The sequence below is a fragment of the Manacus vitellinus genome, unplaced genomic scaffold, assembly GCF_001715985.3.
Source record: "Manacus vitellinus isolate BGI_N305 unplaced genomic scaffold, ASM171598v3 scaffold_2_pilon, whole genome shotgun sequence".
NCBI classification, from domain to species: domain Eukaryota; kingdom Metazoa; phylum Chordata; class Aves; order Passeriformes; family Pipridae; genus Manacus; species Manacus vitellinus.
Window position 1 is genome coordinate 20,436,255 of NW_021940208.1, and position 72,089 is coordinate 20,508,343.

At 37.4% G+C, this 72,089-nt stretch overlaps 2 protein-coding genes across 2 annotated transcripts; one reads left to right on the forward strand and one right to left on the reverse strand.

The window, feature by feature from the left end:
• Positions 1 to 5,173: 5,173 nt before the first annotated feature.
• On the reverse strand, positions 5,174 to 22,980 carry ALG5 (ALG5 dolichyl-phosphate beta-glucosyltransferase; the record flags this gene model as incomplete). The annotated part of the gene is given in 9 exon segments (XM_029960911.1): positions 5,174 to 6,448; positions 7,629 to 7,714; positions 15,590 to 15,746; positions 16,235 to 16,251; positions 18,615 to 18,652; positions 19,879 to 19,916; positions 19,919 to 19,991; positions 21,550 to 21,642; positions 22,861 to 22,980. Coding segments are annotated over 9 exon segments (735 nt in total), but the record flags the coding sequence as incomplete, so codon positions are not given.
• Positions 22,981 to 25,186: 2,206 nt separating this feature from the next.
• LOC103767164 (exosome complex component RRP43) lies at positions 25,187 to 35,457 on the forward strand. The gene is made up of 11 exons (XM_018071258.2): positions 25,187 to 26,013; positions 27,723 to 27,759; positions 28,363 to 28,426; positions 29,515 to 29,588; positions 30,133 to 30,178; positions 31,144 to 31,249; positions 31,337 to 31,382; positions 31,642 to 31,738; positions 32,317 to 32,437; positions 34,691 to 34,797; positions 35,250 to 35,457. Exons 1-11 carry the CDS (start codon positions 25,187 to 25,189, stop codon positions 35,363 to 35,365), a joined length of 1,641 nt encoding a protein of 546 aa, XP_017926747.2. The 3' UTR covers positions 35,366 to 35,457.
• The last annotated feature ends 36,632 nt before the right edge of the window (positions 35,458 to 72,089 follow it).

The following is a 72,089-nucleotide window of genomic DNA, read 5'->3' on the forward strand; positions in this document are numbered from 1 at the left end:
CTATTCTAACATATTAAAATATTTTGTCCTACCACTGGAAAATTCAGTAGGAGTTTTTTGAGGGTAAATAAATTATCATGCCCATGTTCCAGATTAGGGCTAGACTGATGTACTGTATAATCTTGAGTAAATCAGGAGTAGCCAGGAATAGAAAGAATGCTTCATTATTTTACAACCCAGAGAAATCATTACACGTGAAATTAGATTCCTGTAACCATGCAGGTCTGTTCAAGCCACTCCTGAAATTCCTTCATGATGTTGGAGGAGGCACACAGCAAGATAATCATCCCTTGCTATTTTCTCCAAAACCTTTCCATATGGGAGGCAGAGCATCCATGGTTTCAGGGAATCGAGTGGACCTTACACTGATTTTTTCTTCCTTCAGTCTTCTCAGTGTAGGATGCAACCACGTTCTCTCTCCTTTGAATGCCTGTTCAGGTGTAACTAATTTCTAGGGTACCTGAGCAGTGATCCTGTATTTGGGATTTTATGATGATTCTCTTCTATTTTCTGGGGAAGGCAATGTCCAGGATATGAAGTTCACTATTCCTTGGTTATCATGAGACTTAGGAAGGCACTGTCAAGTATGTGAAGGACAAACATCACACATGTAGACAAAATGGCAAGTAACATCTCCACTCTAGTATTTCTGTAGGATATGAAAAATCACAGAATTCCTTATTCCTTTTTTAATACTTAAAAATGAATGGGTCTATTAAGTTGTCTAGCTGTATTTATTTATTTTGGTAAACAGACTTTTAAAGTAATTAATTAATTTTATAAGTGAATTGATAAGGTCCAGGTTTCTTCTGCCACGGGGTCACTACATGCAGATATGAGTGTGGGTGTAAGAATTTTAGAGGTATCATGGAAGTTGAGGCAATGTATGAAAACATGAACAGTGCATGCAGCAGTTGCTTAAAACTAATATATTCTTGTGCAGTCAACCACTCCTTTTTTTCTATCTTTCTAGCAAATACTGGAATAAAATTGCTTGGTGTTTCCTTTATGAGAATAATTGATCCTTCTTGTAGTCCCATTGCAGTACTCCTGCAGAAAACTGTTTTTTTCTTCTGTTACTGTTCTCATGGAGCTTTTTATTGAGAAAATAAATTGTCAAGAATAGTAAAATCAGACATAACATCAGAAAACATTTTTGTGAGACCAGAAGTTTATTGTTTGATGAAAAAACAGTAAAGGTTCTAACCTCATCTGCGCTTAAGCTTTCATTGTCATGAAACCTTCTAGCAGGCAGAACCTAGCCAGACTTGTAAAACAAACAGAGGGAGAGCTGACGCGGTTGATTACAATTTCCAAAACTTATGACTTGGCTTAAAGACTGGAAGATGGCCATGGATATAGTTTTGAGTTTTTGTTTTTTTGGCAACAAGGTATGAAAGCTATCAGAAGTTCTGTTGTTGAGACCTTAGATAGCATCAGACCTAGTCAGCCAAATGGAGTTAGAAATTTCTTGTGGTTTTAACCTTGTTCCTAGTTTGATAGCAGATGATTCAGAGTATGCAGTGGGTGGTTTATGACAGCCTGTACAACTGAGGTTATAATATGGCTACTGGGTGAAGTCTGTCTGACATAACTAGCTAAACCTTTTTCTACTCTACAAAGACAGGAAGATAAGAATTTGTCCCACATGTGGAAGGCTGCTTTCCAGAGACCATGCAAAGTGAATTTGCCAAAACTGTTTGCAGAACTCAATGATTCTTCATCATTGTGTGGTTCAAATAACTCTTCTGATCTCCAGTCCAAAAGTGGACAGTCAATATTTCCCTTTGTTTTGTAATGGGATCTTTCTACAGCTTCAGAATAACCCCAGATGAAACATCAGAACATGCCAAAAACCAGGTGGGAATGCCAGAATTAATGTCACCTCATTCTTCAAGAATATTGCACAGAACATGCCATTGACAAAGGCATGGATTCAGTCTAGATGTTGAAGTTAACTCTGCTAAAATGACAAATTGATCAACATTCAAAGGAGGAAAGTGATCTTGACAGCAAAATGTGAAGACTCAAGGAAAGCAGAGCCTGACGGATGCAAAAGCATGGACCTGAGAGGGAGTTAAGGTCATGTAGGTAAGAAGGATCACCTGTGGCTAAGCCAGTTTGGGAGGGTGTTTGGTCTGCAGCTGTTTCTTGAATACTGAGTTTATATGCAGAAAGAGAATGTGAGAATTTGCAGCTTGCATGGGAGTGCTGGGAAGTGTAGTAGAGTAAACGTAGTCAAAGGATAACCTCTCACAACCTGTTAAAGCTCTTATGACTGAATACTGCTTGCTGATGGTAGACTGTCCTTAGAAAAGGTCTGAGAATTCGGAGGCCTTAATGCAATATCTGGAAGCTGCAGAAAGTCTGAAAAGGAGTATTCCCTGCTTGTAGTGGCTTTCCTCAAGAGAAGCTGAAAGCATTTCCCCTGGGCCTTGCTGTAGAAATGCTTACTTTGCAGTTAGCCAACATGCCCAGCTGCCCACAGCCCATGCTCCTGCAGCTTGCTTGCTGCTGTTTGCCTCAAGTAAGTCAGAATATTTCTAGTAACTGCAGTCATGCATTTACAGTGCATTGAAGAGCTACTGCTGACCTGGCTGCTGATCTGAAACAGGCTAGACCATTTAACTTCAGGTGTGGAGTGATATTACCAGCAGATTCCACATCCGGCAAGAGTTCAACTCCTTCTGCAGAAAGGGAAACACTGAAAACATTGCTTTAGCAAAAAGCAGGTCTACTTTTTGCACTAACACAAACATACTGTGTTTGTGTTAGTGTATGTAAATGTGTGTAGTTTAAGGATCTGGCAGACAGACCAACAACTTACAGACTGATTTACAGACTGATACACCTGCAAGAGTGTACAGGTACTTGGAAGACTGCGTCCAGGACGCAGGACTGGAAAAGTTTTGTTTCTTTCTTACATCAGGGAAATACCTAATTATGCAGTTGGGCAGTTGAACAGCTCGATGAACAGTATAAAGAAAAATAGATTAAAAAATATCCAGGAAAATGGAGGCTAGTTAGCTCTTTCTTTTCTGATGGATCTATTAAATGAAATCATATTCTAGCACACAACTCTCAGCTATGATCTCACAACTATTAGTTAAGCTTGGTCATAGGAAAATGCCATTTCTTTTCCCAGTAAGAAACCAAGGTTTGTCTGTAGCTTCTCCCCTGAGGGCTTGTGTGCTCAAGACTCTCTCATGTGCTGTTGGCTAATGCAATAGGCAGGTCGTAGTAGCATCCAATTCTTAACCTCTAAATCCCTATCCCAAAGAGGTAGATAACTTATGGTTCAACTGGCAGGGTGCAGTCTTCAACAATGCTGGAACACTACTTTAATTCATACCCCTTGAGCTGTTACAGACATGCCACTGCATCCCTAAGAAACATACACGGATCATAAATAAGGTTAGATGTTATTTTAAGTAATAAACATTGAGATACAGAAGCTTCATTGCAGCCTTCTGTCTTCGCCTGTCTCTTCATTTCAACTATTTTTAGTTTGCAGTCAGCATTATGACTGTGAAATCAAGGAACACTTGGACAATAGGTACGTAAATAATTATGGATAGGTCTCCAGAGCCTTAAACATTAGCAGAGAATTCAAGTTAAATACTGTCTGGGACTATTCAATGGCTTGGAAATGTTGCTGTGCTTATACATATTGATATAATTTAATTTCCTATGGTGAAAAAACTAACCTGGACATTGGCAGTGGTGGAATGGTCTGCACAGAAGCTTTGAGAGCTTGCAAATCTATGTATTACTGAACGCAATTCTGCAGAATGAGCTGGAGCCATCTGCTGCTTACACTTCACAACAGTGATCTCTGAGAACTTTATACAGGTTAAAACTGATTAAAGCTGTGTTATTACTCATTTAAGAGTTACCCTGCCTTGTGACAATACTACAGTGTTGCTGAAACCTGTTTGAGATATTAACTGCTAGAGTTGTCAAAGAAAACATACTGCACATCTGCAGACATGCCTGAGAGTAAAAAGAGATATTTTTATACTGGTTTTCCAATCCATATTTAAAATATGAGTTAAAAAATAGCTTGTAAGGATGAAAGCTAAGTGTATATCAAGGGATACTGCATTGCTGTTGCTTTGGGTTGTGATAAAAAATGACAATAGTGAAGAAAACCTGTGTAAACTACTGAACCTTTTTCAGTAACTTGCTTTTTCTGCATGTGTTTTTCAAAGACAGCTCTTTGATATTAAGTCACCCCTTGAAAAAGTCTCTTATGAAGTATTAGTTAAAGGGTGCAGAAAAGTAAGGCTTTTATGCAGAGATATAAAAATATTTTTTTTAAACATTGAAATTTCTATTTATGAAAGCACTATGCAGACATTGATGTTGGTAAGAATGTTGCAAAATTATCATGTAGATTTTCTCTATTTGTTTTTATTTCCTTTTCAAAGTTTGTGAGAATAATTTGTTTTGATGTGTCTTTGGACGGCTGGATCATGCAGGACAGTAACATAGAAGACTTTCACCTCCCTGGGTCACCCCTGCAAATGCAAGGGTAGGAAGAAATAGTAAAGGAAGAACTTCTTTAAATTGAGGGTGGCAGAGCACTGGAACAGGCTGACCAGGGAGGCCATGGAGTCTCTAGAGACATTCAAACATCACTCAGATACATTCCTGTGTAATCTGCTGTAGGTAACCCTTCCCTGGCAGGGTACCAGATGATCTCCAGAGTTCCCTTCCAACCCTAACTATCCTGTGATTCTGTGAAATTATAAAAAAAATATATATATATTTAGCACCCTCTTTCCAACCTTTGGCATATGATTCAAAAGAAGAATTTTTCTTAAGAAGACATCACCAGATGTTTACTTATCATGCTAAAAATAATGCATGCCCTAAGCCTCATAATTTGAAAGAGGTGAGCTACTTTCATTAAAATTTCAAACATGCTCAATTCTAAGGCAAGATGTGAGGAAAATTTTGGGAATCTGCTTTTGAAAACTGGTGGCCAACTTCAATTATGAGCAGAGCTATTACTGTTTAGGCTTGATCACAGAAATTCACTTTACAAAAACTGAGAAGCTGGTATTTTATTCTAGTAATGGCATTGAGGAGTTGTGATTGATTCTGCAGAAGTGACAGAGATGTATATGGACTAGACAAGAGAATAAAGCCTGCGAAATCAAACTGAATATATTTTTTGAGACTTTATTTCAGCACTTGATAGAAAACTGCGGTAACCCTAACAGGAACAAAATTCAAGTCAATATTACAGAAAGAATAAGAAAAATCACCAGTGAATTTCCATGTCAAAGTACAACCATTTACCATTCATTCTTTACATCTGTTGAAATTTTTACATGTTTCTGAAAAACAGACTGCCTTAGTTTGTTGGCAATCCACAACTATTTTGAAAGCCCAAATGAAACTAGGTTACTGTACTGTAACATAGTATGACATTACTATGAAAGACTCAAGACCCCTCCCTCCCTCTCTGATCTCATTTGAAGTGTGACAACATCAGATTGGCATTGCTAATGCACAGCCCCCCCAGTGTACACTGGGTCTCATTTTTGCATGCTCTGAACTAGCCTTCCATACCCTCTTCAGACCTGTAGATGTCAAGGACTTCTAGCCTTGAGTAGGCAGGAATAATTAGTACACATGAACAAAACACATTTATAAAAGACAACATTTTAAAACTAAATGTGCTTGGTCTTGGACCTTCTACAGTCTGCACATGATCTGCAGTTTGATCTCAGGAAAACTATTTCAGCTTCAGACAAAAACATTTGGAATTTTAAGAGACTACTGAAAAGTCCTGAGAACAACCTTAAGAACATTGCTGTTATAACTCAGTAAAATCCATTAATGTTTCCCATAACATTGAATCTAAACATGCATCAGTGTGAACCATGAATGACAATTTCAAGTTGCAATATGGCCTAAAATTTCCAGATATCACAGAAACAAATGGTTGAGGTCATTCATGACACAACATTGCACAATGTAGAATAGAGTGCCTCTTTTTAATACGTATATGGAAATTCCAGAAGTGTGATGAGACAAAAGCAGATATATATATTTGAATTAATTTATAAGACATGTTAAAGCTACTATTTAATAAAATAAAAACTGATTACTAGGTAAGAAAATCTTTTTTGAAATGCTTTCTCTTTTAAAAATGTACAAATTCCCTGCCGGCAATCTTACAAAACACACACATGCTGCAAAAATGAAACATACACGAAGAGGAGCAATGACAAATTACCTCAGCTTTCATCACTACTTCACTTGATTGAAACTGTTCTCATGTTCCATTAAATATAATAATATATTTGGAAAATGTAAATAACCTAATTATATTTTCTTCTTTCAAGCTGCCAGGCACCAGTCATATATCGCAGTGGTATAAAAAGAAGATCCCTGCCCATCTGCAGCCAGCTCCAAACTTCTACTAACTTAGAACCTGTGATTAATGAAGAAGAAAATCAGGACATTATTAGAAAAAAAATGAGCACTGGCAAGACACACACCTAAGCAGTCTTGAAACTGCATTTTCAGCACACTCAGTCACACAACCTAGATCTTAATATTAATAAAAATTTATATTTTGAAAGTTATGGCTTTATAGTAATTACATTATGCCGCAGGTGGGAGACTCCAGTTTGCAAGCAGCACAGTAATTCCATGTATGTGACAAGATGCACAGTCTTCTCCATGACAGGAGTAAATAGGAACCTGAACACCAATAATTAGTCAAATGATCTTTTTATCAACTTTGGAGAAGAGGACCACCACCTTATCTTACAGCGGTAATATGAATGTGCCAATCTTCAGGCAAGTAAGGAACCTACACCACAAACCCAAGCTTTCTTCCATTTCTGCTAATATTTGTGATAGGTGTAATGCACGTGTGGAACTGCATCCTTTCTAGCAAAGCTGTCTCAGGATGTTCTCTACTTGCATCCTTCATCATCACTGCAGTTCATTGCTATCTGTTGTTCAGGAGTTGTGTTGAGGGGAAGAGATTCAGATTGAGAAAAGACAAAAACACAAAAAGGGTAAAAAAAATGGAGGAACTGCATTTGATGGGAGGTAAGTGAGCAGAAGCAAGCAGTACCTCTTCAGCTGGCTTTGCTATGACAAAATATGCATGGAGCTATACTTTCCAGTAACCCCGTGTCAGAGACCTCCCTACGGGTCTGAAAGAACATCACATCTTCAGAAGAGATGGTGCCTCAGAGGAGGCCTTAATAGCTGAGAATTCTGGAAGGCAAGACACAGTGAAATGGAGTTGAATCAATAAGCGACAATGGTCAGACTTCCTGCACAGTGTTTTACAATTGCTCTATTTTTACTAACACATTACAGCAAGAGGACATGTTAAAGTAGTGTTTTGTCCTAGCAGTATAACTACCTACTTTTGCCTCCAGTGGGAGTGCAGAGTTTCTCTCCCTTGTTACTCCTTCACCTACTCTTCCTGTACCAAGCCATGGAAGAAGGCTGGCAAGGACAGGAAGTTCAAAATTTGTATGGAAAGAAGGCTGTATGTTATCAAAACTGAGTGAAATATGGGCAGACCACTGGATACTTTATTCTGGATTGACATGTAAGGAATCTTACAAGAATATAAACAATTTGCTTACCTTCTATTTCAGTCCAGTTAACAGCAACTTCTGCTATAGGTATTTTCAAGCGCTGGGCTATATAAAGAAGTTCCATGTCAAACACCCTGAAGAAGAACAGGAAATAGAAAATACAGTCACACTTATTTCTAGAAGAAAGACAGTGGCAATGTTAATTAAATCCCTTGCCTGATTTAATTGGTATCAAGCGCATAACTGAACTAATTGTTCTGTTATGCAGTTGATATCAGTGCTCTACAGGTCAGATGCACATGGAAGGGAAATTTATTTCCCTGACTGAAAATCTCAGAACACAGGCAATATACCATATTACAACAGTAACAACAACACTTCACTGCATTCTGTTTTTGAAAGTATAGGTCATGCTGTATTCAGACCACTGCTTGCTTTTCATTGTGGCCACTATCGTGGTTTAAACATTTTTAAAGACCATGAAGACCAAGCAGTCAAACATACAGTGTCATTCCACATCTTTAGGAGTTTCATCGAAGGGGACAACTACCTGCTGTGGCTTTACACCAATTTGATGATCTCTCCTTGTACTTTCTAAGTCAAGAAACTCAAGGCAGCAGCACAGAAGTGAGAAATTACCTAAGTTACTGTGCATAACAAAACCTGAACAACAGTTTTACTTTATCCAGTGACCATTTAAAGCACAACATAGAAAACCTCTTGAGACACTTGTGATTTTTGCTGGCACAATTTTTTGCAGGTTGTGCAGCAAAATGAACTGGGGAAGTGATCCTGCTGTAAATCAGCTGCCCCTTTCTGCCCACTTTGTCCAAAATATACTCAATCCTCTCAGTTCTCTGCACAGAGAATTGTTTGTGTGTTTCATTGTTGCAACTGCATGCTCAAATGGGCCTTCTGGACCTGAAGCACTGAAGCTTTTGATATCAGACAAGTAGCTTAGCAGCTTGTAACGCTCATGCAAAAATCAGCATATGAAACTGCCAGTAGCTACTATTGACAAGGGTGAATGCAAATCACAATTATGAAGATTCTGGTGATTTTTGTTAAATTTCTTAGATTTACTGACTGCTAGGTCTATTTTTTTTTTCCTCTTTGTAGTCTTCGAATGTCACTAGGGATGTTCTTGTTCCTTCAATGAGTTTTAATAACTGGAATTTAAGCTACAGTCCCCCATTCCCCTCAGTAAGCAGCTTTTTAAAATACTAGTCCCAATTGGAAAAAAACTATCAATGGCCTTCCACATGTAGTTTCCACTAGATTTAAAATATATTCAAATATAGAGGGTTTGTTTTTTGGTTTTTTTTTTTTTTTTTTCCCCAGAAAACTAACCTTAAAGGTTAAGGAACTGGAAACATTTTAGCCAAGCTGTTGGTAAGATTCCCAGTTTGAAGTCAAGGGAACAGATGTTCAAGGCCAGCTTACAGAGGGGTCTTGAAAATGCAGCTGTGAGGCAGTCAAGTATGATTCAACATTAGTCCACATTTTCTCTCAGTAACTTCTTAAGTTTAGATTCTCCTTAAATTCTCATTGCTAAGTCCAAGACATTTTTCTTTTAAAATGAAAAAAAATCTTCTCTTACTGGAGAAAATGTATGCAATAAAAACCCCACATTACTCATTCATGCTTCAAGGGTTGCTTGAATTCAAGTCATTGGTAATTCCATTTAACATTACAGAAAGGGTAGAAAGAGACAGACAGGTGATCAAGAGCAGGCTCAGAGTCATACTTTAGCAGGCTGCTAGCCAAGTTCAGATGTTACTTCCTTCTACCTCAAACCACCCTTTCCTTTTTAGCAGTGTATTTCTACTAAACTATTAATGAATGCAACAACAGCAGTCAACTTTGAAATGTGCTGCAAAGGCAGCATAAACAGATGTTATCTACAGAGACTACGCTTACTGTGTATGGAGAGTTTAGAGCTATTTTCTAAATTTGATTTTGATCAGGACACAGACCTTTTAATTGTCACCAAAACAGTTACAGGAATACATTTTTTTTCCTTGGTGAATTGAATCTGCTCAAAGCAGCCTTGCCATTTTACTGCTTTCTTTAAATGAGGGTTGAATATTATTTCATTAATTACGCAACAGTCTCTTTTGCTGAAGTTATATTATTTAATTTTTTTGCTGACATTTTATGTTTGTAAGCCAAAACGTCCATGTATTCACCTTTGAATGTTTATGAATCATGTGTATTAAGACTAAACCTAATTTTGTAATACTTACTACTTAAATGACTAAAAATCTTAAGAGACGCAGAATAATTGTCTGATGAATTAGACTATATGAGCTCCTCTAAAAGTATTACTACATAAGGTATTAGCCTAGTGAACTGTTATTTGCAACAATTCCTGTGGACAACTGATTACTGGAATGTCAGCATATACATCACAGAACAACAACATCAAATAGTTCTGTGAACTACAGTGCTCAAAGTAAAAGATTAAAAGTACAGAAATTAATCAGGTTGAACACTAATATTGTTAGATGTGGTTGCCATTTGGGTAACAGTGAACATATCCCAAAAATTAAAAAAAATCCTATTCAAAGCTGAAGGGAGAATGATTTTAGTAGAATATCACTGGAGTATCTTTTTTCCTTCCCTTTCCCCCACCACCTTTCAGTATACCAGAATAGTTAATCAGAGAATAAAGACCGTGGTATGTTCAATACACTGGTAGCATTACGTCCATACTGCAGATCACCAGACACAGATGGTATAGAAGAACCATACAGAAGCTTCCACAGCCAAGATTTAAGTGTGGGTATGTTACATGGAGCCTGTCCTAGAGGAGATCAAAGCCACACCAGTGGATGAGTCGGTGAGTGCGATTTGCCAGGAAGCCATTTGTGACTAGTTAATATGAGACAAAAGCACTCAGAAACAGCAAGGTATTACTCATACCATGTACTTCATCCTGCTGCAGAGACTGAAAGTAGGTGCCTCTTGGAAGAGGGACACACAGCTCAGAATACCTAAGTTTGGCTCCAGCCTGAATGAATTCAGGCTCCAAGCTAAGTTTAGATCCAAAATTTAGACACACAAAAATATATGGTGTGAACAATTTCCCCACCTATTTCTAACAGTGGTTCCATTATGTGTTAATTGACACTAATATGTAATGTAAAATAAAGAAAAATTTCTCCAGGTAGTTGTGTTTTGGTTAAGTTACAATTTAAGACAATGCTGGCTAAAATTCATTTGAACACCAAGTTGGTAGGTGTTTAATTGAATTCCATCCTTTTAAACTGAACCCTTAAAATGCTTGAGCTTATAAAATACGTATCCTGAAAAATTATTCTGTATTTTAAAATTGCACTAGGACTCTTCTTTTTTTCCTGGTCCTATATTACGAGTTTCAAAAAATAAATTCAGACCTTCAGTTATAAAGTTTTAACTGGAATTCAGGACTTTTGTACACTCATAATATGTTTTTCCAGAGAAAAATTCCAATAGTCAAAGAGGTCTGAGAATGAAACAAGATGTCAAATGGGTTAGTCTGCCAGCACTGCTCTAGCTAAACTGGGGCTTTTGAAAGTCCACATATTTGTGTGCCAGGAGCAAGAGTTTTTGTAAAACAAAAGAGACAAAGTTAAAATAGCAAAATGTTTTTGTGTTGATTAGACATTAATAAACAATTCTACGTGCCATGCAGAAAACCAGGAAAAAAAATCATTCCATTGCTTGTGTTGGTCTACAATGCCAAAGAAGTGGGAAAAAAATCCCTGTAGCAATATGAATGCTTATTTTTCTGTAATTTTTATATGGTGAGTCACATTTAGAGATTAGTGACAAACTGGATAAACAAATGTTAATTTTTTATATTGATCTTTCCAGTTTTCAAAGTGAAATAGCATGGCTTGTTCAGTGCACAAGGCAACTTTTATAGACAAAAGTAATAGCACCATTTGATCTAACCGGTGATCTCCTGGTTTGGGTAATATCATAATAAATTGCAACTTCACAAAAGTTTGTCAATCAAAGCAGGACTAGAACTATGTTTTTTATAATTATTCCAGGTAGGACAGTAATCGCTGCTATGTCTGGTTCTCCTAAGGATGGACGTTTTCTGGCTGGAAGGAAATTTATAATTATGTTTGGTTGTCAGAAGAAAGCAATGACCAAATTTAGGATAGGAAAATTCTGCCAGTGAGACCATTTAATTTTCCAATATTTCTCCTGTGCATCAAAATTTAACACAGTTACATTTCTCAAGTCAAGACTGTAGATGCAGAACTAGACCTTCTTTTGTAGCCTGAAGTAATTACAACTGTCTCTGTTATGTTTTTATAATATCTCTTTTAATTTTCTTTTAAGTCTTAAATTAAAAAATGTGCTCCATCCATTTCTGAAAAACAGATTAATGGTGTAATCAGATTCAGAACCTAAAACACAAAGCATATGCTCTCTGTTCAAAAGGTTGCTCTCATTTCAAACTAATGTCAAAACACTGCTATTTAGAAAGTAAATTTCAAGAATGTTTGGTTTGCATTCATATATACAGAGCCAGCTCTCCAAAGAACAGTTAAACAAAAAGACAATGAGAACACTCACTAAAAAGCTAGTTTAGGATTTAGGCATTACTACTTAATATTGAATATATAAACAGTTTGCAAAATCTATTGATTTTCAAATTCTTTCTTAACTTTAAGGGTAGATTAACAAAATATTCTAGGAAATCTGTTGGTGTCTCTTTAAAAAGTGTTACATGATCCTTATTGCAGTAATGATAAAACTGTAATTTTTCCTTGTATACTTCAGTTTGCTTTCAAGATTTCCTAAATATAAGCAACTATAAATCAAATTCACCACAGCAAGAAGAAAGATGTGGTCTGTTTCCTAGTATTTGCAACATTAAAGAGGTGATATTGCCATCAATGTCCACTGGAATGGAAAACATGAAGAAAGCATAAAAAAGTGAAGGTCTAAGCAGGTAGGAATTACTAGGTAGCTGATTTTATAGTAATTTTAAATTAACATCATGAGTAAACATGTTCTGCATGAATTTTAGTCTAAATATTTGTTATGTGCTCACATAAGAATTCACCTAGCATTGTAGTACCCCAAAAAATCCAAGCATGACAAAACTTGAGCAGACAGGACAGATGATCTGGTTTTTGCAGAAGCCTCATATTCATTCCCTTCAACAGCTCACCACATGCTCCAGTGCAGCAGCTGGGGAGCCCTCGACAGACTCAAGGACCAGGATGCTCTCAGATGGCTTTTATTCGATTAAATGATGCTTGTTTGTTGAATATTCTCCAGCACTCTCCATTATTCCCATTCTCCAGCACTCTCCATTATTCACCATTATTCCTAGAACATCTGAGCTCTGACCATCCTGAACTGAACTCTTCTTTCAATATCTAACAGAGCTGCACTTCACTTGTAGGATTTTAAGACTCCAAGAGAATCAAATAATTTCTTCAGATGTTGAATAGCTCCAGTGCAGTGATGCAGAGGCTGTAACAAACCCAGCTTTCAGAGCCTTTTACCCAGTATCAAGATAGTGGTTTCTCTGCAACTCATTCATACTGGTCTCAGTATGAATGAGTTGTTCTGTAACACAGCTGGGGACCCCACATTGTTCCAGGTTCCAGCAGAAATACAATACTGATGACTACTACTTACTCTTACGTCTTCATACTCGTGGTAGGTACAGAACCTCTATGACACAATATCTAACCAGTTTTTATTTTCCTTTTTACACATGTTATGCAATGGAAAGGTATTAGGGGCCAGATTTGTTTAAAAGAAAAGGTTTCCACTACCGGCCTATTTCTGATTCTTACATAATTACATACAAAAGTATCTATGGAAGATCTGTGGGATGACTATTTGACGTCCCTATCTAATTTCCAACTGCAATTATTGCACTTGTTTGTACAACACTGACATTTACTTAGGCCTATAATTTCTTTTAATTTATCCACTCTCCCCATATCCCCCATATCTCCCCATGTCCCAGTTTATTTCCAGGTCTTATAAATATTAACTGGGAAAGGGACAGTACTCAGTTTTGTCCACTGACAAGTTATCTTCCAGTTGCACATGCTAAATGACTAGCTGTGAAGATGGTAAGTACCTTTTGAATCCTTATTGAATTTTTTTATTTTCTTCAGCGGTGGCAATAATCTGAGTTTCTCTCCTCTAAGAGGGTTTCAGTTTCCACAAAACTTGCCAAAGCTTTTGATCTTCAAATCTCTACTGTTCTGCCAGATTTGGTTTAAATTAGCCAATAAACATGAAATTGAAAGCAGGGAAACACAGAGACTGTTGATGGACAGATGAAGATATAACCAGACAATATATTTCCTGTTTTAGCAGAACATTAAACCAAACTAAAAAAACCCAAACAAACCATTGTTGTTTTAGGCAAATTTGTGACTTGGAATTATCTGAAGAGCTTCTTTATTGGAAGAATTTGTGTTATTCTTTCCTTGACAAACAAAACAAACATTCCTCTTCACTAACCAGTACATTTTTGATAAATAAGGGATTAGTTTTTGGATTACTGCAAATAAAAGTGCAAGACTAGAAGGCCAATTTTATAGCAGTACATACAAGGCGCAATGAATTAAGATATGAAAATCTGGTGTGTTACACATCAACAATATAATTACTATAAGTCAGCAATATCCTTTTTTCATTGCCTCTATTCCCAGATAATGGGGTACAGCACATTTATTTTTACTCTTTCATTCCTTTGGTGCTACAAAATTGAAGTGGCAGAAGAAAACTTGTTAAGATTTTTTCTGTAGAAAACACTTTATATAATCAGTAAGTGCAATTAGAATCAGAATCTTCAGTTTGAAAAAAATTAAAATTTAAGATTGCATTTTTACAGCTTAAACTTATTATCCTCATTTATTTCTTTCAGTTTTCTTCTTGAAGAACTTAATTTATAAAGTGAAGTTAAATAGGGCAACTTTGGGATGTGCACATCTGGACCTCACATATGTGTTTAACCATCTATTTAGAAAATCCCTCTATGTGAAATTTACAGAATTTTACAGATCAAGTTTGGGTTTGGAGATAACAGCACAAATCATACTTCTGGCTCAGCTATAGTTTCCTTTAGAGCAATATGCAAAACCACTTGGGTAGAAAAGTGAGACCAAGTGATTTTCTGAACATTGACTGCTCACATTTACAGATTCCATACAACAGAAGCTCTATGTTCCACACTTGTGTGCCCAAACACTACATTCACAATTTCATTCTGGAGGAGCAACGTAGCTCAGCTATCACTGCCAAACCTCAACCTAAAACTAGATGTATTGGAATTGACTAGGCACTGTAGGCTTGCACTCATTTTTGTACGGGAACACTGTTCAGTAATTCTGTTCTCTGTCAGCAAGCAGTAGCCCACGAGAGATTTTCTTGAATGAAGACAACAGTTTGAAAATATTTGATTATACTTAATTAAACTATCCTTTTTAGCAACAATTTTGGTGCAGGAAATTTACAGAAATTATAGTAATTGTGTGGAAACAGTGTTTCAGTCCCTTAACAGTACTCATGACTGTATCACTCATAAGGGAAATGTTCTAGCTAAATTACAACAAAAGGAGCTCTAAAATAATTCAAAGAATATGAATCATCTTCTATTGTCTCAAACTAATGATATGTATCAGTAGTCCTCTCATCAAATATTTTAGCAAGAAAAGAAAAGAATAAGCATTTGCTTTCACTTTGAGTCTTCAGCAATTACAAACATCAGATATTGATTCTAGGTAAAAGGTTTTGCTTAAGCAGTACTGAATTGTAAAGAACATAGAATTTCTGGCAATTACCAGGATATTTGAACATAACAAGAAATCTAAGCTGCCATGCAAGCAGTACTACAACTGGTTAAACTGAGCAGCTAGGATTTATATACAGACATGCCATGCTTCATAGTAGCTGCAATACTAAAATTACTTTTTCAAAACCATGTTCCATTATAAAAAAAAAACCCCAACAACAACAAAAAAGGAACAATTTGCCACTCTTCTATATGAAGAGTTGAGAAAGTCTGCAAGGCAGCTTCTCTGATTAGAAGTTTAAATCCTCACTCTGTGTCCCTGGTCTCTTTGACACAGAGAAACCAAACAAGGAAGTGGAACCTGTACATAAGACGAGTTCGAAAATAAGAGCGCTGTGGACAAAAGGCAGTAAGTAAGATGGTTTCATTTAAGTGATGAGTGAAGTGCTTGAACAGGACAATAATCCTGTTTTGTGACAGCTTTCAAAGTTTGTAAACTGTTTCTGTTTTGCACTGGAAGGGAAATAGAACCTATCAATTGTTACAGTGAAACAAAATTACAGCTGAAAGGGAAAGACTTGCCAAGCAAGCACAGCCTAGGATAAGGGAAGTCCCAAGTTCTTTTTTCTGCTTTCCCCAATTCACAGCAGTTTTTCACTTGGAAAAATGCTTTCTTAAGTAAAACCAGGGTTTTACTCAAAAGATCTCATTATCGAAAGTCTTAACACCTCCTATCTAAACACCTGAGCACTCCTGGATTTCAAATAATGAATGGGAAGACCACAGTATCTTCTGCATGATTCTTTGGGAATTCCCCAAGGAAAAGAAGAGTGAAGGAGGAAGAGCATGGCATGTTACACACTCTACTCCGCTGGACACTTACAAGCTATTTTTTCCCTCTGTCTAGTCCTCTTGTTTTTCTAAAAATTGGCTGAATAGATGCAATAAATTCAAAAGTTACCAAGACAGACAATGGACAATAAGCCAGCAGGACACCATAAAGTGCTACTCCTAAGAATACACATTTAAATTAAACAGGTTCCAGCTGCTAGTCCAACACAAAAATTAAAAAAGTTTTTAATTATTAAAAACCCAGATGGGAGCATCTCCTGTTATTTGTCACCCAACTTCTTTCATTCAAGACTGAATGATCTCCAGAGCTTGCAGACACAGAGCTTGCAGGCACTTAAGAGAACGCAACTGGAGAATGCACCTTTTTGTAGTATATGATGGACCAAGTAAATATCAGGTTTTAAGTAAAGGCTACTGTGCAAGATAATATTTCATTTTATATTTCCAGCAATGTTACAGTCATGTCTTTTCTTCTTTTGCTTTCAGAGATATATTTTATGTTCCTGGTAAATGTTCTCCCAGCCTACTCTTTGGTTACATTTTTGTTCTTGATGCAATAATCATGTGGATAAGTTTGTCCATGGACTCCAGAGGCTGGAGTTTGGATTTGCAGAGGTCGCTCTTAGTCTTTTTTCAAGACAGTTCCTAAACAACCAGAACTCTGATCTACAAATCACTTCTGAACTCACTGCTGGTCTTAAGCTCAATTTAAGCGATTGTATCTAAGACTGCAAACCAAGTATCATGTAAAATCTTTAGGAGCCATCAATTTAACTGGTAAGCATCTCTGGGTGAAAAGAGATGCCTTCAAACCTAACAATTTAGAACCTCACTTGAAAAATGAGAAGATGCTCAGCTTATTATGCAACAGCCTTTGGCTTAAATTAAAATCCATAGGTTGTGCCTTTCAAAAAGTGCTCCAGTCCCAGGTTAATGGTGGAGCTGGTGTGGCTTCTTTGGCTCTGTGACAAAGAACACAAGGCTGCCACTAGTGCCAAAAGGGAAGCGCTAAGAGGCTGCATGATTGTCAGACAGTGAAACTGTACACTTACTTCACAAAGAAGCATTCCTGGGTTATGATTATCACTCCTAAGACTATTTATACCTGTCATATTTTAGATTCATTAAAGTACATTAACAATTCTGGAGGCAGAACAGAATTCTTGATGTCTTCAGACTGAATTTAAGGTGAAATTCTGGTCTCAATAAATCCTATACAGCTGCTTATCACAGCTTCATTCTACCGTTTTAGATGCCACTAAGTACAGAGAAACATCCCAACATCTAAAAGACTGTTCTGCAACTGTTTTATACCTATTGCACTACAGAATGGGTATTTTCTTCCCACCGTAGTAGTCTTTCTGTCTTTTTGTTTCAGACTAGGGACAGCTGGATGACGAAATGAAATGGGCTACGTATTTCAAACAAATCAGTTCTACCTAACTGGTCGATGATTCCTTTATTAAAATCAGGAATACGTGGAGAAACAGGAAACAGAGCACAGACACATCCTAAAAATTGTACTTTTGTATTAAAAGATAAAAGTCCTCTCCCCTATGTAGCAAGACCTTCAAAGATGAAAAGAAATATGAGTGCACTGAAGAAAGTTTATCTGCATTCAGTACCTGATCATACAAAGAAGCATTTTTCCTGGGTTCAAATTTCTGAACGTTACCAGTGTATCTTGCTTTGAACTTTTGTAACTATTTTAGTAGTTGTGTATATATTTTAGAATTATTTCAAGTATTAAGCATCAGTATAAACAAAGCTTACTCATGAAAACATTCAACATGATGAGCACATCCAATGATGCTGAAAAAATGAGCCCAGCAACGTGTCTGTTGCAATACAAGTCCCATGCCTGTACTTTGTCAATTACTCTCTGCCAAGACATCAGAAAACCAGATGCAAGATAAGGTCATGTGCCTATGCATCACTGTTTATTCCACAAGAGCCACACACAGAACAGTACTGTCTGTGTGTTCAAAACTCACAAATTTTACAATGAGTAAAAATTACACCACTTTACCAAGAATTGAGATACTCTTTAAACAGTTGGCTGCTAATTATCCTTAAATCACTTTAAACAGGTTTCAAGATCTGCAGGTCAAGCTCTTGCACTGCAAGGGAATCAGTAATAAATGAACTCATTTTCCTTCCACTCTAGCCCCAGTACTGGTTACTAGTTACCAATTTTATCAGGGTTTAGAGGCTCTGTTCGTGACATGTTCTCAACTCAAAAAATTAAATCCATAAATTGGAACACTGACTGAAACAAGTACAAAGTGCCTGAAATCCAGAACACATCCTCTGTATATGATGGACCACAATCTACACTTATGACAATCTTTTCCTTATTTTTAGCTTCCATTCTTTTACAAATATTGATTCTGTAATTGCAAAACCTGTAGAGCAGATAAGCTCTAGAACCACAGGAAATAGCCATTTGGTTCTGTATAGGAATATAAATTAAAAAGTTATTACTTAAACTAGTATTTCAGAATCAGTGGAATCTTGTATTGAGAACCATATAAAAACCTCAAAGTACTATACTTTTCTGCTTCTTCTAGCTGCACTTCTACTGCTAAATTCTGAGCCTAAATCAGTCTTTTCTACAGTTTACAGATAATCTAAAGTTTATTACAGTTTGCATATGGTGCGTACAAATTACTTCAATTTATTCAGGTTTGGGTTAGCTTACACTGTTTACTGTATGAATACAGTATATGTGTTTAACAGCACAGATAAGCATGCAGCATTCCTAGGAAATGAATGTTTTCCTTAAATATTGTGCAATGGAAGGGTAACAGAATGAAGTACTTGTTGCACTGATGTACCTTCAAACAAATAAAATGCCATGGTGTTAGAAAAACACATAACCTCAAATTAAATAAATGTAACGAAAATGAAAGGTTTAGCATTGTTCTCGTGCTACTATTTCTCACATAAAATCTCTCAAATCTACAGCTGCTGCTGCCCTCGTAGCAAAAAGCATCAGGGTCACACTGCTGCCTGTTGGCTCCTGTACTTGTGCTTCTGAACTCACAGGCACATCCCTTGCAGCTCTGGCTGGAAGCCTGCACATCACTTCTGGCACTCTGGGAAACTAGCTACAAGTACCTCACTCATATGTGTTTAAGCAGAAAATAAACCTCAGTTCTTTCAAGTCAAGCTCTCAAAAAAGAATGACTATCCAGGGAGGTGTTCTTGTTCCACAGGTTTTTGAATTTTTATTTACAATAAAAGTTCTTCCAAACACTGTCATTTAACTAAGGACCCTGAGAAAAGAAAACCTCTTTAAAAGAAGGTGAAATTAAGATGCATCCTTAAAGGTATACAGGATGACATCAGATAAAATGAAAATACAAAACAGTTAACAAAGAAAACTAAGTAGGCAACACATGGTATTTACACAGAACAGAACAACTTCAAAGAAGTTAAAGGAAGGATAAATAGAGCATTTTGTACTGTATTGAAGTAGGCTCACTGGATGCAAAGCAGTTAAGAACTCTGTGGAAGCTCTTTCTGACCGCCCATTCTTGAGGCTTCTAAGCTTACACCTAGGTCTTCAGACTTACACCTACATCTTCAGCTGGATTTCAAAAAAGTTGAAGAGAATTACAAAGGTCAATCTCTGTGCATGTGTATTAAACTAAAGCCATGAGAATTTATACTTACAGGTCATGGCTGGAGATGTTTTAGACCTTCTTCTACTTTTCAATATCTGCAAATTTTGTAGCTCCATCTGCATCAGCCATAAGAATTTTTTTCCCCTGAGAACTAAAGACACCCTCCAATGAAAATAGTCAATAAAAATCAACAGTTTTGAAATCAGTATTTGTCATAAGCTATATGCAAAAGACTCCAAAACCCTAATGTAGTAACAAGAACAGTGATATCTCACAGATTCAACACAACAAGTGAGTCTTAATATTCTGCTACTAACCACAATTTACCAACTTGTAATAACATCTAAAGACTTTACACACTGTGTGGTGTCCCACAGTGACACACAATGCATGAACACAAAAGGCTAACAATCCCTCTGAAGAGAAGGTTCCAAACTAAAAGCTTCACAAACCAAAATCTAAAAGTCAACAAGTTGCTACAGTCAGCTGTAGAAGGGAGCACAAGAAGCAGTGATTAGCAGCTGCCACTGCACTGAATGGCTTTTCTTTGTCATTTCAGCTATGGAAAGGAGGATGCAGAGGTAGTTTTTCCCAACACTGTTTCAAGAGAATTCAAGAGCTATTTCTCAAAACTAATTTAAGATTCAGTCTTAAGTCACAGTCTCACTGCAAAACGTTTGTGATGCACAGGTCTCACAGTTTGTTTTGTCATATTCTTGGTCAGAAAAATTTCACAATTTTTTAAGGGGTCCAGACAGGAAAACAATGAGCAGTGGGTTTGACCAAAGTACTGTCACAACCAAGCATGCGTGAATTTGGAAAACCCTGTCAGGGAAGTAGTTGTATACACATCCACTCTACACTCTGCACTGCAAAAGTGTATCACACAGAGAATTTTCTCCTTCTCTTGAAATAACTTCAGAAGTATATACCTTACAAAAGTCCCATATGTTCTAATATAATGTTCTCTCCATTTCCTATATTTACTCATTTTTCATAAAAAAAATAAAATTGACACATTAAAGATAGAGCATAAAATACAGATAAAGACAAGTCACTGATAACTCACAGATGATACTACCCTTTTTCGTAAAAGTAAAGTGTTATTCATCTTAGGAAAAAATATTCCTTCAAAATGTCTAACAGCTGTTTTATTTTTAGGACAACATGATTTCAGGATAATGTCTATGTGAAAGCATAAATTGTGCTGTTTCTGCTATCGAGTGTGGGTGATGACAGTGGGCTTCAGTAAAAACAAACTTTGCTGGATGAGAATGCTTCTTTATTAGCCATTTTAAAAAACACATCTATGACCTGAAGAACAAAGTTTGCAAATTTGGCTGTATTTTGTCTACAAAAACTTAACTTTAATCTGTAACAGTTTGGTTGTTTGTTTTTTTTTTTTTGGTTGGCTTTTATAAACACAAGTCTATTTCTAAGTGGAACTAACATGAATATGAAATTCAAGGGTTTTTTTACCCTTTGAAATCTCATACAAAAAAAGTCTTCATTACTGATCTTCCTGGCAAGAAAATACTGCTTCCAAGATCTCAAATAAGCTTATTTTGAAAAACAGGTTTTGCTTTAATTTATAGAATCTGTACTCAGTTTTCTCATAATCATTTTGTTAATGCATTGAATTCAAAATGTCAATCAGCACAAGTTTATCTTCTGTATATTTGGTGGTTCAAACAGAGAAGAAGAGGAAAGTATCTATTACCATGCTGACTGCTTCTCCTTTCCCTTGATTTTTTACTGAAGAAAGCACTTACACTTTGTCACTTCCATATTTCTTGCAGTACTCCATTGCAACCTGACAGACACACAAAAAACCACCATAAAACAAACCCAGGAATCAAGGTAGAAGTTTACATTTGCTCATCTTTTAAAACAAAATAAATTAACAGCACAGACGTATAACCACTTCAGTCAGCACAAATACATTGCCAGTTTTCGCTGGAGTCTGTTCGGGAAAATAAAAACTAGTTCACAGTCAAAACAAGAAGACTGAAGAAACTAGTCATGTTCAAAAGAACAGGATACTCCAAACCCCATCCTCCCACTCCAAAAACCTCAAACTTAATTTAACTTATACTATTACAGACCTTTTATATTAACACCAATAGTTAATAAAAGAAATATAATTTTCAACTACAGTCACCTGTTTATCACTTGTCTTGCTGCTGTTTGTGGTTTTAAAGAAAAATTCACATTGATCTAAAATCCCATTCACACTGCAAAGATCTGCAGATTTTGTTCCATGCTGTGAGGAAGAGAAAGCATGAGTTTTCTCATCTTAATTTTTTCTAAAGGTTGTCTTGAGTGCTTGTAAATCCAGAGGCCTGCAGCCGTTGTATGCTCAGTTAAAAGAGATGCCAGAAGGAATGCACAGTAGTCAAAAATATTTACGAGCAATCCTTAATGGACAAGCTTAAGGAAAGTAAATCAAAAAGCAGTATGCATTTTAGTAGCTACCTCAAACATCTTCCAAGCAGTAGTAAAAAAAGCCCTCAAGTTAGTGACATACATCAAAGTTGAACCAGAAGAATATAGAACTATTTTGAAAATACTACTACTGACACAGGGATTTTTAAATAAACAATGCCATGAAGAGTGTGAAGAAGAACTATGTCAGATGTTCTGTCAATCACAGTATGAATTGGGTATTTTAAAAGACTTTTTAGCTTCCTCAAGTTCATATTCACATCATCACTATGCATACATAGAGTATTTCATAAGAAATTTCTTGAAGTTAGGATTAGAATTCTGAGAATCTCAGCTGCAGGAAAATGGCTGTCACACTTGCCAACCAAGAAAACTAGAATTTGCAAAAGAATTATATGTGTATTCATGTGCATACGTGACATCCATGATGCATAAAGAACAATGACAGAAAGCACTCAAAAATATGAACTTCAATTGTCAACTATTTCAAGTACCAAAATATAAATGCAAAAAACTGTTACATTCCACAAACGTAGTTAAAAACCCCACACCTCTGATTGCTTGGGAAGACAATTGTTTTTCTTACCTTTGTAGTTTGATCTTTACTGCCATCATTAGCCACTATGACTTCATAAGTCTTGCTTCTTGAAAATAAAAGCAGAAATAATATATTTAATCCAATTTCATAAGTAGGCAGTAGGTCTTTCAAACATCATTATTCTTTTCTCTCCAGAAGGTTTTAAATCATTCATGGTTGCCAATGGACACTAATATGATATAGTAAATTTGTTAACATGGCATAATTAAAGAATTTTGCCATACTTGATGAACGTACCATTACACTGGGTTGTCATGCTACCATCCAGAACTGAAAAATCAATTCAATTGTAAAAGATGAACACTCGGAACATTAACACTGTTGAGAAAACCCAAACGGAACAAATCCACAAACTTTCACAATGGGCTTCTTACCCAGAGAGCAAATCATAATGAAGAACAGATACTTAAGAAACTTGTTGGAACAAGTTAAATGTATGGTTAATCTTTAGCTTTGTCTTGGAAAGATAACATTCACATGAAGATTTTTTCATCGCATACCAGTATATTAAATTTTTACTTAGTTTAAAAATACTTTTTTGCAATTGATCTAAAAATAACTGATAAGAGACCAAAGTGTTACTTCTAAGTAGCCAAGTATTACTGTTTAATATACACTAACATAACAAAGTAACTAGATGACTGCTTATTATACATAATACACCAAAAATAATGAATTTTGAATGCAAAAAGAAAATACCTGTATTTTTTCTAGATAATCCAAAGCTTCATCCATCATAAGAGGTACTAGAGAAAAGGTGGAGGAGGTCAGGTTAGTAGATCATAACAGGCAAAGCACCAAAAGCACTTGCACAAGCAAGCTGTAAACAACCACAAAGCAAAGCTGAGCAAATCGACCCTTTCATACGACACTACCTTCAGCAAACAAGCTTAGCAGCTGCAACTTGAAGTTCTGTCCTTTCTGACTGCAAAAAGAACACTGAAGAAAATCACGCACATGATAAAAGACATGATAAAATTTCTTCTGAGGAACCAATTTTTCATTTTGAAATTTGTAATTCTCTACACAAGATTAAAAGAAAAAGAAATCATTCTTCATGACTGACCTTGAAATCCAGCACTGACTTTATCTACTTAAGCAAGCTGACAGCTTGTGTACTACCATGTTTGATTATTTCTATCACATCTGAAAGCCTTCACTCAGTATCAGGCACTCATATCTATGGCCAAGTCAAACACAAACCTGTGAGATCATCCTTTTTTCTGCTCGTCTGAAGCTGCTGCTGTTTAAAGAGTGGAAAGCTCTCAAATCAGTTTTAAAAGTCTTTTTTTTTTTACTTCTTGCCTTGCAGCATTTACAGGAGCAATGAACAACCATTCTTCTGGGGTTCATTAAAACAGAGGACTTGTAGTTAAAGTGCCCCATGCTATTTTTTGCAGCAGAAATCAAGTTATACAATGACTTAATTTTGAAATTCAATGTAATTGGACTGTTTTCTGGAAATTGTGTCCAAAATCTGATACATAATCTGGCCTGCCAGAATCTACCCCAAACATAACTGACCTCTGCATTATTACAGGAACAACAGATAGATTTTCTTCTTTTCCTCAAAACAAGAAAAATCTTACACCAGTCTTCGTCATCCTATGAAGGCATCACAACAGAGTTCCCTTGTAGGGGGATCATGTATACTTTGTGCAGGTTCTTTCCTGCCTTCAGCGCTTACGAAGAATTTCTCTTCTTTGCGTCGATGAAGGGTTGGCATTTTTTTGGGAGTTACGTAAGCTACTGCACAAATCTATGACGAAAAAGAAATAAGAAAAGTTGTTGAGCATTCTATTAGAAGTTGACCTAGCTGTTGAATGTGCTACAAAGGGCAACCAAATGTATTTCAATAATGAGGTGGGTCAATGCTGTGGAACTTGATCCACTGATTGAATCACAAAAGACTAAAATCCTCTCATGTTGTTTGGTTACTCCTAGTCCTCAGACTGACCACTGTCAGCATCATTGGCTTGTTACTATTTCTGACTGCAAAGCATGCAGATGCCTCCAAAGTTGTGGTCCAAGCGCACACAGCCCCTTCCCCAAGTAATCCTGAGCACGCAAACTGGTGTGGCCCCTGATCCCACCCTGTGCCACTGAAATCAAGGCCTTGGCTCATGACCAACCAGCCACGTGCTTGCAAAACAGAGGCTCTGATCACCTTATGAATAGCTAAAATAAAGCCATGGAACTTGGGGTTTGGAGCACTTTATTTGGTAACACCACATACAGAATCAATTAGGTTGGAAAAGACCTCTGAGATCATCGAGTCCAACCTACAACCGAACACCACCATGCCAACTACACCATGGCACTGAGTGCCACGTCCAGGAAACACCTCCAGGGACAGGAGGCATACGTGGCACTGCGGACAGGCAGCAGAATTCCACCTTCCAGGGTGTCCCATTTCTGCAACTTGCAGGGTATTTCAGCCACGCAGAGACACAGCGATTTCCCAAATTGTTACTGCGAACGGGCGTTACCAGGACATTTCCCAAGGCGTCTTTATCCCCTCGGCAGGTCCCCGGACGCCTTGCCCGCACCAACCCCCGCACCAGCGCAGCCCCGCCGGCTGCTGCCCGCACGGCTCCAGGTGCCACCTGCTGCTCCAGGGCCAGCCCTGGCCGGGCCGGCCGCAGCCCCCCCCGGACGCGCCCACGCAGGGCCGCGTCCCGCGGCAGTGCACCGCTCCGCATCGCTGGGGGGCACGGGCGCAGACGTCGCGCACCAGCGCCCCGCCAGGGAGAACCCGGCCTGCGTGACGCCGCGGTGCGCAGCTCTCACCGAGGAGAGCCAAGGAGGGTGCGAGAGTCGCCAGCGCGCCGTCGCAGGGATAGGGACAGTGGACAGGACAGGACAGGGACATAGGGCAAGAGACAGGGCGGCGCTCATTCGCCCCGGCGGCGCGCGGGACTGTCGCGCGGCGGCAGCGAGGCGGATCTGCGGCCAGGCACCGCCCGCCGTGCCGGCCGGAGAGCCGCCGGCGCCCCCTCGCGGCCGGGCCCAGCCAAGCGCCCGCTGGTTTGACCGCCGGCCGCCTAAGGCCGGCTCCCGCAGAGCCGGCCGGTGGGCCCGACCGCACAGGGGCGTCCACATCCGGGGTGGATGGCGTGCCGCATGGACAGCCGCGTTCAGGTAATGCCTGGGCCTGGCCGCCGGGTCCGCGCCAACACCACGCTCCCGGTCCGCGCCCGCGCGCGAGGGTCGTCGGCAGGAACCGCCCCGGTCCGCGGGGCCGGCTGGGGCCCCTCCGGCGCACCGCGGCGGCACTGCGCGCCCGAGGGGAGCGGGCTCTGCGCGGCCCCCGGGATGGGGTCGGTGTTGAGGGAGCTGCGGTGCCCCGGTGTGTGCGAGGGGGCTGAGCGAGCAAGGAGTGTCCAGCCGGGAAAAGGCCTGGCAAAGCGCGACGCTCAGTGTGGCCCGGAGCTACCTGGTGTCACAGAATCGCAGAGTATCCCGAGTTGGATCCACAGGAATCACCGAGTCTAAGTCCTGGCCCTACACAGGACACCTAAGAGTCACACCACGTGCCTGAGAGCGTTGTCCAAACCTTCTTGGACTCTGTCAGGCTTGGTGCTGTGGCCACTTCCTTGGGAAACGTCTTCCAGCACCTAACCACTCTCTGGGTGAAAAACCTTTTCCTCATATCCACCCTAAACCTCTCCTGACACAGCTGATAGCATTACAAGGAGATTAAAACTGTAGGGAATTCAGTGGCTTCTCATTTATAACTACTCGTTTTAGAACAGTAGAATGGTTTGGGTCAGAGGGAATCTTCAGAGATCATCTGATTCCAACCCCCCTGCCGTGGGCAGGGACACCTGCCACTAGACCAGATTGCTCAGAGCCTTATCCAACCAGGCCTTGAACTCTTCCAGGGATGGAGCATCCACAGCTTCTCTGGGCAGCCTGTTCTAGTGTTCTTGCTTCAGTATTTATGTCTTAAATGTGCAAAACAATGTTTAGCAACTGCTTTTACATGAATTGGAAGAGAACAGGCATTTTGTTGGGCTTCAGAGAACCAGTAGTACAGGACCAATATATATGGAGCAAACAGGAGCTAATTGATGCTTGCCATTATGTTTGTGATATCTCTGTATGTTAGTTCACATTTGGAAAACTTGCTTTTCCCATTTATCTTTTTCTGATTTTTCCTTCAGAAGCACTAGATTAACAAAACTGTGACTGCTTTGTTTAAGTATTAAGAATACTTTTATAAAAAAAAGATGGGGTTGTTTTTTACATTAATGATCCTTGCTTAAAATACTAATACACGAACACTGATAGTAGTATGTAATTAATAACAAGCGTTAATTATTTCTCATCTGACGCACTGCATGAAGCATATTTTGTAATTTTATATTTTCTCAAAGGCTCTAAGAAAAATTGTAGCATTTAGAATTGTTTTATATCATTTTGTACATCTGAATGCGGTCCTTGAACTAACAGATATTTCAGACACAGTTATAAAATTATACTTTCTGCGTTTCTTGAAAACCATTCTCCAGCCGTCTGTTCAGTAAACACTTCTGTTGATTTATAACTGATATTATTGAGGTGAAAGCTAGTAGTTTTTGTTAGGTATATGTGCAGACAGGTTCCTTGTAAGGAGGAAGCATTTTCGAGCAGAATGTAGGAAAACAGATCAGTTCAGAGTTTTCTCATCTTTCCATAACCATGTTGCTAAGCAGCTTTGCTTAGCATTTGCTTTGCCACACTGGTAGGCATCTTGATTCTCCTGTTGTTTGTTGTTGTGCGTTAGTGCTTGCTTATCTTTTTTTTTTTTTGCTATCTCTTGCCTACTCAAGAGCTTGCATGTGAACTTCTCTTTCTATTTGTTTTAGAACTGTGGAACCATTGGAATATTACAGAAGGTTTTTGGTGAGTAAAACATGAGATGCCTGTATAAGTTGCCTGTAATGAATTTTTTCTTTCTTGTGGTTCTTCAGATCTAACACGATGGAATATTGTTCAATTTCTAACTTAAGAGTCTTGTACTGTGCAGTTTCTGCCTGATGGTATTTGAATGTTACGGTTTTTTGGGGTTGTTTTGCTTTAGTTCACTCTCTTTAGAGCTCCACTAGGTGGGGATGGAGGAGGGGAATTGCCTATGAAACCTTAGCAGTGCAGACAGGTGGAAACTCTCATTTTAAGTTACCAACGAGTATTCATTCATGGATGATGTTCTGAATCTAGCCTGTAATACTTACCTTTGAGACAATCAATTTATTGTTATATTTTCTAAATAAATTATAATAAATTTTAAAAATCAGGGATTTTTTTGCAGGCCTAGAACCACAAACTACATATCAATTGATGAAAAACCAACTAGAGTGTGACCAAGTTTTTACTAGCATTTTTGAGACTGTATATTTCTGCTAAAAAGAAGAGAATATTATTTTATATCAACTTCTATAGCATAGGTATTACTGTATTATTTAATAAAGTATGTTTTCTAATTTGAACTTTGTAATTTTTGTTTAGAAAGAGAACTGTCGACCTGATGGAAGGGAGTTAGGTGAATTCCGAGCAACCACTGTCAACATAGGCAAGTGCTTATTTGGAATAATAATAATAATAATGGGGGAGGTATTATTAATATCAGGTTATAATAGTGACCTGAATGCCTTGCTAATTGGTTTTCTTGGTTCTTACTTTGAAACAAGGAAGAGAAAGGATTTTTATTTACCATTTCAGTAAGCATAAAAGAGAGTGCATGGCACAGTAATATACTTTAACATTGTTTTCAGTCCTGATCCTGGGCTCATGTGCACAGTGTAATTACTCAGGTCTGCTCCTGTCCAGGTACGTGCAGCACAATTTAGGTGGTTGTGGAATCTTGTTTCTGTCTAAGGTCAGCAGCATATGTTATAGATGCTGAAGGCAGCGACAAGGCATACACTGACCAGCACAAAATTGATGCCTGAGCATCTTGGGAGGGACACTGAGTTCTGGCTTCTGCTCGTTCTGAGCTTGGTGGGCACCTGCCTCAAGCAGAGGCAGAATGAGCCAGCAATGTGCCCTTGCTACAAAGAAGCCAATGTTGTCCAGGGCTGCATTAGGCACAGCATTGCCAGCAGTTAAGGAACATGATCCTGCTCTCTGCTCAGCACTGGTGAGGCCACACCTGGAGTGTTGTGTCCAATGCCGGGCAATGTATATAAATGCCTGAAGGGAGGGCATGGGAAAGACAAAGCCAAGTTCTATTCATTAGTGCCCAGTAACAGAACATGAGTCAATGGGCACAAGCTGAAACACGGGATGTTCCCTCTGAACATGATGAAACACTTCTTTACTGTGGGAGTGATGAAGCACTGGCACAGGTTGGCCAGAGAAGTTGTGGAGTCTCCTTCCTTGGAGATAATCAAAAGCCATCTGGGTACAATTCTGGGCAACCAGCTCTAGGTGGCCCTTCTTGAGTAGGGATGTTGAACCAGATGAGCTCCAGCTGTCCCAACCTCAGTCATTCTGTGTGATGGTTTAATATAGAGATTCTGTCCCACTCTGGATTTGAGACGTTGCTTATCCTCTGTTTAGTATAAAATGATGGAAAGTTAACACTTTGTGAAGGTGGATGTTAATTAATGCTCTCTGAATGAAAAATAGATTTTATTGAACAGTACTTTTCCTCTTCAGGTTCAATTACAACTGCAGATGGTTCTGCCCTGGTGAAATTAGGAAATACCACGGTGATTTGTGGAGTGAAAGCGGTATGGTTGGTTTTATTTTAATTTATGTGTTAGCAGAATTTGTGCATTGGTGTTTAGAATGAATTGCCCACAGAGTTACAATAATGTGCCAATCAGACACAATTACAGTCTTTCACTAGAGTTATTTTCAGACATGAAAGTTAATATAGAATTTAATTACCTAATCCTACCTGTTTAGTCTGAGGACATGTATTTTTTGTGGTGCCCATCGTGTAGGGGAAAAGATGTATACAAATATAAACTCCTTGTTATTTCTAGATAAAAGCTATATAATTGAAAAGTTACTGAATATTGATCAATAAGTGCACTGGGGATTAGTTGGCTGGACTATCAAGTGCCTTGTAGCCTTAACTTTACTGCTGGCCTGCCATGAACTATGAGCCAAATCACTGCAGGCCCCTGTACTGGGTTTTTCCGTAGGAAATTTACAGACAAGGACCGATTAAAAATGGCTTTTGTAAATCTCATTGTAATGATAACTTTCAAGAAAATGACTAGTTGTATATAGAATAGCTGGAAAATCTTGTCTTTTTTGTTTCTCCAGGAACTTGCTGCACCTGCAGCAGATTCTACTAATAAAGGGTATATTGGTGAGTGTGGATCTTGCTCAGGTCTTGTGTTGCTTCAGTTAAGAGGCTGTAATGACAGATTGTGTTGGGAAGATTTCTTAAAAGAATGGATTTGGTAAAATTATATTTCCAAATTGACATCTAGGCAGTGGTACCTCAGAAATTTTAGAATGCCCTCTGCTTGTGAGTTTTCCATGTAAAACTACTTTTTTATTGCTGATTCCAGGCCAGGCTGGAAACAGACCTGCAGCAGGGGCAAGCGTGTATATTAAGAGGGGGAAGGTAGTTAATCTATAAAAGATTATGGCATACAAGGTTGTGCAAAGGCATGTTAACTTCTGTTTTGAAGACAGTAGACAAAAAATATAACTCTTGAAAACACTGAAATAAACCCTGTTTATTTCTTGGAAAACTCTAAAAGTCCTGGGGGTACCTCCCTGCTCCTGTTTGAGTTTCTTTGGAAATAAAATAGTTCTGTGGAACTGAGAGGTTAGACCAAATCCCTCTTTTGTAAGGCATCTCCAAAGTATGTTATTTTCAGAGAGCTTGGGTTTTTTTCACAAATGTTTATGCATGTTTTTGCTTCAAGTCTAAAGCCTCAGTTTTTAATGACTGATGAAAAACAGATAGCATACCAGTCAAGTCAGGCAGTGGGATGAAAATACTGCTGTTTCTTGATCTACTGAAGAGTGCCTAACACTTAAAGAAGAGTTTGTATGGGGTCATGATAGCCATAGCAGGATTATAAACAGAAAATGGTAGTTAGGATTATGTGTTCTACCATGAAATATATAGTTTCTAAATATAAAGTACTACGAGTTCTTTAAAACCAACTCATGCGTAACTTTAGTTTTGAAAGGAGTAGGAGGCTTGATTGAAAAATTTTTCATCTTGCCTTGCATTTGAAGTACATAAAATGATATTAAGAGTGATTGTTGACTTAAATCTATTTTTGATATCCCATTGCCTGCTTTTCTGATGCCTAGTACCAAATGTAGAACTACCATCCCTCTGTTCAGAGAGGTTTCGCTCCGGACCACCTGGTGAAGAGGCTCAAGCAGCAAGCCAGTTCATTGCAGATGTGATTGAAAAGTAAGAACCACCATAGTGCATTTAAAACACAGACAACTCTGCAAGACAGTTTTCTGTTTCCTGGCTTATTCTCTCATGTTATTTTAGTTCACAGATGATAGTGAAAGAAGATCTGTGTATTGCAAATGGCAAGGTAAGTTGTATATCAAAATGAAGAGGGGAATACTAACAAGATCTCAGTAATGAGATGTTAAAGAAGGTATTTGGGGTTATAGGTTGTTTTGTTTTTGTTTTGCTTTTCAGTCTTCATGGTTTGGTTTACATCTGAAGTGTAAAAAAAATTTGCATGATAGAAATAAGTATCTCTATTCAATGTGGGTAGAATTTTCTTGCCTATTGCACGATTTGCTTAGCTGCTGTGATATCTCACGTGTGCAAACCTTTTTTGATAGCTTGCTTGGGTGTTATACTGTGATATCATATGTCTGGACTATGATGGAAACCTTTTGGATGCCAGTGTCTTTGCTTTGTTAGCAGCATTAAAAAATGGTAAGTCTTCTTTAGAGTAAGGGACATGTTCTTATTAGTGTTGCTTGGAGAAATGCGTTAATTTTGAACCATGTTTAATAGATAACTGGTTCACAGTTTGTTAGGACTGCTTGTTTCCTGTCATTTGAATGCTAAATTACTAAAATGCAAAGTGAAAATGATGGTATGGGTACCATAGGTGTGTAACACCAGGAGAGACTATATTCCTGGTTTTTATATGTCCAGTAGGCTTTTTGGGGGAAAAATACTTTTTGTTAAATATGACTCCAAACTATTTTAATTGCATGGCATTTTAGAAATAGAAAATGCTTCTGTGTAAGGATAAATGCTTCTGTTACCTTGAGGAGAAAAATCAAATACTTCCTTGAACAGGTAGTCCTAAGCTAAATACTTTGCTTGAAATTGAGATTTATTTTCTTTTGTACAGAATACTGTTAACGTAGCCAAAACTCTATTCTGATTGATTTTTGGTGGGTTAAAAGGACAGCTTAAATATTTCAGTAGTCTTGGACATCTTTAGGCCTGCTAAACCCAGCAGTGTTTAATATTAGACCACTGTAATTTTTTCATCTCTTCAGTACAATTGCCATCGGTTATTATAAATGAAGAAACTGGTTTATCAGAAGTGAATTTAAAACAGAAGAGTCCTTTGACTATCAGAAAGCATCCAGTTGCCACATCGTTTGCTATATTTGATGAGTAAGTTCATAACTGTTTTGTACTTGTGGAAACAACTGTGTCTGTAAAAGTTTGAGTGAAAGACTGAGGATGCTACCAGTGATGCTTCTGCACTTCTAGTGATGAGTGTGCAGCCTCAGGCAGTGCTGTTTAACTCATCTTATATCCAGGCCTCTCTTGTTGAACTGACCTGTAGTTCTGTGATGTGAATGAATATGCAGAACAAAACAGTCTACACAGCTTCTTCCTGTGACTTTAAGCTGAACTGGCTCCCAACCTAAAAGATATGCTTAAAAGTACAGGGATAGGTATTGGTTTAGGTTTTTGAAATATCCATGAGATGAAACAATGTTACCAATGCAATTAATGTTTTAGAAGCCTATGTAAACAACTGATATAAAAGATAGTACTTTTCGAACAGCTTATACTAAGAACATAGTCAACAGAGGAAGTAAGAAGTAACAGTCTAGTTAGAACAACATAACCTCTGGATAACTGACACATAATTACCTAAGGTGAAGTATGACCAGCACTCCTAAGTCATTGTTTATGTAGGAAAAGAATTGAATTATGAGATTTCAGAATAATCACATCTGATAATTTTACTCCTCACCTGAAATTGTTTACTGGCTCTTCGTTAGTCCAAGTTAAGGATATATTCTGCTGCTGTTTATAAGAAATGCAGTCGTTTCTGGTGGCATCCATTTGAAAGTAGAAAATGACAAACAAGACAGTGTTTACTGTACTATTTAAGATTTAGGTCTATTTAGACACATTGGTAGTTTATGACACATTAATCTGTATTCACAGAAGTGATTAGTAGGGCCTTTCACTCAAATAAGAGGGTGGGGAAAACAATAAACTCAAATGTTGACCAAGTGATTACCAAAATGAATCAGAACAGGATTTTATTGGTACTTTAGAGTGCCTGTGTTAATTGCTTTAATACCAGTTCTGATGGCTCTGAAATTTGATGTACACTGAGAGAGTTTGGGTAACATACTGGACAGACACACAAATCACACTTACTTACATATAGACAAAAAAATTACCTTTGTAAGAAAGCTTTCTTTGCATATCTCTCAGGCTTTGTTTCCTTCACTGAAATCAACTGTTGCCTCAAACAAGCTACTTAAGTCTCCCTTTAGCTCCCAAAAGTAAATATCGAGGGGGTATGTGCCTGTGTTGTGTAGTTGGTTGGTTTGTTTGTTTTAATTCTGATTTGTTTGTTTTTCTACAGCTGTCGACACAGCCCTCTAAATAAAATGCTTGACTACTCTGGCATTCAGAGGCATTTTTCTTCTGTGTGAAAGCCCTCCTTGAATAAATAAGATTTGTAGGTTGCTGGGTGGTGTGGCAGTGGGTGAGGAGCACTGGTGCAGAATGTGGTGCAGCTCCACAGCTGGCTGCTGGGGTGTTGACTTGTACATAAAAAATAAATGATACTTTTAACTCTTCATGTGTCCCTGCATCACACAAAGGGCTGATGTGTCACAGTGTTAGACTTTTAAAAAGCAGCACTTTTGTGCAGGGTAGCTATGTTTTTGTTACTATTGCTATTAAATGGCAATCTGAAATATTGGTGAGGTTTTAAAGTTCAGCTTTAAGTTCAAGTTTTTCTTGTTGAACAAAGTTGGCTTATAGTTTAGATCCTCTTTTTTTTCCATTGATTTTGTTCCATTTTTAACTTAAATGATTCAAAAATAACAGTATTTAATCTCTCAAAGATATGCATCATGTGATGTATGACAGTTTATTTTGTATGCTTTAAGGACAGTCAAACACCCTGTAAATCCATTTTTTAACTATTCCCAGGCTGAGTGATGTTAGAGTTCTCTGACAAGAGACTGAGAACTACTTTGGGTGAACTTACCATTGGAAATGAGTTTTGCATTAAGGTGACTGGTAGAGATTAGTGCAGGCTACACCCCATACCAGTCTTTGTGTAACTACACAATGAGTGACTGCATCCTTCAAATGGCAGTTTAGTGGCATTTTCCTGCGATACACGGATGTCACAAATCTAGGAGACTTTAGGCATAAAGCTGTATTTTCAGTAGACATATACACTGGATTATGTGGAATCTCCCATATCTTTTGACTTTTAAATTGTTTTTAAATCAGCACACTTCGGTAAGAAAACAGCCTGGGCACTAAATCCATCTACAAGTATATTGTAAGACTGCAGTAAAAATTAATGTTATCTGTATTTTGCAATAATGTTAATGGAGCAATATGTACAAACATGTCTGCATGTGTTTTTTCTTTCACAAGCACATTACTCATTGTTGATCCAACTGCTGAAGAGGAAGATTTAGCAACTGGAACAGTAACCATTGTCACTGATGAAGAAGGGAGACTATGTTCTGTCCATAAACCAGGTACTTCCAAGTTTATTACAGTATATTACATATGGGTTTATTATTAAACCTATGGAGATGATAACGTTTAGGTCAAGAAAAGACTATGTATCTGCTTTGTTTTGTAAGATTTGGGGGTGCTTTACAGTAACAGAGTGTCTGCTCAAATACTCATTAAATTACTTCTCCTTGAAATTAGTTTTTAAGATGGTGGCGTGACTGAAGTTCAAAAAGAAGTCACAGCTTGACTTACATACAGCAGAGGACAGATTTTAAGCCTGTCTTCTGTTACAACTCTAGTTTTTTTCCATTGTCTTTGCCTGAGGCTAGAGCTGGGAAAGCTGCATGATCCCCAGGTGAAAGGTGTGTTGGTCATGAGAATTACTATATTAATACTCTTATTTGTAAATCACATTTAGAGATACATAACTGAAGTATAAGTAGAAAATCAAATTGTTCCCTTTAATTTTTAGGTGGAAGTCCTCTTACAGGAGCCAAGCTTCAGGACTGTATCACCAGAGCAATTACAAGACATAAAGAAGTAAAGAAGCTGATTGACAAAGTAATAAAAAGTATAATGTCCAAGTGAACGAAAGGAGAGATCTTTTAAAAAATGGATTTGTAAAAATTGTATTTGTTACAGTGTTCACAAACCTTTTATACTAAATAAACAAATACCAATACTACCTTTACAAAGATCATTTTTTTCTAAAACGGTTTTCACCCTTATTCTATGTATAATGCTGCTGAATGGTAAAAAATACAAGATAAAACATTCTGTTAAAAAATTTAAGTAACTTAAGGAAACCAGATCCTAGCTGCTTTGTAGATGAAATTTCTAGGTTCTGTAGGGTTGGCTTCCAAAATCAGTTCATTTTTTTTAGAGTAACGTCAAAACTTAATTTTCCCACCAGTAATAAAACCCACAAATTTAACTTTAAGCTTTCTCCTTATTAATCTGAAAAAAATCCCCGTTTAATCAATTTTTGGGGGGGGAGGCAAATCTCATAATTTTGGAGGGGCTGGTGTGCCTCTTTTACTTTTTGAGTGGCTGCCTGAATGCTGTTGATGATGCAGGTGAGCTGCTTGTGCTGCTGCTGCTGCCGCCATGGCCATTTGATGCTGCAAGAATCAAAACTGCTGCCATGAAGGAGAAGGGGGAGAAAAAGCTTGCTAGTGTTGACTATAAAGCTTTCATGTCAGGAAGAATGAGAGGAAGGGGGGGGGGAGGGGGAAAGTAGAAAAATGAGGAAGCACCAGGTTGACAAAAGGAACACACCATGTACTGGGGCAGTGGGTACAGTCAAGCAGCACCCAGGATACAGAAGTCTGCAGAGGGTACAGCTAACGTTTTATATGTGTATGTGCCCTGTTTTGTTTTTTTGCCCTTTTTCTTCATTGCAGTAACTGCAGTAACTCAACAACTTCTGTGAATGTTTGGGTTACACAGTGCATTTTTAACATATTACCTTCTCAGTGTATGCATCGTATGTATTTTCTTTATATATTACAAAGAGCAGACTGTGTGCTGAAAAAATATTAAAATATTTTCATAAAGCATCTGGATGACAGAATGGTAAAAGGAATGCTTTGCAGAGCTGTTGCTTCCATGTACTGATTGTAGCAGTGCTACATTTGAACTTGCAGGTGCTTATATTCATGCCATTTTAAAGTCTATTGGCACCTGCCAGACCTGATTTAGATAAGTGTCACAAGCACCCCTTGAATGTTTGCAAATCAGGAAGGTGGATGGCTTAAATGAATAAAAGTAAATTCAGTGCTCCAAGCTGAGAGAACCATAGATTATAAATCTTGCATGATAGTTTGCCAAATTCAAGGTTTTTTGTAATTTGTGAGACCATAGTGACATTAGTTAAAGAAGTCAAAAGGGCAGGATTTTTGATTTTGGAGCCAAGAATTGTATTTTTTTGGTTTGTTTTTGTTTGATTTTTTTTTTTTTTTTTTAAAAACTCTGTCAGAGTGAGGTTGCTGGATTGCTTGTATCTGTTGCTGCTGCTGCTGCTGCTGCAAGGCTTGTTGCTCTTGCAAGGCCGAAGAGAGCTGGAATCTCTGCTGAGGGAGGCTTTGCCCAGGTCTGTTCATGGCAGAGCCAAGCTGAGACAACACTGAGAAAGGAGAACAGAAAGGCAGGCAGGTCAAAGAGGTCAGGTTGAGTTTGTCAGGGCTGAGGAAGGAAGACATAGGAATACAGTGTAGCAGGAAAGGGGATCAGTAGAATTAGTTTCAGAGTCAGATTGAAAACAGTGCAGAGTAAGGTATACATGATATATGTACTCAGAACATAACTAGATTATGAAGTGCTTGTGGAGACACAAATAAGTTTCTCACATCAGATGTTAAGCACAGAGTTAAAGAAATACTCCTCAGTGAAGTCTGGCATGGAAGTTCCCATCATTTTCTTTTTGTATTAAGTATAGCTTATTTTCATGTGATACAATCAATTGACTGTACTTAACTGCCAAACAAAACAGAGAAGTGCATATGTTAAAAGTCCAGTATTTCTTGTGTAACTCACATGCTGATAATAATCAATAAATTGTTCTGATCTAACATATGACTTCTTTAAGATCAAACTCCACTTCAGTGTGAATTTATCAATATACACACTTAACTACAAAAGGAGGCTCAGCAAGCACATACCTGTGGCTTGAGGTTGCATAAAATTCCCTACTCCAGTCAGGTTAATTACAACAGCTTGTTGGGCAGATAATGCCTGATCTTGAGTGGATGGACCTTGGTCAGACCCCTAGCAAAAATGAAAAGCTTGATCCTTATTACCAAACTTTGGTTTGAAGTGTTGTTTAAAAATATTTAATGCTATGTCCTCCGGTGTATGTATATACAGGCAATAATGCAGTCACTACAAATAGAACCGATGTTGAATGCCCCCAAACAGCTTTGTTTTGGCAGAAATGGTACTGCACCTGTTACCCTGCAGAAGTCCCATGTAGTTGTCAACTTCCCTGTAGTCTAGCAGAGACTAGACTTTATGGTTGTAATCTTATGACTGTTTCCTGTCCCACTCCCAGCCCCAGAATCTTCAGGTGACCCTGAAACCATCCATGTGCAAAGGTCCTAATCAATCAAAGTATGGAAAGCCTGACACTTTACTTTCCCATGTTCATATTGTGCCACACACTCCTTAATTTCATAAAAAATACAAACCCCGCTTTTAAAATTATATTTTCAGAATAGAGTAGTTCTCAAGTAATCACACAAATAGAGTAAGTGGAATCTGACAGTATCTCCTGAAGTCAAAGGGTGCTGAATTATGACCTCTTCTAGAACTTAAATTATGCATTGTTTTATAACATAGGGAAATAAAGCATTATATTCACAATCCAAGCAAACTGCACGGCTTATCAGTCAGATAAAGAGCCTGGTGCATTCCAGGAGCTGTGATGCTTCTTTAGCATAACCATATGATATAATGCCACTAAGATCTAAGAAAACCAGACCAGAAGATTGCGTGTTAAGAAGACATCATCACCTCTAAGACTGATGACTAAGACTTGCAGAGTCATAGAACCATATGGAGAAAACCCTAAGAATGAGATGAGAATGCATCTGTTCTGTTGGTAGCCAAGAAAATTGTTGGTCTTTATGGTTTGTTTCCACTAAGCACTGTGAGTACATATGTTCTTGTCCTTATGAAAGATAAGGGATCTACTGTTCATAATAGCTCATTTTAGGTAACGACCCCCTAGTCTTCCTCTAGAATGCACAGAAAGAGGGAAATTCCTTAGGGTAATTTAACCAATGCAGAGATTGATTTCCTCCACAAGAACTTTCTACCACAAGAAAGACTAAGCTTACATCAGCCTTTTTGTAAATGCCCTTGATGTTCAATGTCTAGACTATAAAAGAGTATGAGCTAGCATGATTTTTTTTCAGTAATTTAACCAGTAACTGACATTCAGACATTTGGATGCTGTGAACAAATCTGAAAATTTCCCATTAAACTGTTCCACATTCCAGAACAAGGCTTGTGACACAGGAGACTATACACCGTAAAATATTTGAGACAGGCATCTTGTTTATGAGCAGTCTACAGTAGCACAAGTGAAATGATTATGACAAACTTCAGTATCCAGTAGAGACTATTTGGTAAGCAAAAGTCTTGCATGTCTGGGAAGACAAACACAAAAGCAGAGCAGCTAGTTTTCCCAAACTGCTGCATCAGTGTTGGTAAAGATTTTTAAGTGCAGGCAGAACTAACCACTCAAAATTTGTCATTTTGAGAATAGGTCTCGATCAAGACTTTAGACTTTTTCAATGCTTAAAGCCTTTAACACCAATTACAGGCAAGAGTAGTGCAAATGTCTTAAGATTACAACTTTAAAGCCAACTGATACCTCCTCTGGTGCAAAGAAAATTCTGTTGAATTACAGCAGTGAGGATTGTAAGCCAGCTCACAGCAGTGTAAGTAAGAAGTTTTAGTTAACTTTGTAATAATCGTGACAGCATTTTTTCCTCTGTTCATCTGATGTATCTGCTAGTTATGATAAACATTAACACTAAACTGATTTTACACATCCAGTAGGCTGGCTCTCTTCATGATAGAGTTAGACAATGCTCAGCCAGTGGTTTTGTTACAGCTCTTCTATACAGTATACAAATAAAGAAGTATAACTCAGTTCCAGTCATAGCAACAGAGCCACTGCAGTCTTTGCTGTTCGAGAATATTTAGGAGGAAGACTTTCCTCTCTCTCTGCTACAGATCTGTTGGGTAAAGGCTCGTTTACTTGTGAAGGTGGGGAGAATAGGAGAAACTGTTTCATCCATGCACCCCAGACTGAGGGCTGTTAGCACACACCCGTTCTCCCTGTTGCTGAGGACTACAGGTTGTAGGCTGCTGAGGTTGTTGCTGTGGAGAAAACTGTGATAGCTGCTGCTGGAGTGGGTTAAAAATAAGTGAACTGCCTGGAAGCTGATGAAGATTAAAAACAAAAGGTGTGATTCAATCAAACTGCTGAGTTTCCTACTGTTCTAGGATGAACATAACATTGATAATGACATACTCCCTAGAGGTTTCTTTTTTGGTTTGTTTTTTAATTCCTTTAAAATCAATAAGTTTACAATTGCTGCTGTTTGGGAAAAAGTCTTATGTTCTGAAAACAAACCTGCATGAAATTATAGTGAGATATGTCCACAGAAAAATACATTTTAATTATTCTAATTAAAACAGTAGATATTGTACTGATACTGAAAATGTAAATGTTAGCCTTCAAAAGCCTTGCATATTATTTCATCTTTCAGAATATTCCACTGGATTTTAATAGATAGTGAGATGACCTTGATTTCTCTCCTTACCCCAGGTTTAATTACTCTGATTTCAGCCAAATATTCTTGGTGTATATGAGTGGCAGAGCTAGCTTGAAAGGATGTGCTTCAATGTGGAATCATACAAATACAAGCATTTAGATCTATAGAAGAGCTCTACTCTGGCATAATTGCCTCCTGTGCCTCCCTTTTCCATGTTTCTGGAGTGCGTACAGGAGTGGGAGGTAGAAGTGGCAAAACTACAGCTGTTCTTTTACTGGTAATAACTTCTTGAAGCATGGTGAAACACGTGGAACACTGTAGCTGCAATTCTGCACCTGTAACTGGCAACTGACTTCAAGATCCTGGAACTCCACCCAGTTCCACAAACAGTCCTTGTTCTGCTTTTAAATGCAACTCTGACATAAAAAGCAATATTCTGCTCATGTTTGTATGTATGCTTAGTGGAAAGAAAGCATTTACAGACCTTCTAAACTCCCTATCTTACATGAGCTTTTATTTCCATTACCAGAAGCTCTTTTAACTTATTATCATACCTAACTGGGCATGCTGAGCTCAGCTTTTAGGCATTCTGTGTGTAACCCCTGAGTGATTCTACTGTACTGTTTTGTACAGTATAATCATAATTAGAGTATAAAGAATGATTTGCAATAAAAGCTTAGGCAAATCCTGAAAATAGAAGATTGTATGTTAGCATTAATCTTTTGAATTCAAATGTCAGCATTTTTAGATTGTTCCAGAAAATTAACTACTTTGTTCTGAGCTAGGAATATAATTTCCTCCTGGTATCTCTATGGAAGTAGCTTTTTCTCTTAGTCCAAGCATTTTAAATAAGCAATTTAAATTTGCTGTAAGTGGTCTGACCAACTGGCTCCAAAGATCTGTGCAGGGCAGTGCAGTAAGCAGGTCTCTACAGAAACATAAGAAATAATCATTCTTATTGTGTCCAAGTATATCAATTACCTGTAGAAGATTTAAGGGCCAAAGATTTGATGTGTTTTTCAAACCAAAGGGGCTACTGTTAAAGAGAACATCTTTTTTTACAACAATTTCTTAGTGCCTACTTTAACCTAATTAATGTTTTGTCCTAAACTGTTAAACAAATACTATATATGCACTGCCTGCACAATAGCATAGTGTTAAAAACTTAAAAGTTGAAAACAATGGAGTCAACAAAGAACATGTACTATTTCAATCATCATGGGACTTATCTAAATTTCATCAGATAGTTAAACTGCCATTTGCCAAATTTGGATCAACTATGAAGCAATTATTTAAGAATCAGAGGATAATACTGCATCTTTAAAAGCTACTGTGTAACTCCTGCTTAAATGTAGCATGTACCGCTGTATTTGTTGTGGATGCACTAGCCAAAGTGTATCAATAGAAAAGCTTGAGCTGGTTTTTTTGGTTTTCTTTCTTTTTTTTTTTCCTTAATCTTTCATGTCCTGCAGAAAGAAAGGAAATAAATGCCAATGGAGGCTAGAGCTTTAACATAACTCTGTGCAGCACATTTACACAATTCATAGCACTAACATAAAACCACAGTCAATATGATAGAAGAAAACTTTTATAAGTTTTTTTCTTTGTGCAAAACAAGAAGGCAGAAAATTTACATCTTTTGAACTACTCACTTTTTAAATTATTTAATGCAAAAAGCATATTATAATACTATGGAGGACACTGGAATGTTCCGTGTACAATTATTCGTAAGAAAACTGAGAAACTGCAGCTATGGTTTCCTCTTTGTATGAATCTGTTCATGAAATGGCTCAAGATGCATACATATTTTAAAAATCTTTTATGATCTATAGCTATGATTACAATGAATCTGTCAGTGTTAATGAAAATACTTAAACTACAACATCACTTCTGATTGAAATTTGCATTTTAACACTTGAATGTATGGTGCTATCATCTGCAGCATCACCACCACACTTGAAATCAGCAATAATTTGTAAACCAGTGTAGGAGTGTTTTTAAAAAATCATCTTATTGTTTATTGTATCATCACCTCAGGATTGATCAGGTTATATACATACATTGATACACAACTGCACCAGCTTCTATAACATTTAATAAACTAGATGCTTAAATTATGTAAAGGCAAACTGATCTAACATACTGTTTTTATGCTGCAGAAAAAAAATCTACACTTTGGAGTTTTACCTCATCACATCATCTACCAGCTTTTCATATATGAGGAGATCATGCTAATTGCATAAAATGTATTAAAACATATACACAGAGGGTGCATACATATATATACAGAAAACAAACATAGTTACAATAAACAGAAAATACATACAGTGAACAAGAGACCTTCCTAAAACTGCGTAACTTACACAATTTAGGGTACACTGTACGCTTAAGTTTCATCATTCCACAATTTAAGAAGTTTACCTCAGGAAGCATTTATGCAAAAGCCTGAGATTTAATGGAGAATTTAGGTCGTGACTCACTTTGTGAAGGGCTTGCAGGAGACATGGCAGCTGGAGAGAGCAGGCAAACTCGATTAAGATCCATAGATTGTTTCCGAGAAAGACCAGGAGGCTTAGAAGGAGGAGGAGGAGTTGGGGATTTTAGATGACCACTTGACTGTTGTGAACTAAAAATATTCCCTGAAAAAGCATAATTAAAATATATTATTGTTCTGTGAGTACAGATTTACTCAAATATTTGTTAAGATACACTTTTGTGACCAATATAATCAGAAATAAAAAAAAAATATGCTCTTCTCACAGATAAGGTTCTGGTATTTTTTTAATTAAATCTTTACTAAAGGGATATCCTGTAATTTTACAACAGGCAGAACATGTAAAAAGGAGATGCTTGAGTCAATAAATAGTTACCTGAAGAGCTACTTAGTGAACTTGAAGGTAATTTGATAGGAGGAGGTTGGTGTTTTACACCTTTCCCCAGCACTGAAGACTGAACAGAGCCTGATATACTTTCTGGCTGCTGAGAAGAAAGAGAAATTAATACCACCACAGCAATGATGTGAGCTTCCATATAGCTGACAGAAAAGACAATTCAATTAATTTGCACTAAGGTGCCTCAAAACTATAACAAAATTCCCTTCAAACATTTCAGATTTTTATGTATTTATTTTAAAAAAACATAACCTATGACCAACGCTTTTTAGATGAAGTGTTTACCATCAAGAAGCAGCATGAAAGTGCTGGTAAAAATTTAAACAGAGCAAAGAAATAATTAAAATAATTAAGGAGTTTCACTTTTCTCCATAATTCTGAAATCTTTCTTAGTAATTTTCACAAATGCAAGAGTGACAAATACACTTGAGGTAAAATAACACTTTGTTTTTACTTGAAAAATTGCATAATTTCATTCATGCACTGTATATACCTGCCATTTCCAACCAAAACAGATTTAAAGAATAGGATCAGAATTCCTGATTCTAGGAGTAGAATTTTAAATACATTCAGCAAAATCCTGAAGGCACAGAAATCAAGACACATTTCCCCACTGGCTTTAGTGGGATCAAAATTTCATTAATGTTTTTAGAGGAATGTGCTCCCTTTTTATTTGTTCTTAAAATTTACTTATCAGGCTGTCTGAACATAAATTAACTTCAGCTACTTGAGTCTGTAGTTTGCTGTCCTTCACAGCAGATCCTAAATCCATAATTCCAATAGCTGACACTGTCAAAAGACTCAAGAATGAAACATATTTACAGTCATAGGTAGTCTATGTATTTTTACCTATAAAGCAGGTATCCATAAACGAAAGTAATGTCTAAGCAAACATACAGCCCACAAACTGCTGAAACTAGCAGATGAGGCTGCTGATATGGTGAATGGAATATTTCAATACTGGAGCCTAAATTAGATGTGCATTGGTTGAGAAATCAGATCATTCTGCATTGTGCAGAATCACCTTTTTTTGGTAAGCTTGCCTTCCACTGATTCTCAGTAATGAGAGAGTCCCTCTATGTGTTTCTAATTGCTTGCTTATAAAAAATAATCTTTTGAGGAAAATTCTGAGGACTATCTTTCTCTTCTTCTACTAAAATCTGCTTTCTTGATTTTGAAAATAAAGACTAATGCCCCATTCCAAAGGTGACTAGATCATTGAATACTGTAACCTGAGTAACTTTGGTCCACCCTCCCACCCCAAGTTATTATATGATTTTAATGCATATATACACGCTTGCAAGTACATACCCTTGTATGTACTTACCTTGTACATACATTTGTATCCCTTTCTGCAACTGCTGGCCTTGGAACACTGCTGGTCTTGGAACACTGCTGGTCTGGCTGACACCAAGAACTACCTCTTTCAGGTTGTTGGAGTTTAAAACTAGGTGTTTAGGGGGGAGATGTTGATAAGGAAATAGCCCAACAGATACAAATATCATTTACGACTTGGAGCCTAAATACAGCTCATTGTGAAAGTACTGAATCTGACCAACAAAGCCAGAAGCAGCACATAAAACACAAGATGATGTCAACAGGCAGGAAAATTTGGGAATGCAAGAATTTATACTGGAAATGTAGAAGTGTGTGTGCATGCAAATATACACACTTTAAAGTTGTTGGGGGTTTTTTTGTTTCCTAGTTTATGGGTTGTTTTTTTTTTATTATTTTGGTGTTTGTTTGTTTGTTTGGGGTTTTTTTTCTATTATTTTGTTTTAAGTTTTCCACTTCAAAGTAAAGAGAAAATAATTTTAATTTCTAAAGGTAAAAAAAGTTTAGCTACTACATCTTCTTCTGTGTTTACTGACCTGCAAAATAAAACACATAGCTGCATTTTACTATACTGCTCTGTGAAAGGTTTATCTGAATAGGGAAAAATGCTAAGACAAAACCCTGGAGCTAGCTACACTATACACAGCCAAAAACCCCTTGAAACATCTAAAAGACAGTATTTGAACACTGAAAACATGAACGCTTTCCTTTAACTTTTCTGATATACTCATGTTGAATGATTGTGACCACAACACATTTAAAAATTCATTCAAAATGACATTTTAAATGTGGATAGCAAAAATTACCCTGAGATTAGCTCAGTTGGTTAGAACATGTGCTAATAATGCCAAGGTCACAGGTTTGATCCCCATACGGGCCATTCACTTCAGTGCTGATGATCCTTGTGGGTCCCTCCCAACTCAAAATACTCTTTGAAACAAACAAAGCAATCTTTGAAATTCTAATAATTCAATAATCAAGGTCAAATAAAAAATATGTGGCTCAATAAACTCACTTCCATTTCCTTCCCTGGAGAAAGAAGACTAAGATTGCCTGATCCACTTGAATTATGAAATATTTTTCATGGGACATTAGCTTCCCTCTGTGGTAACTGGTTTACCACCCTGAAACAAACAATGAGGACATAAAGAGATTAACAACTTTTAACTTCTAAAGTAGATACATATATATAAACACATAATTGTATATGTTATGGTCATATATTTTATATATTATGTAAGCATATCTGTATAAAATAGATATGCACATATGTAAAAATATTTATATCTCTATATATCTTTCTACATTATGTTCCTGGGCTCTTAGGTTTATTCCATTTTAGCTTTTAATCCCTGTCTTTTTTTTCTAATGCAAAATGCAGTGTAAGAAACACTCTTTTGGAGGAATATGGAAAACAGTAGATAGAAGACTTCCCTTCCTGAAAGCAACTGCAGGTCTTTGGGATGTCAGTCAATGGGGATCCCATTCCCTTCACAGAGGCCCATAATCTTTTGTAAAGGTGTCTCTTCTGCTTATGCTTCCTGTGGAACAATCAACCCCTCCTTTAACTTCAGGTCTGTGTCAGATGAGGAGTCTAAATGCAAGGGATGAACAGTCACTCCTCTGAGCATCATGACAGACACTTGATAAAGCACCAATAGCATCAGGCAAACAAATTTAAAATACTGTTCAATCACATGAAATTCTACATCTCTACTCATCTAAGACAACCAAGTTGAAGGAAAACTGCTTCATAAACATGAGCAGAATATACAAAGTGACCTTGCAGACTTGAAAAATCAGGCTGAAGTGCTGTTGTCACTTACACTCTGGCAGACTGAACCTCAGTGAAAAGCTGCTGGAATATTTGTATTACCTTACACCTAAACGTGATGAACTACACTTTATTTTGGTATAGCACTGATTCTGTAATATGCTGTTACTTGAGTAATGCAGACCTAAACAAGGGCCCTGAGACACACGACAGAAGAAAAGGTGCAGTGTACTTTTTTCAGCATTAGATTTGAGACTGACTTAAAATTACAGTGGAATTAAGAACAGTAAAATACCATGTACTCAAAAAGGTTGTCCTGCTCTCTTCTATTGTTGCATCTTGTCCTAGTCCCTGAAACCCAATTTCTTATTCTGATAGAAGGACTTGTGCAATGAGATAAAATGGTTCTCATCTCATACTGCACCAGTGAGGACTCGTCCCTCTTGGAAAGTAGACTGATTTTGCCAGGACACTATCCTCATACCTCTAATTTTTGCGTAAGGATTGCCAACAAAAGCTGTTAGACTCCAAATCAATACGTCCCTGGAGTAGAACACACTCTGTTCTCAACCAATATTAAACAATTTGACTGTTGTGCTGAGCATCTTTAGGCCTCTGGACGTCACTTTGTGCCTTCAGGGATCATTATCAGATCCAAGTATATTCCTTCTATGAATCAAACAAATTACATTATTATTTCAGAAATAATACATAAAATACAATTTCAATTTCTTTCTAAAAGAAAATACTTACAGTTTCTTTTACATTTCAGTTAGGGGCTGTGTATCTGTGGTTTTAGGTCAAATAGAGCTTTGAGAGATTCTGTGAGTAAAATAACAGTATTCTTTTAAGTTTAGAGTGAAACATTTATTCAGAAAAATAAAGAAAAGGCGAATTGAAAACCATAGGAATGTTGCCAAACTTGGGCCATACACCACTGTTTTCAAAGTCATCATAGAAAATTCATCTTAGTTTGTACATGATGTATTGTAAGAAATATTGAGGATGACAGGGATCTATCATTCAAAAAAAATTGGGAAATTATGAGAAATTAATTATATATTCGAAATTTTAATTTTTATCTGAAGAATTTTTAAGAGTAATTTGGCAAGAAAAGTGACTGGGAATGAAATTGTTCTCTAATGCATTCATAGATTTTCAGAGCAAAATATATTTGATTGCTGTTAAGTATCGTAGAGTAATTCTCACTAAAATCTCACTACATTTTTTTAATTGTTCTTATTACAGTCAGAAAAAATATCTGTTCATTTGGGTTGGTGTTTCAATGTATATTCTTAAACTCTTCAAGCAAGGCAAACTTGGTCCTGAAAAAACTTCCTAACTGAAGTTGTAGTTAAAAATCACTGCACTTATGTGACCTATTTAATAATGCATGAGGAAATAAAATTGTCAGTTTTATAATGATACAAAACCAAATGATGACATTTCAAACACTAACTCTCATTGAGGAGAGTTCTCATGCTAATGAATTTTGTATGTGGAGAACGCCTCATGCAAAGAAATACAGAAAATCACTGAAGCATCTCAGTGCAGCTGCCAAACTACCTGAGAGACAAGAAATATCTGAATGTTGTAATCAGGAGGCTAATTTATTTACTCCTATGAACTATCTTAAAAAAAAAAATCTGACAGAAGATTTAGAGCCTAATTTTATGTTCCTTAATGTCTCCTACTTCTGAAATGCTACTGAAATAAAATAAGAGAATAATTTAGGTTGGATAGGACCTCTGGAGATCACCTGGTCCAAACCTGCTAGACCATCTTTGAAGCTGGATCTAACTACAAATTTTTATGAGATTGCTCATGATCTTTTTTAATTGATATTTGAATACCCGAAGACAGATGACACAAGCATTTGTGTGACCTGATTGCAGGTTGTGGGTTTTTTTTTCCCTGATGTCAAATCACGTTTTTTCGTATTGCAGCTTGTGTCCATTGTCCTACACCCTATAGCTGTGCTTGTCTAAGATATTTGAAGAAAGCAATAAAATTATTTCTTAGTCTTCTTTTATTAAAATTGAAGAAGTCTAGATCTCTCATTCTTTCCTTGTCTCTCATATTTAAGAATGTGAATGGCCATAGCATCTACAGGGCAGTTCTCTGACCCATATTTTCTTTTTTTGCAAATAACGACTGAGAGCAGCTGTAAGTAGCTAGCAGTCAAAGTGCTTGATAAAGAACAAATCAAAATTCTCTTTTGATCAGAATCAAAATTCTGGGTTTTATCTGTAATTTAAAAAGTATAAGGATATTCTTTGCACTATTTTGCACTTTTTTTTTGCAGCAGGATCAGTGATATGCAACATTGCACTTCTGTATTGTGTACCAGAAGGATCAGATTTGTGTTAGAAAGGTTTCTGTGCCACAACTTACATGGTTGTGCAAGTACGTGCTGACATCTGGTGGATGTTTGACAGAACACTTCAATAAAACAGTGCTACTACATAATGCTTGTTCAAAGCAACACCTATGGGAGAAAATAAAACCCAAGTAAAGGCTTCAAGATCGAGATTTCTGTTGGTGCCATGCTGTTTGGGAAGAGCAGATTTCCACAGAAAGTCTAGTTATTTTCTGTTTTTCTTTGTAAACAAATGCACTGTTAAAAATACATATGGCAGCATGTTGAACCATTTCAACACATATGACTATACTCACATATGTCCATCTGGCAGTATATGACGTAGCTTAGCCCATCACAAGTTCAAAAAACCCCACATTATAACATTTGCTGGCTGCTAGTCCATGAAGCTGTGCTTAATGAGTACCTACTTGATCATAGAACAGATGCTGTTAAAGAATAGATGAGTGTGTTGGTCGACAGCAGTGTGCCCTGGCAGCCAAGAGGGCAAACTGCACCCTGGGCTGCATCAAACACAGCATAACGAGCTGACCAAAAGAGGTGATTACCCCTCTGTATTCAACTGGTAAACTTCATTTTGCACATGGAGGCAAAAACCCCTACCATGAATACCTAAACCCAAAGTACCAACAGTCTGTATGTTTCATTTATTTCTGCATTTTTATTTGTCATTTTTCATGCTCAGAAATTAAGTGGAAGCACTTGGAAGATGCAAGTCCTCTTCTAAACAGGGCTGACAAGATAATTGCAAATGACACAGAAAAAGCTGTGTATCCAGTGTCTTCTACACCCTAGTTTTCATTGGGAAGTATCCAGCCCCCAAGTATCCATCTGAATAAGGAATGACAAAGCAAATGCCAAAATAGTTTCTAGGGTGAAGAAAAAAATCTGAGTGAATAAGTGCTTATTTGGCAGGATTCCACACAGTCTTTGTGGACAAGCTGGTAAAATAGGACTGGAGAGATGTACCATGATATGAATGGAAGCTGGATGAACCACCAAGCTCAAACCAAGCTTCAGGGAAGATGGTTAATGGTTAAAAGTTGAACTGACAGCTGGAGTTCCTTAGAGGTTGATATTGAGTCTCCATATTTTTAAAATTATGGGGGAAACAAGAATGAATGAATCCTCTCTATGTCTGGGGAAAACACTAAACTGAAAAGAAGACAGACTAGAAGAAGAGCCACCGTAGAGAGAGACCTCAACATTGAGTCAACAAGAATGGCATGAAGTGTGAAAAATATAACGCCCTGCACCTTTGACGGAATAATCTCAAACAGCAATACAGAGAAGGGTCCAATTGACTAGAGTGTTGCTCTACCAAAAAAAATTGCTCTACCAAAAAAACCCTTGGGGGTCCTGGTGGACAGCAATTAGGACAAGAATCATCAGTGTGTGTCCTCAGTGGTATCAGTAAAAACACAGCATAAGCATTTAAGTCTGCCTGTTGTGGTTTAACCCCAGTCAGCAGCTAAGTACTCAGCATGGTGGGACAGCAGCAGTCAGTGGTGGTGTGACTTCATTCAGGCCACAATAGTCTACTGTTAGTCTCTATTCTCTGTTAGACTTTTTCACTGGCCATATGGGACTCTCCTAGGTTGAATGGGTCCTGCTGGTCAGTACTTGGCTCTCCAGTTGACAAATCAGCCTATGGATCAGAATCAGGGAGCAAAGAACACTTACTCAAGCTCTGCCAGGGGAGGTTTAGGTTAGATGTTAGGAAGAAATTCTTTACAGAGAGGGTTATCAGGCATTGGAATGGCCTACCCAGAGAGGTAGTGGATTCACCATCCCTAGAGATTTTTAAAAAGAGATTGGATGTGACCCTTAGTGCCATGATATAGTAATTGGAGTTGGATCAGGGGTTGGACTTGATGATCTTGGAGGTCTTTTCCAACCCAACCTATTCTATGATTCTATGATTCTACTCTTGATAGCTGACATGCAAGTCTGTACAGGTGGGGAGTGGGACATATCCTCTTTTGATTTGCTGGAACTCCTGGGATAGTTTTCCCCACTTTTCAGACAGTTTTTCCACAGCCAAGATGCAAGTCTGTAGCAAGAAGAAAGGTTTTATTTGTATTGCCAGATTTGACAGCCAATTCATCTGTTGATGGTGACTCTTTGTGTGAGGGGAGATGGCAGGCCCATGGAACCCCTGGGCCCCCTGGAAGCAGAAGAACTGGAGGCGTTGAGGGGAGTAAGACCGTTCCCCTGAGAAAGGTGGAGGTGGCTGCATATTCCCATGGAGGTGGCCCTGAGAGTTGGACAGTACAATGTGGGGGGAAGTCACAGCCCCACAACTGAAGTTTGAGGAGTTTGGAGTGTTGCGGGGTGTTGGGCTGTTTTCCATGGGAGCAGTGAAGCTAACTAGATAGCCACAGACACAGCCTTGAGCTGTGTGGCTGAAGTGCAGGTGCGCATTCCTCAGTGTTTTTGTAGAAATATGTTTGTGTTGTGTGTGTGAGAAAGTAGAAGTAGGAGAACCTAATAAAAGGCTGCCTGCTGCGCTGAGCAGACAGACATCTCTTTGTCTCATCATCCTCGTGTGTGTTGTGTGTCTTCTTCCCCCTTGGACCGGGACCCTTCGACAGATACCCAGCGACATCTTTGTCTCTCCAGGTCATTACTGCCAGTGACTTGGCATATGACAATTGTGTACTCCATTCAAATTTCCACCACATGGGTCATCTGCATTGGACTTCTGGATCTGTGGGGGACTGCATGTTGTTCAGATTATGGGCCAGTTCCCTCAGGTGCTAGATATCTCTCTCCATTGTGGTCTGTTTACCTGCATGACATACAACATTTTCCTTGAAAGAGATATCTTTCCTTCAGGCTTGAGAGGAGTTGCCTCCAGAGACAGAGTACTTGTCAATGCCCCTTTCTGTGGAAAGTGATGCCATCTGCTTGGCTTCCCTGTCCCCTAATTCCAGGCTATTAGCCTTGTTATCACAGCATTGGAGAAGCCAGGTGATAACATGTTGAAATTTTTTCACATATCCTGCAGCTCACTCAGAAGTAGGAATTTGGTCCTTACCTCTTGTCCCGTCTCTTCGTGCTGTTCTGGTAGTGACTGTGCTTCATTCTCCTTTAGTAAATGAGCTGACTTTCATGTTAATTTCTTCTTATATATAGAGGCAACTGATACTGGCATGGATTGGTTCTCTGGTTCAGCTGCATCACACATTGCCAGGGTCTGAGTAGCTGCACTCAGGATCACAAGGGTATAAGTAGCCACAGTGCTTGTCACCGGGCTTTGGGCAGCTGCAGTGCTTGTCACGGGGGTTGAAGTAGTCACAATGCTTGTCAGAGGGGTCAGAGTAATCAGAAATATTTGCTTAACCATAAAAAAAATCTGAACCACATTCACTGTTCCTAGCAATACCACCATGCTGGTTTCAACATCGCAAGGATATTCAGAATTTTCAAAATTCTTAAACGTTACTGTAATTGTCCTGGAGGAGAAGGGAAAGATATGGGAAGATGTCCCCTCCATAGATTGTCCCTCCTAACAGGTAAAAGATGTAATTATTAGTGGCTTCCAATAGATGGCTCCCGAAGTACAGAGCTGACGGCGACGCTCAGTACAAACACCGGATTACTTTCAGGACCAGCAATTCCATCGTATCATAAGGAAGTATTACAAAGTTCAGCAACATGATAACCTTAGCTGAGCCTCCAGAAGTGATATACAGCACAATGGAACATATACTGCAAGTAAAGTTAAACATAACTCTGAGAACAAGCACAAAAACTCTGAGAGCAAATAAATGGACATTGTAAACAGCGAGTATTAAACTTATATAATAAATGCTTATTATGAATTTATTTTAGCGTGCTCTTGTCAGATCTGTTGTAATCTCAACCCTTTATGCCCTACCTTGGGTGTCAAAAAGGACTGTCATGGTTTAATCCCACCTGAGAACTAAGCACCACGCAGCTGCTGCCTCCTTCACACCACCTCCCACAGGGGGATGGAGGAGAGAACTGCAAAAAGCCAAACCCCGTGGGTTGAAGTAGAAACAGTTTAATAATAGAAATAAAATAAAATATAATAATAATAACAATAATAATAATAATAATAATAATAGGGAAAAAAAAAGAAAAAAAGAGGAATAAAAGACAAGAAAGACAAGAGATGAAAAATACAATTTCTTACCTCTCACCAACTTATGCCATCCCCAGCAGTGACCAGGCCCTTCTGGCTAACTCTCTTCACTTTATATGTGGGGCATGACATCCTATAATATGGAATATTCCTTTGGTCAGTTTGAGTCAGCTGTCCTGGCTATGCTCCCTCCCAGCTTCTTGTACATATGTTCACTGACAGATTCCAGGGAACTGGAAGTCCTTGACTTAGGGTAAGCACTACTTAGCAAGAAGCCTCAAAATATATGCAATAGCTTCACCACAGGAAATGCCCATTCCCAGTTCTTATTCCCTGGTTATTTGTCCAGTTCTAAACTGAATCAGAAGCCCTGATCAGTGCAAATCAAGAATATCAGTAAAAAGATGTCAATTCCAGCAGAGGGCTTAAAGCAACTTGTTGCCATCCTGCAGAGATCAGGACATCACATGAATGGTTTTTCCACACCAGGCAGGTTCCACATATAGGTACAGTAGAAGAATGATAGATCAGGGCTAGAGGGTCAAGTTTGAGAAGATTGTTCTGTAGTGCAGTAAATTTGGTCATGCTGTTGGTAGACCATGGGGTTTGTACTGACTTCACATAGCTTTGGGACTGAGAGACTGAGAAACTTGTCAGTCTTACTTTTCTATGTTTTAAATCCCTAAACATATAACTTTTGTAGTCAGTTGAACTACTCATTCAAATAAAGCTATTGACATTTTGTTATTGTTTATTGTCAAATCACAATGGTTTTTGAGAATTGTAACATTAATTTTATTTGCTTTGCATGTAACTTTATTTATACTAGGAAACTCAATAACAGCTGGGTTTAACTCCATTTGTCTTTTTCTCTCCAATTTTGATAAAAGAATTCTTTTAAGACAAGAATGTAATGACATGTTTTTTCAAACTGTTTTGATAAAGCTTTTATGCTTAGAGAAACTATTTAAATCACATCATAAATTCCTTCTACTCTTTGCTGACCTCAGCTTTTACACAATGTCAAGAGCAATCACTTTGTAGACTACATCTATGTTAGTAACTTAAACAGAACCAGGCAGGCAATGCTCTCAGGTCTGAAATGCAATTGTCTGTATTTCTAAGCTCTTAGACCATTCTCTGGAACAATTTTGACCTAAGCCAACTAGTAAGTTCTTAACTAATTCATGAATGTGTTTTACGAAGTTGAATATTTTAACTACTGTCTCTAAATGCCAGCTGGCAGTTTGCATGTAGCTGCTCTCTTTTTGTGGCTAGAAGCATTTACTAACAGATATGAGTCATTCTATTTAACCCCTTGCCCAGAAAGGTTTCTGAGTTCTGTTTAATCTGACATAGCTATTGACATAGCTTTAGCTTCTGAACTTGAAGAGTTTCATCTATCATGTTCTTCTGGTGATATTTGAAGTACAGATTTGTTTACTTTGAAAAGGTTTTGACTAATTGGAAAGAACAGCTTTGTAATATAAGTTTTTGCCCTTTTTAGGAAAATGTGTATTAGCTATATGGAAACTTATAAGCACTAAATCTAATTATAAACACTAAAATAATGAAAGGGCTCACAGATATTTTAAACTTAATTTTTTCAGACACCTTTCATCAGACACTAACCTGTTTTGATTATAGCATCTTCCATCTGAGGATTTAAAAATATTGCTAAAACATTAATAAGTGAGTCAGTGAAACCTTGTAACATTTCAGTAAGCTGGGGAAGATTGAAAGCTGAATTTATCATTTATTATTAGTGCAACTACATGGCTCTGGGAAGCAGAAAAGCCATGTCAAATAAAAATACCACAACCTTCCTAAAGAGATATCATTCTCATATGATGAGAACAGATTAGTAAAGAGTAATTAATCTACTTGCCAAACTCTGGTGAGTGTAACTCCCACTAGTACTAGACTCCAGGCTGCTATTTTCTCCCTCTTACAGAGTTTTAGCTCCCATTATTCATATGTCTAAGGTCTGCATTAAACATAAAGTGTCTAATCCTTGATAGTAATCACAGTTCCTTTATGGTATGGTTTCCCAAAGCTGTTTTGCTTTGTGCTCTCTCCTAATGAGCAGACTGTACTATTAAAAATCCTATCATTCCAACTGGAAAAGGAGATAACCCAAACATCTAGGCCAGTAAGGAATTCCCAGAAGACCCCTTTTGTGGGAATGAAGCAGTTGTCACCTGTCCTAGTTAGGACAGCTGAGACCAGTTCATCATGGTATGGGTGTAACCCAAAACGGTGTATTCTATAGCCTTCCATGCCATTTCCCAGAAATTGTTAGCAGTAGAGGCCTGTAGATGTTCCTGTCCTCATACCCTTTTATGGAATTCCCCGCTCTGAGGGAAAGACTGAGCATTCTTGCCTGAATGGGAGAATATATAAACTTGGAGTTTTGGAACCTTTTTACCCACTCGTGGGATCCAGAGGAAGACTGCAGCTCACCGCTCTCGATCAAACTGCAGCTCACCACCCTCAACTGGACTGCAATCACCACTTTTGTGACCAGACTGCAACAGCTCTCCCACCAGCAGGTTTTTTTCCCTCTCCCTTTACTCCGGACTCGGGGGTGGGGGGCAAGAAACACCACTTTGTTCATGCCCCAGGGTACTGGGTTATACATTTGGGTTTGTGGGTTAAAACCAAATTACTTGTCTGTATAATTGTACTTATTGTATTATTTTATTAAATTATTATTCTGACTTATAATCTCTCTTTTGAGTTGAGTTCATTTCCCCTGCTGGTTTACCTTTAAACTAGCACATCACCCCAGTGCAGGTGAAAGATTCGGGCCAGGCATGAATGCAGTCAGTAGATGATGTGCACTGGGTCTTCAGCACAGTTCACTTCAATAAGTACCTGCTATAAGATGACCAATACCAAGCACAACATCACTGAACAGCTTGGCTCAAATCCCTTTCTGAACATCTTTCACTTGCTACAGGTATATCCTTGCTACAGGGAGATGCACAAAAGAAACAGAAGCATTTAAATCTTTGGCATTTTCCTTCACAATTTTTAAAGAGTTCTTCAGTGTTATGTGACTATAGAACAGCTCTCCTGACCATACATTACATTTATTTTGATTATCCTATCTTTGCTTTTGCAGTATAGTGAGTGTTTTGACTATATATAGTTCTTGCCATCTTTTGTAGACTGGCTATTGTTTAAAGCCTTCCTATTAGAATAAATATAGAAAACTATTTTCAACAGTCTTTATGCCTGGGTGAATTATATAGATTTCTAGATAATTTATACAGCTTTTATTATCACTATCTGCTGCATGGCTGGACAGAGTTATGTTATTGTTTTTCCTACTACCTTAAATTGCAGTATAAAATTCTTTTTAAAAAGGTCCTCAAAATATCTGAGCTAGTTACAATGCACAAACAGTTATAGCCACAAGAGAGGGCTCTTGTAAAAGCATAAGGCTACTTGAGAAATATGTACATTTTGCACTTTAACAATGAAAAATAGTTTTAGTAATTAGTGTTTACTTTAATTATTATATTTCAGGAAATTAAACACTGATGCAAATTAGCACAGTATTCCCAATTCCATTTATATTCACCTTTTTATTTGTTTTTAATTAAAATCAAGAACTAGTAAATAACATATATAGCTACATTTTTTTTTTAAATAACAAACTATGTTAGGCAATTATATTTTTGCTAAAATTTGATCCTTTGCTCTTTGCTTACACAATGCAATGACCCTTAGAGGTAAAATTGATCAATTCAATATGAAAATGCAGCACCACTCCCAATAATGTGTTTGCTTGACAGAAAAAGGTTTATGTCAGATAAAGTCTACCTCATGCCCTTTGTGCATTAAATTAAACCTTTTTAGGCACTTAAATACAAGCTCATGTCTTTGAGACCTTACAGTAACATACCTCTCCATATCCTAGAAGAGGATGCTTTGTAAATGCAGAATAGAACATGATACAGATAGTCTTGTAACCCAGTGGAAGTCTGCAATTTAGCAGTACTTATATCTTGGTGATAGATACCCTACCTTGTTCAAAAACAAACTGAACTTTGTAGAGAGAACACAGGATCACAAGAGAGCTAGATCTCACATCCTGAGCTATCTAGATGTGTTGAAGATCAAAGTACAATGCTGCCCTGGTTTATGTCACTGACTGAATCAGTACGAATGAGTATCTGTCTCTGTCACACCTTGCCCTCTTAAAAATCATTTAAATCCAAAGGAATGAAGTTACTCTTGCTAACTGTTTCCCAGAAAACTGTTCCCCTGACTAGAGGACTTGGGCAGTAGTTACATTTAGCCCCTTTAAGTTCAATTTATGTTTACAGAGCAGAAAACTACATCAATTGGAAAATGTGGTCTTTTATGTTTACAACCTTTTCTCAGCACTTCTGATGACATAGTTTATTCTACTTTCATTAAAATCAATGGCAAAACTCTGTTTATTCCAGTGACTGCAAGATCTGCCCATTAATATGTTAATTTCTAATCTTCCCTTCAAAATTCTACCATCTGGGTTCTTTTTTTCCTGTTTTGAATTAAAAAAATGTGTTTTACAGACATATTTTCAGTTACCAATGTTATTTCTTTCCTTATGCCTGATTCTCTTCAGCTGAACTTTCCAGATGGTATCCAAGATCCAAGCATCTTTACTTTAGGTTCTTAATTTTAAAGTTGCCTCCGCATGATAAATATTGAATTAGAATAACAACCTTTCTCAGGTACCAAAATAGCTCACCCTTCTGATCTCATTATTTTCTTCCATTCTTCCTCTAAATCTAATAGCTTTCTGTCCTCAAATTGCAGTGCTTAAAATATCTATGACTCATTAATTGTAAAAAAATTGTCTTTTTATTCATTAGTAGTAGAGCTTTTCATTGAATGTCCCAGCAGTGGCCTAAGACAATTTAGATAATAACCATTATTCCTTCTGTCTAGACAGGAATTAATTTGTAGTTTTGCCCTTTTGCATGGGAACGATGGAGAATTGTTGTCATTTGATGTAATACGGAAAAGACTTTTGCACCTTTAAACTGCAGATCAGATATTGTCAATATTCCCTTTATGACTAAGGTGGCCACAATTCAGACAAGTGCAGATGTTTTTCCTTAATGATGGAATTTTACAGTAAATATGAATGCAATTAAAGTTACTCTTGTGTTCAGTACATTGGCTTTGAGGGCTTTATTATTTGAATGGAAAGAAAAGAAATTATTTTTCTTTCTTTTAAACAAAACATCACTAGGTTTCACTTTCCCTAGTAGGGACTTTGCACTAAATACAGATCACTAAATGCTAAGCCTAGAAATAAACTTCATAACTAATACGGAGTAGCAGACAGAATCATTGAAAGAAAAGACTGCATGACATGATATTCAGTAACTATAGACATCAATAAAATACATATTTAATAAGAAGTATTATGAACATAGATTGTTATGTATGTTATGTGTGTTCCATAAGTTTATAGAACATATTATAAATTTTCTTTCTCTGCACAGAAAACTTTATAATACGTCCTTATACTCAATGTAAAAAAAAAAAAAGTTCATTTGTGTTTCAATTAAGGAAATAACTTCTCTTTTTCAGAAATGCACATTTACTTAAAGTCTCTTGACATGAGCATAAGCCTTTTATAGATGCCATAACGAGTCTTAAAAATCTCTGAAGCTAGTTAAACCATGGCAACTGCTAAACATTTTATGCTGAAAATGTTCAGTTACAGAATGTCTAGTTTATTTTTCCAGTCACTCCTTTTGTGCCTGGTTTCAAGGTACTTTTTCAGCTACAGCAGAAGCTGTTTACAGAACACTGTGTGTCAGTCAGGCAAGTTCCTGCTTGTATGTGTGCAAACATGCTTGTAGTAATGCTAAATAACATCAGTGCATTTTGTCTTCATTAATTTCTAGCTGTGGCCAGGATCAGATATTTGCATCTGTGGTAGGTTGTTTTTAGGTGAAAATATGTCTTGCATCTATTATCCGTAGTCCTACAGTAGGTGTTTGAGCACAGCAGTGGTACACCCAAGTGCTTTTCTTCCTGGTTGAATCATGACCAAAGTAATTTATGGAACACGTCTATGACATACCATCAACAATGTATATGCAAGGTTGTCCAGAGCCTGGCTCTTTATAATGTATCCATTATTCCTGGGAATGATACAACTGACACAGACTACATCCCTGGTAAGCTGCCACATGAGTATATGGTCCAAGAAGAAAAATCTGTGATGTCAAATCAAGTGCTGGTCCTTCCCACTTGCTAAGGTAGCTGCTGGCTATGTAAGTGCAATGAAAAAGAAGACAAGCTATGCTACGAGAGGAAAGGAGTAGAAAATCTCTTAATCCTGTTCAGCAATCAGAAGGACCCCCAAAATACTAGAAATTAAGAGGAAGATTAATAACAAATAAGGGCATTTACAGGAAATTCATCTAAGGGCATGTGAGGCAAGGAGTTTCGTGCATCTATCATGTCTGACAGGTCACTGAGTAATTTTAGTTGTTTTACAGTGGAAATACTTTTGTAATAATTGCTAATAATTTGTTTATGAGCAGTGTATGTCCATAGATTATATGATTAAATATATCTCCCTCCACTGTATTTTCCACTCAGATGAACCATGTTTTTCAACACTTATTTTACTGGACTAAGCTAACCGTAGGTTTTTACTCTTATATTTAAAAATAAATTTTTCATTCATCTTCACTTCTTCCAGTTCAAACTGACCACACGTGACCAGAACTGGATGCAACCACAGGTAGACTAATATTGCCTTCTGCAAAAATTTTACTAGGATTTCGAGACTATTTATTTGTTTGTTTATTTATTTTAGCTGAAGTTCTAGAACATCACTGTGAAACGTTCTAGAACGTCACTGCATGGGAAGTGCTGTTTTAATTTCTCTTCATCTGTCATGGCCTCTAGAAAACTAACCCCTAGTTTAAAGAGATGTCATGCACTTCATATTACAACACAATTTATGTGATATCAGTTTTCAGCACAATTTGTTTCTTCCAGAGTCATGACATGCTCTCTACAGTCTTGGCCAAACTTTTCAAATTTGTGTTTTACATGAATTTCGTGATCTATGCCTGAAAACATAGCTAATTAAGAAACTATTAAATATTTATTGCAAGACTGAACCTAAGAAACACTGTAATATCCCTTTCATTTCAGTAACCTGCATTTAATAATCACCAAAAAGTCTCTTCATCCATTTTATATATTTTTAATTAACCAGTGAAAGATCTCCAGGTTGAATATTTCTTTTAAATAGTATCATACTGTTTAGATATCAAGTCTTTTCAATTAATTTTATGTTAGAAATTATCCTATTAGGAAAGATATTTGATAACTCTAATGTGATATATCTTCAATAAGCCCATTTATGTTTCATATCATTGTCTATTTCCTTACGTCTCTGATAATATTGATGTCCTTGTCATGGTTTGACCCAGGGACCAATTTTCAAGCTGCCACAAATTTGCTCAAAGGTGAGAGAACTTTCCAGACAGGCAGAACAGACTCAGCATGGGGGAATAATATCAGAATTTATTACTAACAGAATGGAAACTATAGAATAATATATACAGCAATCCTAACTAATCCTCCTATGATGATAAAACCATGTATTTACAAAAATCACCCCTTTTCCCCCCATAAAGTGCAGGAGGAGAAAGAAGTCTCTCCTTCACTCTCAGGGTTACATTCCAATTCACTGTAGCTGGAAAATTTCTCTCTCTCTCTCTTCTATAGGGTGTGAGGCCTCAGTACCCCACCTCTAACCACTTGGCTCCCACCGAGGGTTCATCCATGGGCTTCGAGGGAAACACTCATCATCACCATGTCTTCACCACGGGGTACAGGGAGTTAAAGCTTTAAGTCTTTGTTCCCTACTACGTGGAGGTTTCCTTCCATGGGAGTTTTGGGGCCCCCCTAAGTCTGGGAGCCACCCTTCCTTCCAGGATCAAGGGTTCTGGGGTTTTGGCTCAGTCCTACCCCAGAATGTTCCAACTTGGTATCTCTCTCTCTCTCTGCTCCGTTGCAAGTTCTCTCTGCAGGGCATCCCCACGTCTCTCGGTCTGGGGGTCTGGGTCCAGCTGGCCGCTGGTACTGTCTGGGCCACTCCAGGCCCATTTTGGCTTAGTTCAGTTAGGCTTTCTCCTGCGTTTTCGGTCTAGCCGTCCTGGTCCAGCTTACAGGATGTCTCTGGACCCCTTGACCCGTCTCTGCTACTTTGGTTTCAGTTCGAGTAGCCCCCTTCCCCTGGCTTGATGGGGGAGGTGGCAACAAGACTGCTTGAAGTTTCTCTCTCCTCTGCCTGGAATTCTTTCTGCTCTGCTTCACAATCACTGCTGCCCCCGCTCGCAGTGGGGGGAAATGGCAGGGAGATCGCCGCAGCCCTGGCTGGGCCAGGGCCGGGAGGTCCAGGGGGCCCTCTGGATTCAAGGTTCTCCCTTGGCCACCCCTAATTCTAGCTAATTCTAGCTAATTCTTTCTGCATTCACGTCTCAACTAGGGGCCCGGCTTGGCTTCAGTGCTGCACCTGGCCTTGGGCCAGGACCGTGGGGGGGAAAAAGCCCTCTGGCCCCCGTGGGCCGTATGGCCCCCTCTCTCTCTTTACCTTGTGGTCTGCAATTCCTACTGTGCAACCAAGTGCTTCTATTCCAGTACTATCAAATATGTCATTTCACAGAGATGTTACTACAGCTTTTGATTGGCTCTGCATCAGAAGAGCCACTCTGGAGCAAACCATTTTCAGCCCCAGGGGAGTGGCTGGTTAAACCGCGACAGTCCTTGATAAAAATTATTAAAAAAAAAAATCATGATCCTTACAATAAAGTAGCAGAGTTTTACTTGTCTCATTCTGCTTAATTTTTATCTTTTTTTGTTGGACCAATTTTTTTTCTCCTACTACATTGCCGAGGTATGTTAATGTGCTATTTAATATGTTAATTGTTTTAGTAGACCGAATATAGATTTTTCAGATATTCAATATAATTATTACGAGAAGATCCAACTTGGCTCATGGCTCATATATGATTTTCTAGTAAGTTTATCTCGTTGCCTTTATATTACATTTCCATTGGTGTTACATGCATCATCATCCTTATTGAAACAAAAGCAAAACATATATTTAGTATGTTGGCAACACCTATATCATTCCTGATCTCTGTCTTTTCCTCCAGAAAAGACTGGACTCTAGTCCTTTTATCTTTTTTATCCTCTTTCCATATATGTCTGTGGATAATCTGTTTACCCTTCATTTTATTTTCTTTAATTCTTTGAATTTTACTTTTTGAAGTTCTGAGGTACAGCTATCCTGATCATAGACTCACAGAATCACAGAGCAGTTGAAGTTGACCTTGGGAGATCTCCTGGTCTAACCTTCCTGCTCAAACCAGGGCTCCTTGAGTCAGTTGCCCAGGACAGTGTCCAGGTGGCTTTTGAATATCTCCACAGATGAGACTCCACAGCCTTGCTGGGCAAACTGTACCAATGCTCAGTAACTGGATGTCCTGGGTTTTCTAGATAGCTTTCTCATCAGTCTACCTCTCATTGGACAAGAGAACTGTACTTATTAAATTGTTTGCTCTCACACAGGAGCTCTAAGAAAAATGGTTTCACATTGTGGGCAGCCTTAGACTAAAGTGCTTTTCTTTTTCCCCCCATTTATTTTTTTTCCAAGCAATATGAATGGTATGAGACTAACCATTTTTATTTATTATTTTATCTCCTATTTTTGGTCTTATTTTAGCTTGCTTCTAAACAGTTTTTCTCACTCAAAGATGTTGTTAATATTATGCTCCAGGTAAAGTAACCAGCAAGTGGAACTTCAGTAAAAGCTATACCGTTCTATTTTCCATTTTCCTAAAATTCATTCTGAATTATAGGAGAATGCCCTTAATTTATACCTATGTCTACTGACTCCTGGCTACATTGAGCTGAAGCATATCCAATGTCTGTAACTGTAGGGAAGAAACAAAAAAGTACGTATCTGGCACAGAGCATTTTTGAAGCTGTACTACTATGCCAACCAAGATATGTGTATTCTCTAGTACAAAGAGCTAGTATAATAGATTCATACATTAATTGTCTTCATTTTATCATCTTTGAATATTTTGACCCTTTTAATAAGCATCAAACCTTTATTTTAACAGATAGTTCTGCCTTCTGGACCCCTGTTGATTTTATATTTTATTTTACATTATATTTAATATTCCAAAATAATGCCATGAGGATGTTTGAATGAGATATCTACTTACTTAAAAAAAATGTCCTGGAGCAACTCAAAATGTAATATTTTTTTCCCACACAATTAACACAAAACCAGACTTTCTTATATTTGCCTTAAGCTGTCTCCAACTTTATTAAGTCTCCTTTGTAGGAGCTACATGTAGAGTTAGACACATTTCTACTGCAGTAACTTCAACTTTCCCTAATATCTGACAAGAACAGAGGATCTTTTCTGCAGTGCAATGAAAAGCATATAATTTTTAAGCAGAGGAAATTGTTCCTGCTTACCAGCTGTTAATATATTCCAGACTCTTCTAGCAATTATGTTTCACTTTTGGAAGATTTTGACTTTTATTAGGTACTACTGCATGGCAAACACTTGACAGAGCTAAGTTCATTCATAGTGGGTACCATGCTGAGGATTTTGTTTATTCTTCTGCTGTTGGAACCAAGAGCCTGAAACTCACTAATGTGCATAGATATGGCTTTTAGGTAGTGCCCTACTGAAGATTTCTTCCCTACAACCTCATCCCCTGTATCATTTTAATGATATAATTCTGTAAACTTCTTGCAAAGCTCCTACAAGTCCTCTTCAGCTTTGTCCTTTCATCTTTATTGGCATGTTTGCTTCTTCAGTAAAGTTGCTGGGATGTGCATTCATCTCTTTGCATTTTTGCTGTGATTCTGCCAACATCAGTAGTCTTTCCTGGGACCTAAGAGCCCTCTTTTTTTCCTGTTATGTCTCAAAGGTTTCTGGATAGTCACACAATTTTTGAGCTCCAAAGACTGCTTCAGAATTTATAACATTTTGTTGATATTTGAAATTTGACTATCCTGCTATAATGATTTTGTTCACAATACAGTCCTGAAATCTGGGGTTTTTGGTGCTACAGAAATGTCCCTCATCTGGAAGCATTCTCTGAAGATGTATTTCATTAGAAAATGTATCCAAAGTACAAACACATCTGTTTGAATGATCATAAATAAGATTTTCAGCTGACACTTCACCTTTATCTCTGGTGTTAGCATTTGGTACTGAGCCTCTTTTGTACTATACCCACAGCATATCTACTTTTTTTTGTGCCTGCAGTCTTTACAGCTACCATCATCCTTTAAGTATGTCGCGCAATGTGTAAAAAAAAAAGGTCCCTCCTGTATGTTAAAAGTGTCAGTGTAGGTAGCTTCAAATGTTCATCAGTTATTTACATGCACATTAAAAACTTAGAGAGACTGGGGGAAGAAAACTGAGCTTACTGAGCTTTGAACTTACTACCCTGATAAGTGAAATTGCAACACTATTTTCCATGCAGTTACTTTCCGTTTAACTCCTTGTTCCGTCATTGTGGCAGTGGAAATATGTAATCAGTGGAAATGATTACATATTTGTGGCAGTGGAAATATGTAAACCAAACCTTCAGGTTTGGTGATTTCCCAAATTTTGAAAGTATCTATTATAAGGCAATTTCAATTTATGCTAGTTGCCCCTGTCTTACAGTTTTAACCATGTTAGAAAACGATAACAGGGATAGAAGGAAAAGGGATAAAATATGAAAGAATAATATGAAAAATGGTCATGTTAAGGGGGGTTTGTATTTTCAAAAGACCTTGAGACTGAACACCTTATACATTATAATTGCATTTAAAAATTTTTAATAGCATTTGTCTCCTTTCTACGTTTTTATAAGAGTTGAAATTTTGTCAGATCCCATTCAAGTTTTGAATATGTCCAAAGATATTCAAAGATATTTGAATATCCACAGTCTCACTGGACATCCTGTTCCAAAGTTTGATAACTCTCACAATAAAAAGTGTGGGGGTTTTAATCACATGTTTAACTGGATTTCCTATATCTTAAATTCTGTCCATTTCCTCTTGTCTTTTTTGTGGATAACGCAGAGAACAGTCTGGCTCCTAATTCTTTACTGCCCTCCTTGCCTGCTCAAATCAGGTATCTACAGATATGCATAAGATTCCTCTGAATTTTCTCTTCTGCAGGCTGAACAGTCTGAGGTTTCTCAGCCTCTCCTTAGTGGCTTAAACTGAGAGAGAGTGGCTCTTTGCTAGTCTCTTTCCAATAATTCCATATCTTTCTTGTACTGGGGTGTTCAGGGCTGGATTCACACTTTAATTGTGGCCTCATCCACAGTAAGGGGCAGGATCTCCTCTCAACCTGCTGACAACACTTTTCCTAATGCAGCCCAGGATACCATTAGCCTTCTATGCTGCAAGGGCACACTGCTGTCTCCTTTTCAACTTGGTGCCTGCCAGTGCCCCAGGTCCTTTTTTACAAAACTGTTTTCCAGATGATCAGCAGCAACCATTTACTGATACAGGAGCTTATTTCTCCACAGGAATTTCCCCAGGGAAATGTGCATTTGATTTTGCTGAACTTCATTAGATTCCTATCTGTCCAAATCTCCAGCCTGTTCATCTGAATGTCAGCACACCCATTGGGTGTATTATTCACTCCTCCTGGTTTTATGCCATCTGCAAACTTGCTGAGGGTGCATGTCATCCAATTCTCTGGGTCACTGCACTGATGAAGATGTTAAACAGCATGGACCTTAATATTGATCCCTGATACACACTGCTGGTGACTGGGTTTTGGGTTTTGGTTTTTTTTTCAAGTATCAGGGTTGTGTGGCCAGGTTTTGGTGGTGGGATTGGGTTTTGGTGGCTTCTCTGAGAGGCTGCCAGAAGCTTCTCCCAGGTCCAACAGAGCCAATGCCAACCAGCCCCAAGATGGACCTGCCAATGCACCTCTCTGATAGCAAATTTAAGAAGGAAAAAAAGTTATTGTACCTGAGGAGCAGCAGAATCAGCGTGTGATTAACTTGCCCATAACTTCTGTTTCCCATCTCTTGTATGTTCTGTAGAATTCTCTTTCACTAGTAATTTATTTAGGAGTCATTATGTTCAATTAATATGGCCACAGAGAGTAAAACAAAACTCAACAGTTGAAATCTGACTGTACAGCCTGAATATAACCTCTTTCCTCTTTATCTTTTCGATGGTTTCCCAGGCAAAGCCCTGGCTCTGTTCAGTGAACTTTCCTGCCAGTTTTTGAATCTCACATAGCCTGCCAGGTCTCTCCTAACACACATCTGCTGCTATACTGATTCCCCTCAGTGGCCTGCTGGGCTATCAGATGTTGGCTCAAGCTACTGTTCCTGCCAAGACAGGACATGCTGAGATTGTGCCCGGCTGCTGCGCTAACCGTGACTGTGGTACTCTACCATTGCTGCTTCTGCCTGGTTTCCATTCAGTGGCCTGAATTTCTAGCTGTAATACTTTTGTCTCACAAAGACACAAAACCACTTCTAAACGTACCTGTGCAACGAGTCTAAAGAGTGAGATACCTTTGTTCACCATGTCAGATTAATTCTTACCTAATTTTCTATAAGTCTCCTCTGACCTGGGTTCTTGTTTTGGCATTTCTTCTGATCTGCTTGGGTTTTCACTAGAATTTAGCACTGCTAGGTTAATGTAGATGAAAAAGAATTGGCTGAACACTACTCTGGCATGTGCATTAATCACAGAACTTATACTTGCAATAAGTTTCTTGGTAGAATTTTGAGCTGAAGAATCCCAAAACTACTGTTTACTTTTCCCCTTACTAAACCCAGAAATGTTTTCAAAAGCTGAGAGATCAAGCAGCTATCTTCAAAGTAACTCCACTGAGTGCCAACAGCCACCTCACTCCACTGAAGAACTAAAATGTTGAACTGACAAAGCTACAGCTTGGAACACATTGCAGCAGTGTTCTTTCCCACCAATATTTATATTCCGTAGAAAACATGATGTTTTCCTGGACCTTATGCAACACCAAATCCTTTTTTTTTTTTCTTTTAATGAGTTAGTTGCTCAGTTAGTGGTTGTTCAAGTTACATTTGACAGCATGAGAAGGTGAAATAAACAATTTTCTTTAAAATAATCTGTAGGGTAAGCATCTGTAAACTAGTATTTGTTCAGGTAGATCTCTTACGGAAATCAATGCTAAATAAAAACATTTGGAATATTATATATATTCACACACTAATTCTGCGTCCATGTCTGTACACATTTATTTATTTATTTATTTATTTATTGGAGTAATTTCCTGAGAAACCATGTTTTTATACTGTAGAGGTACATAGAGTATGCAGTTTATACAGCATATAACCTCGTGACAGATCACAGCATATATTACTTACCATAACTGGGTCCAAGAAGTTAAACAATTTAACTTTTCATTATAAAAAGCTGCACAGTCACACTTTTCAGCATAAATTCAATTCAGCCTAAATAACAAACCTGTTGCTCTTACTGTATGGTTTAGGTAAGTTTATTACTTTTTGAGTGTTAGCAATACATTTTATGCAGTAAAGATAGAAGAAGAATATGCCCTAAGATTCTATGGTAAATTAGAGTCAGTGCTGTCCTAAGGCCTTAGAAGTTCTCCCAAGAGGGGAATCTTTTTAATGGGTTTCTGTGAAAAAACCCTGCTGGACATGTGGGTCATATGACTACAGGAATTGGAATTGTCAACAACATGCATTTCAAAAATACATTTTCAATTCTCTGTGTTTGTATAATGGTTTTGAGCCTTCAGGGTTTCTATTTTCAAATATTTACTTCTTCTAGCCTAAGTCCTAGAAACTGTATTGGTTTTTCATGACAGCAGACATGCTTCTATAACTAAATCATTCCAGAATCTAGGAATTAAGGAAGACATGCATATGTGTTTATGTATATGCATTTTATAGATATTTATATAAATATGTATGCATTTATATATAGCTATTCTAAATGTTATAAGAATGTATACCTACTGGCCATATCTAATAATACTACTCTTCTTTCCTCAGCGATGAGTTGCTCATCATCACCACTACCACTATCACCTTAGAAACACCTTTGGTTTCACAATAAAAATTTGTTTTATTCAGTAAACCAGTACAAGTAATTGCAATGACAAACTATACACTCCCTTTTTTCCCCAACAGTGTCTGTAGTTTTCTAGGTTCATATTATTCACAAATCATAAAATATAGGTGAATGAGAAAAATCTACAAAAATAAGAGGTTATCGTCACGAATGATCACAGTCATGATACTGATTGTGACTGCTATTTGATTGCACCCCCCTATATGCTCTCTGAGCTCAGCCAGAATAATCCTGCTCTAGGAGTGTATCTATCAGCTTGTTCTGTGTTGTGGCAGAAAGGAAACAGTTTTCAGAGAACAGTCCATTACTATTTAGCAAAGAAAAGAAAAGACTGGAGTTTCATTTCTTCTTGAGAACACAACAAATAATACTTTTTAAATTTTACTTCTGAGAAATAAATATTTCAGTATTGGCCTTATTAGTTCGGAGGAATAGATAAGATTTCAAAAATGAAAGTTTTTTGCTTTAGCCATAGTATGTGAACAAATTCCAGTTATTAATCATAAACTTTGTTTCTCTACATCTGCTGACCATTACAAGTTCATCCTGACATTGTTAGATCATGGAGACTACAATAGTCCAAACTTCCTACATCTAAATTGCAACATTTTTTTACATTAGACTTTTTACATTTTATAATTATCCCAATATGTAAATAAAAATATTTTCTTTTCTGTGACTTATATATACACACATACATTTTGATATATCACAGGTTCCCATAAAGATTTGGAAACTTTTGATCTAAACTTGTGGTTTCTGAAAAAAGAATTGTCTTCAGGCCCTGAAATTAAAATATTTGGTCTAATGTATATAGTATGTGGACTGTCAGATGGTGTCTTCCATAATTGATTGTCCTTCCAAAATTTCTTCCAAAGTAGGTTATAGTATCTGATAGGCAATAAATTATAATGAAATGAGTTTTGCTGCTGAATTTATAATGGGTCTGGTCTTTTGGTATGTAGCAAGATACCAAGGCTTCATTTATTTACTTGGGACCCAATGTTGTTGATAAAAATCTCCTTATCAAAATGTATTATTTTAACTTCTAATTTAAAATTGCACATTATGTATAAGTTAAATTAAACTGAATAGCTTGTAATACTTGATTTTTCTTTTATTTTAAGGTAATTATCAATTATATTTTTCACTGATTGACTAAATTAAATTGTGATGTAAATCATAAATTGATTTTGAGGGAGAAAAAGACAGTCCAAAGTGAAATTGTGACAAGGTGTTTATTCATCAATATTTATTTAGGATGGACTTATAAAATATTTTGTAGGGAGTAGTAATATCCAGAACATAGCAGTCACATGCCAGTTATTTTGTCAGTAAAATATATTCTTTAAACTTTGCGTATGTACACATAGCCTCCTGTTTTGCCTGAAACATCCTTCATTCATGAACCTCATGAAATAACATGAAAAATTTCAGATTTGATATTACTTCCATTAAACACAATCTCATTAGCTCTGATTTGCATAGTTTTTTCTTATTTTACATTATAAAGAATACAAATCCATAGAAGACGAGAAGCAAATTTTCATCAGGGAAGAATATCCTTCCATGAGTTTTATAGTTCTGAAGTCTAATTTTCTCTAAATTTTTTCAGGATGTATAACTCTATATAAGCCAAAACTGCAGTATCACTGTTAAGGCTCAAGATTCACCACCACCTTTTGTGGTGTTGTAAGTTTAGTTTGATGTGCTGCCCATTCGTTCTGGATCTATAAATGAAAAGATATTGCAATGCTGAAAATCAAGATGATGAAAGAAAAAGATCTGAGGTTCTCCTCTTTCAGTAAATTATAGGATGCTCTACCATGTGAAACTCTAATTGCTTGAGAAACCATGTTCTTACACAGCTAACATGTCATGGTGATTCAAGACTGAAGGGCAGCCAACATTCTGTACTCTCTCCTCAGCATGGCCATAGGTCCGCAGGGGTTTCCCAATTATTCATACAAGTCTAGATGAAGGCAGTGCTGGTAACAGGGGTAGAGGAACAGACACATAAGAGAACATTTAATGAGGTCAAACGTACTCACTGCAACAAACTGGGGGACAGGAACAGTGGCATTTTCTGCTAGTTATAAAATAGAACGTGTTTTGCCATCTAACAGCACTTCAAACAATACACATTTTAGTGTAAGCTAGCTGCAGCTCCCCCATTTTAAAATGCTGTGAAATTTTTTGTAATAACACTTTGCCATTTTCACAGATCCTGTCATATTCCTTGAAGAACAGATTTCAAATTAAAAGAAAAGCAGCCATTTGTATCAGAAAAGTTCACTTATGTTTCTCTGAGATGCAAGCTTTTCCATGTGTATGCAGAGCAAAACATTGTACATGCACACACACGCTCACTTTCATGTCTTCCTTTTCTGAGTGTTGAATTCCTCAGGAATGTGTTGACAGCTTACCTGAGTAATGGAAGATAAATAACGTGCATTTGGGCCAATTTGGCTGTCATGGGGATAACCCCTCAATCAGGTTTGGCCTTGGATGCCTGAAGCGTTGAGTGAGGCAGGGATGATAACAGGGAGATGCTTCACCATCCTGACTTCTATAGCATGCAAAACCAAGCATACAGTTCTCCTGAACTGAGTTTATGGGGTAATGACAGTCCTGTTCTGAGAACTCACTTTTTTCTCATCTTGTAATGCAACGCATGTGTCACAGCTTTGCATATTTAGGTCTCAATACTATGCATCATATAGGCATTTTAAAATTAATCCCTAATTTTAAACTTGTTTATAAAGTGCAGGGTGTCATGTATATAGTGCACTGCATGCACATTTGATGCACTAGGTTTATTAAGAAGGGTAACTGGGAATTTTAGGGACTACTGCAATATTTGTCCTTTCACTTGCGTATTTAGGTTTCTTGTATTCAAAAAGTAGTTTTCCATGGCATTTTATAATGTACACAATGAATACTGAAGTTAATTAAAATTTTAAAGGCAAGAATTGGGACTTAAAATTATTAGTTACTTAAACCTTGTCAACCTGATAGTAAGAAGAAAATGATGGTGAGGACAATTTAATCATTATGACATCAGCTGAAACCGCATGTTTTGAAGGATTCAAGTCACGTGACTTGAATTGAAATTTTTGGATTCTAAAGGAAAATTGTTTTCAAACACTATATCCTAATATTCATTATTACTTTTAAAAAGCAAACATTATTTATCAAAATTCAGAAAACTGGTTAAAACTCCATTGGATTACAAAAAAAATCCTAGACCTATTTAATTTTAAGACTCTTTATTTTGATTTATTCTATTAATTTGGATTTTTTTCTTTAAGTCAGCTATAAATGATTTGTATTTGGCCTCATATTATTTCAATACAGTTACACACTGTTTCACTGTATTCAGGCAGTTCCTGAATTTCTTATTTTCAGCTACCCACCTACAATTTCACAAGTATGGACTACTGGAAATAACAAAATCTAAGTTTGAGTGATCATTACAGTTCTCTTAAAAATATGAAATGTCATTTAAAACTTCACAAATGCAGAAATCTCTCAGGAATCTAGTATGAACTAAAGGTTCTCCTAGGACACTCTTCAGAATTACCATTTCAGCATAGGGCACAGATCATTACCTTCATTTTAACAACAATAAACAGTATTTAACAGTAGTAAACCACGTATTTTAAAATAATGAAATCAAAGAATATGTTATGATATCTTTGGTGGCAACCTGTAAATGTAAAAACTGATAATGTAATTTTTATATCCTGTATTAGTGTCTTTGCTGTCTAACCATTTTGCTGTTCAGCGTCTCAAAGTTCCATAATTCAGAAGATCATTTAGGCAGCTTTCTCCTTAACAGTTGAGGAGGAATTTTGTTCCTCAAAATGCCAATATTTGGTCAAGTTGAGGTTAAGTTTATTTAGATTTGGCATCCTTAATATTTCTATAAGTCCAGAAAGTGTTATTTCTATTTTCAGAACAGCAAAATGGGTTACAGAGATTAAATAGCAATCTGCGAAACCATTTGATACCAAAATGCTTCCATGATATGTTGCACTTGGACCAACTCATATTTGTTTTGTAAGATTTAACTTCATCTTTCTCTAAACAGTAAATGCCCCTATTTTAATAACTGGAGAACACATCTCCTTTACAATTACATATCCATAATTATCACAAAACACTGAGAGCACATATGATTAAAGAAACTGAAAGCCATGGTGATATTTGTGAAATTTGAAATTATCATGACTGGGAAAAATAAGTGTTTTGAAAGTGTTTGCAAGAAAATAAAGACTACAAATGAAAATATTTATCTGAGTCTGCAAATTAGAAATATTCAGATTTTCTGATTTGAAAATAGAGAGAATTTAGACATACTGG

What these genes read in the sequence shown, in the direction of transcription:
- LOC103767164 (XM_018071258.2), top strand. Translation starts at nt 25,187, where the DNA reads ATGGCACTGAGTGCCACGTCCAGGAAACACCTCCAGGGACAGGAGGCA. An exon ending in AATATTACAGAAGGTTTTTG is followed by an intron (nt 27,760 to 28,362) that starts GTGAGTAAAACA and finishes ATTTTTGTTTAG; the next exon opens with AAAGAGAACTGTCGACCTGA. An exon ending in TCGTTTGCTATATTTGATGA is followed by an intron (nt 32,438 to 34,690) that starts GTAAGTTCATAA and finishes TTCTTTCACAAG; the next exon opens with CACATTACTCATTGTTGATC.